The sequence below is a fragment of the Trifolium pratense genome, linkage group LG1, assembly GCF_020283565.1.
Source record: "Trifolium pratense cultivar HEN17-A07 linkage group LG1, ARS_RC_1.1, whole genome shotgun sequence".
Lineage (NCBI taxonomy): Eukaryota > Viridiplantae > Streptophyta > Magnoliopsida > Fabales > Fabaceae > Trifolium > Trifolium pratense.
Genome location: NC_060059.1, coordinates 27,089,283 through 27,161,371, shown reverse-complemented (window position 1 = coordinate 27,161,371; position 72,089 = coordinate 27,089,283). Strand labels below are relative to the sequence as shown.

The 72,089-nt window shown below is 32.0% G+C and overlaps 5 protein-coding genes and 2 pseudogenes across 17 annotated transcripts in view; 3 read left to right on the top strand and 4 right to left on the bottom strand.

Annotated features, from left to right (window-relative positions):
* LOC123902279 (triacylglycerol lipase SDP1-like) overlaps positions 1-2,229 on the bottom strand; it is a 6,076-nt gene extending 3,847 nt beyond the window's left edge. For 2 of the 5 annotated variants that reach the window (XM_045951968.1, XM_045951964.1), the window contains exon 1: positions 489-2,179. In XM_045951968.1, coding sequence (XP_045807924.1) covers positions 489-1,907 — 1,419 coding nt within the window. In that variant the 5' untranslated portion in view covers positions 1,908-2,179. Of the gene's footprint in view, positions 1-488 lie in introns of all 5 variants that reach the window. The other 3 variants (XM_045951966.1, XM_045951967.1, XM_045951965.1) reach the window with 2 other exon arrangements.
* A 16,387-nt stretch (positions 2,230-18,616) lies between these two features.
* LOC123902277 (probable methyltransferase PMT6) lies at positions 18,617-27,829 on the top strand. 3 transcript variants are annotated; one of them, XR_006807532.1, is made up of 9 exons: positions 18,650-19,042; positions 19,884-20,298; positions 21,769-22,058; positions 23,001-23,387; positions 24,049-24,295; positions 24,374-24,512; positions 25,142-25,301; positions 27,038-27,104; positions 27,327-27,829. XR_006807532.1 is itself a non-coding variant. In XM_045951960.1 (8 exons), exons 1-7 carry the CDS (start codon positions 18,880-18,882, stop codon positions 25,298-25,300), a joined length of 1,800 nt encoding a protein of 599 aa, XP_045807916.1. In that variant the 5' UTR covers positions 18,617-18,879; the 3' UTR covers position 25,301; positions 27,038-27,260. The 3 variants fall into 3 exon arrangements, 1 of the variants encoding a protein (XP_045807916.1); XR_006807531.1 differs by having other exon boundaries at positions 27,284-27,721; XM_045951960.1 differs by lacking the exon at positions 27,327-27,829 and having other exon boundaries at positions 18,617-19,042; positions 27,038-27,260.
* A 3,068-nt stretch (positions 27,830-30,897) lies between these two features.
* LOC123891454 lies at positions 30,898-32,499 on the bottom strand (annotated as a pseudogene).
* A 16,762-nt stretch (positions 32,500-49,261) lies between these two features.
* Positions 49,262-53,338, top strand: LOC123902276. 4 transcript variants are annotated; one of them, XM_045951959.1, is made up of 3 exons: positions 49,262-49,562; positions 50,954-51,043; positions 53,051-53,338. In XM_045951959.1, the coding sequence occupies exons 1-3, from the start codon at positions 49,328-49,330 to the stop codon at positions 53,056-53,058; spliced, it is 333 nt and encodes a 110-aa protein (XP_045807915.1). In that variant the 5' UTR covers positions 49,262-49,327; the 3' UTR covers positions 53,059-53,338. The 4 variants fall into 4 exon arrangements, 3 of the variants coding, with proteins under 3 accessions (XP_045807915.1, XP_045807914.1, XP_045807913.1); XM_045951958.1 differs by having other exon boundaries at positions 53,048-53,338; XM_045951957.1 differs by lacking the exon at positions 53,051-53,338 and adding an exon at positions 52,188-52,388.
* Positions 51,164-51,893, bottom strand: LOC123902274 (annotated as a pseudogene).
* A 5,148-nt stretch (positions 53,339-58,486) lies between the features above and the next one.
* On the top strand, positions 58,487-63,538 carry LOC123902273 (BTB/POZ domain and ankyrin repeat-containing protein NOOT2). Its single transcript, XM_045951956.1, has 2 exons — positions 58,487-59,292; positions 61,802-63,538. Exons 1-2 carry the CDS (start codon positions 58,834-58,836, stop codon positions 62,813-62,815), a joined length of 1,473 nt encoding a protein of 490 aa, XP_045807912.1. The 5' UTR covers positions 58,487-58,833; the 3' UTR covers positions 62,816-63,538.
* Positions 63,539-66,214: 2,676 nt separating this feature from the next.
* Positions 66,215-69,801, bottom strand: LOC123902272. Of its 4 annotated transcripts, XR_006807528.1 has the most exons (6): positions 69,212-69,801; positions 68,167-68,213; positions 67,766-67,932; positions 67,333-67,458; positions 66,973-67,249; positions 66,215-66,511 (listed from the first exon to the last, which is right to left on the bottom strand). XR_006807528.1 is itself a non-coding variant. In XM_045951954.1 (5 exons), exons 1-5 carry the CDS (start codon positions 69,247-69,249, stop codon positions 66,311-66,313), a joined length of 579 nt encoding a protein of 192 aa, XP_045807910.1. In that variant the 5' UTR covers positions 69,250-69,800; the 3' UTR covers positions 66,215-66,310. The 4 variants fall into 4 exon arrangements, 2 of the variants coding, with proteins under 2 accessions (XP_045807910.1, XP_045807911.1); XM_045951954.1 differs by lacking the exon at positions 66,973-67,249 and having other exon boundaries at positions 69,212-69,800; XM_045951955.1 differs by lacking the exons at positions 66,973-67,249; positions 67,333-67,458.
* Between the last annotated feature and the right edge of the window lie 2,288 nt (positions 69,802-72,089).

The window sequence follows — 72,089 nt, the reverse complement described above, 5'->3', positions numbered from 1 at the left end:
ATAAGTTAAACGACAATGCCAATGACAACAATCTAGTCATCCAAATTCTGCGAGCATAATTTCCTCGAAAATTATGGAAAGTGGAATAGTAAAGGCAATAACTCCATAGGGGTTCATACTTCATCTATAAATAAATAAAATAATACACAGTCTTTCAAGTAAACATATAAAACAAACCCAAAACACATTTAACAGTAAACCATAAAATCTAAAAGCACAAGCAATGGAAATGGAAAATAAAAGCTAACTGTCTAGGTAGTTATTCAAATAGCGAGGAATCATTTTACACATCAAATTAGGGGACCAATGTCTTTCGTAACAAATGGACAGTATATTAATGGGAAATGTAGAAGTGAACATTAATTTAAGAAACAAATTTATGCCACATTAATTTAAGAAACAAATATATGCAACAATCACAGTAATTAGAAACATTCAATATGTATGTATTGTCATCCTTTCATAGAGGTCAAAGTCATCGAACATACCTTGGCAGCAAAATTACCTCCATAAGCTCGTATGAATTCTTTCAATCTCAAGAATGGTGCAATATGAGGATTGGCCTGACTAACAATAAAATGATTGACATTGAACAACTCTTTCAACTGCATCATAGGTAGATCAATCTCCAAGCTACCATCCCTCCAACGGCGCACTTGTGAGGAACCCTCTTCAGGACCCAAATTAAATGGAGGATGGTAAGGAACAATATCTCCACTTCTATCCTTTGCCATCAATTCCTGGGCCTCAAAAAGGCCAGGAAAGGCACAAGAAGCTGTGACTGCACTCCATATAACAACATGGGGTGAAGTCAAGTAGTTAAGACATCTAGGCGGTTCATGCTTTCTCGGAGAGCAAACTGTAATCCCAAGTACCCGGCCTGTCATGTCGTAAGCCTCTTGAAATGTAAGATTGCTTGTTAAATGCCTCAACATAATCTGCAACTGTCTGATCTCATGAACTGCACCAAAAGTTGTGACCCTCTTCACAATCGTAAAAATCCCACCCATTTGATCAAAAAACTGTAAAGAGTGCAACGAATCCTCAAAAAAGCTTTGAAGCTCAGGCCAAGACCTAGTGGCAACAACAGAGCACATAATAGATCCTACACTTGAACCAGAAATTATCCTAGGCATAAGCTTATGTTCAACAAGTGTTTTAACAACACCCACATGAAAAGCTCCAAGAGAAGCACCCCCACTTAACAACAAAGCAGTCCTCCCAAACGCATGTCTAGTTTCATGCATGAAAGCAAGTTTTTCTTCCAAAGCAAGCTCCTCGGAATCAGAGTGACAAACCATTCTCAACTGAGTCGACACTTCATCAATATACTCCTTAATTTGTCTAGGAACATGAAGCCTACCTTTATGAAGCTCAGGATTACACATATTACCTAAATTTCTAACAAGATCAGCTCTCATACAAAATATAATATCTCTAAGACACCCCTCTTGTCTACGATGTCGTAATTCTTCAACCTTATTCCTAACCAATTCCACATCATAAAAATCCGATTCATTCATCTTCGGTGTCATTCTATCAAGCATCTTAGCTGCATGAGCCCATTCCTCATAAGTCAATGCAGTTGTCATCATATTCCTCCAAAATTTTCTCCTATATGCTAATTCAGCTCTTACCTTAACATTACTATAACGTTTCAATAAAAAAGCAAGAATTGTAATAATTGCTAATATCCCTTGAGGATTTCTAGGATGCAATGATGATATAATGGGTCCCCAAAATTTCCTAAATTTACGAAACACATCCAATAACCCAATAAAAATCTGATACCTTAAATGTGAAATGGATCTACAGAAAAGAACCCTGAATGCAATTGTTCGACCAAGAATACCTGAAGGGCCAATTGGAAAAAGATCAACGGTAGCTTCATTACTTATATGATCCATTCCTATAAAGGGATTGAATTGTATGTGAAAAGATGGATTGAAAATGGAGAAAAGAAGGATGTGGTGATGAAAGGAAAATGGAATGAGATTTAGAATGAATGTGAGGTTGGATGAAAATGAAAAAGAGGATGGGTTGATAAGAACAAGAAGAGGAAGAAAATGTTCCCGCTAAGCTACGGAATGAAGAGAAAGAAAGTTTAATTAATGAAGAAATCTAAGGTATGGGGGACACGTGACGTTTACAGCGGGAAGACGATAAAGATCCGTTTGATTCACATGATAAGAGACATGATAAGATAATTGTATCATATCTTGTTACAGTTTAGTGTTTGCTGACACAGCAGATAAGTTAATCATGTAGCTTATCCTATCATGTCTTTCTAGTTAAAATTATTATCCTGGATTTGAGTTGGGTTGCCAGTATATAGAGCTGGGTATGCGGGCTAGCTCGCCCCGTTTAACCCGCCCCGCATAAACCCGCATATTAAACGGGGCGAACAAGCCCGTCGGCAAATATAAACGAGTTATAATATTAAGCCCGAGTCCGGTCCGCATAAGCCCGCGGGTTAAACGGTTAACCCGCGGACTATTACCAAAAAAAAATAAAAAATCATTTTTTTCAAAAAATAAACTAAATTAGTAAAATATTGATATAATGAAAGCTTAAAAAAATATATTAAAAATATATTATTAATAAATATATTAGTAAAATATTTATATGTTATAACATATAAATTGTAACTAACAAATAAAAATAAATAAAGTTTGTGATATCATTGAGTTTATCTATCTTCTCTTTGTAAGTAATGCAACTAAAATCAAATTCAACCGATTCTTATCGTCATATTTGTACCGTCCATTTTAGTAAGAAAAACTTTCTACATGTACCCAAAAAAACATAAAAAGATTAACAGATTCAACTTAACTAAATCACATCAAGGTAACCAAATTATTCAAAACATAATAGCGGAAAATACCCCCAAGAAAAATAACTACCCATTTGGACATGCATTTTTTAAATACTAGCAAATGTATATAAAGCTAAGACAAAGTAAAAGATAGTGAAAAAGAACAAAAGATTATAAGTAGAAGAACATGTCTGAATCCTGATGTTTTGTGTTGTTGTCTACTTGATTAAAATTGGAGTGTGTTGTTGCTTTTTATAATTAGGGTTTAGACTAAGTTTTTTTTTTTTTTTTTGTGGTTAAAAAAGTTGAATTTGGACATGGATGAAGTTATTTATATTTAATAAATTTTGTAATTAATTATATATAAAAAAGAAGGCGGGCCACGGGCTAACCCGCGAATCCGCGGATTTAACCCGCATAACCCGCGGTTTTAACGGTCCAACCCACACGGGCAAAAATGTAAACGGCCCAAAAAAAATTGGTCTTAAGTCCGTGCGGGCTGCGGGTTAAACGGGTCGGCCCGCGGACCTTGGTCCGTATACCCGGCTCTACCAGTATAGGATAATTTTTTTTTTTTTACTCAAATTTATTCTATAAAATATATTTTAAAATAAAAAAAATAAAAATTAATAAATTATAAATAATAAAATAATTTGATAGTAAATTAATAATAAAATAATTAATTTTTAAATATACATGTGATTTTCTCACAAGGGTAATTTTGTAATTTACATAATCTAAAAAAATTAAAATTTTACTAAAATTACAATATTTTAAAGTAAACTAATTATTAAAAAATCGTAAAATATGGATATTAATTTAAATTTTATAAGAAATTAAATATAATTATTTTGCAATGATATTTTTATTATTTACGTATGAGATATATCATATATTTATTTAGCTTATCTAACATGTATATATCATTGGGTTATTTATTTGATCATGATTCATATAAAAAATTAAACTTTATTATTTTCTCATGTTTTTTATTTAAAACTATATAAAGTTATTTGATTACTTATTTATATTTTTTATTTAAAAAATTCAAAGTATTACAAAATAATTTTAAAAAAATAACAATTGATTTACAAGGGTAATTTTGTCATTTAAATATTTTATATATCTTATCATATTATTATGAGCAAGTATGTATTAAAAACATGATATAATAGTTATCATGTTTGTTATCCTGTGTGCACCAAACACAAGATAGGATAACTGAGAATAACTGTTATCCTGCTGATATCTTATCTTATCCTTATCCTGTTTTATATCATATTCTATCACTATCCTATCTTGCGCACCAAACGGGCCCTAAAATATTATATTTCTTTTTTCTTGGAGAAGATAATCCAAAGTATAACATCATGAATTAAATTCGAATTCCGTTAAACAATCATTTAAAAATAGTTTATTAACCTTTATTAACCACTTAAACTGAAACACTTGAATGATTAATACTAGAATAATATTTAGACACTCAATGGCTCGGATCTCATATAGTCAATTAGTTATCTTGGTTCCTCGTTACAAGTATTTCTTTTTGCGGCCCCAACATTTCTCACACGTCTTGCATAATGATCAAAATACTCACTCGTTGAGTCACTAGGTTTGGTATAGTGGTGAAAAGTTTGGGTAGTACGCTATAAGTCATGTGTTCGACCCCCAGCTCATTGTAAACAAAAAAAAACTCCCTCGTTATCTAGATAGCGAACTCAATTTACGGGTTAGGTTACGCTGCGAGTATTGTAAAAATGTGATCCTTTTGTCACTCTCACCCTCATGGAAGATTTTGAGGAAGAAAAAAAGAAAACACGGTTCGCTGGTTCACATGCAAAAGAAAACTACTTTTATACTTCCTCCGGTCACTATTATAAGCAAAAAATTACTTTTTAGATTCTTTGAAAACTAGATACATCAAACCAGATACATCAGTTTTTCAATGAATCTAAAAAATAATTTTTTTTCGTATAATAGCGACCCGAGGGAGTATATATGTACTGCATAAATATTGAAATTGTGCAGGTATACACAAGTCAACTGAAGCAAGTGATAAGAGAAAGGATCTTTAGTAGCAGCTCTAGAAAATTGACATAGATTGTTTAAGGTGCAAGTGAGGATCTTCAGTAGCAGCTCTAGAAAATTGACCAATAGTTTGAAGCATCTGAAACATCATTGGCTTGAATTCAGACTATGCAACAGTAATCTCTAGCCTCACAATCCAATGTTCATAGAATTAGGATCAAACATAACATAGTCTCGGATAAGCATGCTTTGTCATTGACAATGTATATTATGTCGGGCTCTACCATGACTATCTCATGATCTTCTTGATTGACACCAGTTCAACATTTTCTCTTTTATTTGTCCTTAGAATTCTAAACTAAGAAAAATGAGAGAAAATAAAATTTCAATCTATAATGAGAATGAGAGAAAGACCATGTGATTCGTTGGTTATCTCGCAAACAATATTTTATAATTTTTTTTTTTTTACATTACACTTTCGCTAGTTAAACATCGAGGGGATAAAATCGAAAGCACAGAGAATGTGCGAGAAAAAAAAACTCCCGCGTATATTACTCCATTAAGCAGTGTGCGATTCCACTATACCTTTCTTATATTTTTTTTAGTGTTGCACTGTATTCTTGTTATTAATTACTAGCGGCTAGACAGAGCGCGTTTCGCGTCTGTCTGTGTCTATTATACAAACTTATGTTAAAAAAAACGGCTTATGTTTTTGTGAGTTTGTTAATAAAAGAATTTTGCTGCTTAAAAAAACACGCTTTTTGTTATGGTGAGTTTGTTAATAAAAGATTTTTGCCGTTAAAAAAATATAATTAAGGGTATTATTAGTATTATGAAAGGTCCACAGCAATTTTTTTTTTTTATTCTCATTATATATAGTATCTATTATTTATATATTTAGGAGTTTCTCTCTCATGGTCTTATTCCTATGTGGCACCATTTCCTTGATCCATGTCTTACGTGGCATTCTAATATTTCTTCAATTCCTATGTGGCTAACTATGAAGGCCTTTGCAATTTCTCTAATACATGATGATATCATTTTACTTAGAATCTTTGGCTAATTTGGAAATTCAATCATTTCTCAATTAATGTTTATAAATCGTATTTAATGTTAATTCAAAAATAATTATTCAAAAGGAAACAATTGAATACATTTTAATTTTTTTTTTAATAACATTACCAATTCTCTTTAATTTCTCTTTACAATCATTATGAATTATTCTTATTATATTTTTTTGGAAAATGCTGAGTATCACGAACGCTCAATTCACGAAACCCACGAACAAGTGAAACATGGGAAAAAGACTACAATATGTCGGTACAAAACAATTTTAATCCTTTTTTTATATATAAAACAAATCCAAAGAATCAAAATAGATGGCAAATTATCAATTAAACCGACTAACATGCATCCCACTTGAATTTGGAAAGTATTTTAGATTAAACATAAAAAGAGATTAGCACTGTTTTGATTAGCACAATGGGAACCTTGTATACGTTGAAAGGTGAATATAAAGAAAACGTTAGCCATGACATGATTGGGGTTGATGGTTGCAATAAGATTTGAAATTTGGATTGCAAGTTGGTGGTGGTGTGGTTACACCGACAGAGTTCTTATTTTCAAAGAAGCTCTCTTTGTTGCAAGACTAGTTGATGCTGTGGTTACACGGTATAAATATTTGTAAATTAGTGATATAAAGAATAAAGAAAAAGAAAAGTTGTGGGTGGGTTTCAAACAACGTTTGCCAATTTTGGGCGTCTTCGTATTTTTCGTTTCGTGACATATAGCATAGCTGTATTTTTTTTGACCAATCCATTTTTATAATCTTTTTATTCACATTTGATTTTTTTCATAAAAATTAAAATTCGAAATTTACTTTTAAATAAAAAAATTAATGTTTATTTTTCAATAATATTTAAATGATGTTGTAAATAACATAAAGTGTATCCATTTCAAACAAATAAAATAAAATAAATTAATATAATATTATAATATCATAATATTATAATAGTATAATATTAATTATAATATTATAATATTAATATTAATAAGGCATAATCCTATGGAGATAAGAAAAAACGAAAATAATTAATATGTGATTGAATGGTACATTATTGTTCATTTGTGGCTTTCAATTTGTGTGATTTTGTTTCTAATTTCAAATTCAATTGTATAAATTGATGAGTATTAATCCACAATTACTTTTTTAGGTTTACAGCATGCATAAAATAAGGGGCTAATTATTTTGGGGGTAATTATTTTGATCTCTTATATTTTTAGCTATAAATAGTGCAGATTCTCACACATCTCACACCAATTTTGAATCACGGTTGAGTTTTTCAAAAGTTTTCTTTAAATTCTATTTTTTTCTCTTTGGGTCGTTGCCATTTTGTTGATAGTGTGTTTCTGAAGTTGTTGCAAAGTTATCAATATTAAGAACAGTTTCGTTATAATTTGTAATTTGCTTCATATTATTTTTAATTGTTATTGTAGTGAGTTTGTCATTTAATTTGTTGGTTTCAGAATCATGTAAAAGGTTGATAATATTCCTTATTATGCTATCTATTAAGAAGTTCGCTAGATCATTAGTTCTACATAAGTATATTTATTGATGTTATTATTGATGTTATTTCGCCATTGAGAGAATTCCAACGGAAGGATTCCATTCCCGGTTATATCAATTTTCAGGAATTCCATTCGCTGTTTCATCACGTCTTTCAAATCATCATCTTCCACAAGACGCACAATGTCGCCATCTTCATCAACATAGCTCATAATGAATTTTGCATTAGCAGTAAAATTGAAAGCAGAACATATCTTAGCCCTGAAATCAACCATGCTAATTTCCATTTGATTATTTACACTGAACCGCCTGAAGCAATTTCCAAATTTCGCCTGTACAAAAATAACAAGTGACATGATATCTGTAACGACCCAAAATTTAGTATTCGTTATTTAATTATTTTATTACGCGAGGGCGTGATTTATAATTAAATTATTAAGCGGTGAATAATCATTTAACGAGAACGTAAGTTAATGAGCGAGAAGTTACGTTGTTTGGGCCTTTGGGCGTGGAATAGGCATTGGGCCTAAGCCAAGTGGGCTTTGATCCATGAGAATAGAGAGAGCTATAAGTAGCAAGTCAAACCAATGAATAGTCTCATAAGTTGCAATTCTTGAGAAAGAGCAAGAGGAGGAGCTCATGAGGGAGAGGGAGAGCTCGTGGGAGAGAAAGAGAAGAGCAAGCTTGTGGATTCGTCGAGCTAAGGTACGAGAGTTAGATTACATATTCGTGAGTGATTCGAAAGAGGGGAGGATGTCGATTCCTCCATTCCCAAACTCTTTCCACTCTATTTTCTTGTGGGTTTTGTGGGTGATTTTCTTAATGGAAATTAGATTCTTTTGATCCTAACATGTGTAGTGAACTCATGATAAATGAGGTAAACAACTTTGGGGAGTTGAAAATGGGAATATGTAGATGTTTGATCTATGATTTGAATGGTTATGCAACTTTGCTTATTTTGCAAGAAATTGGCATGATTTTGATTATTTGAGGTATTTGGATGTTTGGAAGAGATGATTAATGTTCCTTGATACCATATATGCTTGAATTAGCTGTTTATATGAATTTATAACATGTCTAGATGAATTTTTGAGTGGATTTCATGTTAAACCGCCTTAGAAACTCAAGAACAGATATTTCTGGTGTAGTTCGCTACGGATTCGCTACGGATTCGCTTAGCGAATAAGTTCGCTACGGATTCGCTACGGGTTCGCTATCTGTTCGCCATGTACCTGTAACCCTCTGATGTAGTTCGCTACCTGTTCGCTACAGCGAACGTGTTCGCTACGTGTTCGCTACGTGTTCGCTACGTGTTCGCTACGTGTTCGCTACGGGTTCGCTACGGATTCGCTCAGCGAACAGCACTGTGACAGCAACTTTTTGATAATTGTTTTAAGTGCAATTAGGCACTTGTAACATGGTTTAAGGGTATCCTTACATGTTTGTTGATACATGTTGATGTTGTTAATACTTATTGTAATCGTTATATGATTGATAAACGTGTATGCAATAAGTTGTAGCTTAAAGTGAGCAATGTGATGTTTTAGCATTGATTTGCAATGTTAAGGAAATGATGTGTGTTTTATGACATAAGTGTAAATGAAACTTTATGTGTATAAAAATGGTTATGCAGATAATTATCATGTGAATAATTATGATTTGAGTGATAGGATATTGTGTTATCCTAATGTGTTAGATGTTGGAATTGTGTTTCCGCATCAGTGAATGAATAGCTTCGAGCTAGATAGCGTCATGTATTTGATGTGTTTAAAAGTAATCATGCATTCATGAATAAATTGTGATATTGGAATCATGTGTATTCCAATAGAGTAAATGGACTATGTTTATGAAAAGTGGCCGAAGATGGGATTATGTTATCCGAGATCTGGAGCCCATATCCAAACATGATATAAAACTGTGTGACTCCTCTTTATGGGAGAGATGGTTGATGATAACCATATCCAGCAAGATATAAAACTGTATTTGAGCTTATCCAAGGGAGATAAGATGGTTCGGTAAGTTCCGACGCATCCAACAAGATGTAAAACTGGGTTCATCTTAAATGGGGTGAATAGCAGCATCCAACATGATGTAAAACTGTTTGGCTTATCCAAGGGAGATAAGATGGTTCGGTAAGTTCCGACATATCCAGCAAGATATAAAACTGTTCTTGGTCCACCGTTGGTGAGACGCTTATCCAGCAAGATATAAAACTGTTCTTGGTCCACCGTTGGTGAGACACCTTGGTACCACATGCATTAGTCGTGTCTAGGGATGACATGACATTGGATAATTGGCATTAGATGCATTAGGGTAAATGCACATGTATTTGATAATTGTTATGTGACATTATCTGATTGGATTGTAATGTGTTTTCCGTATGTGTTAAGCTTTGGTATTTACTAATTGTTTAATACTGTGATTGTTGCCATGTCTTGGTATATGAGCAGAGTCCGTCATGACTATAAAATGAACAAGTGTAGAGTCCGTCATGACTATAAAATGAACACTTTAGTAGTGTCCGAGAAGACGTGAAACTATATGATTGGTGTGTTTGTAAATGAATGATTATTTGGTAATCGTATTTGACGATGTATGTGCGTGAGTTAGAAATGTATGATAGTGTGTGAAGCGTGTAGTATACTACTCACACGTATATTTATGTTTATGTTTTCTAACTCTCTGCTTTGTGTTAATTGCTGGACCTTTGGGGGTCCAGGTTGACAGGTTATGTGTTAGCCTCGTCCGAGTGCAATGGTGAAGCTCTGCTCTGATTGAGACACGGGAAAAAGGGGTTTTTATATGTATATACATGTAGTCCTCTTAGTATACTCTGTTGGTCTTAAGCTTTCATTCGAAAAGTATCCGTTTTGTATAACTAATAATGCATCGTCCGATGCGAGGTTTTGTTTTTAGTTCATTCGAATATTTTACTAGATAAATGTATTAGTATTATCTTTGAATGAAGTTTGTGATATTCAAACCAGCGCTTTATAAATCAGATTTTCAATTTTTCCGCTGCGTATTTTCGAAAAAGATTTTATAAAGGCAGAGTTAATTAAATAAAGGGTTTGGGTGTTACAAAGTGGTATCAGAGCAGGTTGTCTTCGGACTGTGAGGTTGTGTGTCAATCAGAGCCGGTCTGTGCATTCAGATCGAGTGAGCATGTGTGCCAGTTGTGTCTGTCTGTTTTTGTTGTGTATTATTATGTTTATAGCTTGAGTGTTTACTTAAGTGTGAATGTATTCTCGTGTTGAGAAGTTGTTGAAAGCATGCTATATTCTATATGTATATATATATACATGTTTGAATTGATTTTGTGGGATTCATATCCGTGAGTGATATGGAATGTAATGCATGTACTTGACTCGATGTCTTGTGTACATGGATGTTTCATTGTCTTACATATAGTTTAGTTATAAATATATGTATAGACATGTGGTAGTAATTATGTATGCTAGTTGTTACGTAGGTTGTTACATTAGCATAGACGGGAATAGTGTGTTTATGTATTTTGCAGTGGTGTGTATGTCAAGAGGACTGCACCGGGGTTTTGAGTAGATGCTTAGATATCTTACCTTATGTTTACCCTTTGCATACGACATGCATGTGAATGCTGTCGGTATTAGATTTCTCTTGGGAGGAATAGATTTGGAATCGATAGGACGGTTAGGTGCTTACACCGGATGTTCTAGTGGAAGTGTAAAGGTGGGTTTGAGATAAGTGGGGGAGAAGATTTTGTCTCTCCAAGATGTTTCGAACGCGAGGAGTAAGGACGAATAGAGATGTTCTTGAAGAGGATTGTTTAAGATTGAGTAGTGTTGTTCGAAGTGGAGTTCTTATTTGGAGAATACTTTGGAGGAAGTATCAGATGATCATTTCGGAGTGAGTCGGAATGAAGTTGTTTAGCCGTAGGGAGAATGTGGCCATTGGGGGACGATGGAGCAGATTGAATGTTAAGTGAAAACCGTTGCTGGGAAACGGAGAAGGCGTGTGCGTCAAGGGTAAGAAAACCTAGAGATGATCATACGACGAGTATGCGAATGGTGGATACCTTGAGGGTTAAGTTAAGTGGGAGATTGATGTCAAGGATTGAAAGTGTGGTTAGGGAACTGAAAACCCGACTACAATAAGTGGGACTGGTGGTGTTTCTAGCGGAACTCGTAGGAAGAATGTTCCATTGTTTGGTTGTCTTTCACTTGATGATTCATCCTCAAAGAGGAGGAAGAGTGATAAAGATGGAAGTTTTGTTGATGAAAAGTTTTCAGAGGAATCTGATGAGAGTTGTGTGGGAATCAACAAGACGGAGATCATGGTTGTTTGGAAATCAACTTTTGATAGTAGCTGGGATTTAAATACAGAATTACTAGGTGATCAAGAAGAGCCTAGGAAGGATTTATAAAGGTTGAGTATGTTTGAACCGAGTAGTCATTTCTTGGAAGGATTTGAGAAACTTAGAAATAGAGGTGGAGCCTTGTAAACCGTTAGTGTTAGTTAACCACGGAATGAGAATGAAGTTATGAAGATATCATAATAAGATTAGCAAACTTTTTAAGTTATCAAGTGGCATATGATTGTACAAGTAGTAGAGTTATTCCAAGATGGAAGTGGGATAACAAATCGAAGAATTTCATAAGAAGTTTATAGAGGGAGGAAATGAATCCATTTGGACGATAATCAGACAACTAGTGTCTAAGATTGGATGAAACCTTAGAGGTTGATGAGAAGCTAAGTGCGAAGTGTTACCTTTGGATGTTTGGGGATAAGAAAGTTAGCCTTTGGAAACGTGTCGAGCACGAGTATTAGAGAGACGTAAGAAAGTGACTTATGTCAAGTAAGAAGTTGCGGAAAGGACTATCTCACACATAAGTGATTGTTGTGTTTGGGAAATGTGTGTTGAGAATTTGGAAGTGATGCTTGAAGTAAGTATCAGAGATGTTTTGTAGCAATTGGAAAATTATTTATGGAATGGAAAAAGTCGGTGGAGACTAAGTGATGTTGGGAACATCGTATATGTTGGAGTAGTATAGTAATACTATGTGGTAAGGAAATAAAATATTTTGGATATTTTCATCATGGACGATGAAATGATAGTTAGTCGACGAGTGACTTAAGGTAATATTTTGGATAAAAGTACCTCGACGGAAAAGTGACATTGGAAATGTCGTGTTAAGGAACCTAGAAATTTGGATAAGAGATTGTTTGGAAAATAAAACAGTTATGATGGGATTCGACGCAATGATTTGGGAGTTGCGAAGGAAAAGAATTTGACGGTTGAAGATAATATATTTTTGGAATGTGTTAAGAACCTTGAGAAGTTGGACAACAAATGAGCGTAGGGGTTGTGCTACCGGATGAATGGTTGGAGTGAGATTCGACGCAGTTAAGAACTTATGGAATTTGAAAAGTTGTGAAGTGTGCAACGGAAGGGTCTTTCGGAGTATTTTGGGTTAAGTGGTTTTGTTTTGGAGTGGTGCTGCGAGTACCGTAAGATGTTAAGAGAAAGTTTTAAGTAGTTTGATGAGAATGGTTTATGCCATCATCACGATTGTTGACTATCTATCGACAAATCAAGGGATTAGCTGTCCTTGATCTATTGTTGATGAGTAGACGAGATTGTGTCGATTGGGATTGACTGATTTGGTCAAACTTGGTTTGGTTTGGAGTTTGTATGTTTTGTTGGTACGAATCCGGAAGAAGTGTGAATTTGAATCGGAGTTTGTGTAAGAGATCATATCGGTTAAGGTATTATGACTAGAAAACCCGTTGGTTAGAATGCAAGTTGGGAATTAGCAAGTCGGATGAGGGAGTTTATCCGGAGTTGTGTTTTAGTCGGGTAATTTTCGAGGGCGAAAATCTTTTAAGGGGGGTAGAGTTGTAACGACCCAAAATTTAGTATTCGTTATTTAATTATTTTATTACGCGAGGGCGTGATTTATAATTAAATTATTAAGCGGTGAATAATCATTTAACGAGAACGTAAGTTAATGAGCGAGAAGTTACGTTGTTTGGGCCTTTGGGCGTGGAATAGGCATTGGGCCTAAGCCAAGTGGGCTTTGATCCATGAGAATAGAGAGAGCTATAAGTAGCAAGTCAAACCAATGAATAGTCTCATAAGTTGCAATTCTTGAGAAAGAGCAAGAGGAGGAGCTCATGAGGGAGAGGGAGAGCTCGTGGGAGAGAAAGAGAAGAGCAAGCTTGTGGATTCGTCGAGCTAAGGTACGAGAGTTAGATTACATATTCGTGAGTGATTCGAAAGAGGGGAGGATGTCGATTCCTCCATTCCCAAACTCTTTCCACTCTATTTTCTTGTGGGTTTTGTGGGTGATTTTCTTAATGGAAATTAGATTCTTTTGATCCTAACATGTGTAGTGAACTCATGATAAATGAGGTAAACAACTTTGGGGAGTTGAAAATGGGAATATGTAGATGTTTGATCTATGATTTGAATGGTTATGCAACTTTGCTTATTTTGCAAGAAATTGGCATGATTTTGATTATTTGAGGTATTTGGATGTTTGGAAGAGATGATTAATGTTCCTTGATACCATATATGCTTGAATTAGCTGTTTATATGAATTTATAACATGTCTAGATGAATTTTTGAGTGGATTTCATGTTAAACCGCCTTAGAAACTCAAGAACAGATATTTCTGGTGTAGTTCGCTACGGATTCGCTACGGATTCGCTTAGCGAATAAGTTCGCTACGGATTCGCTACGGGTTCGCTATCTGTTCGCCATGTACCTGTAACCCTCTGATGTAGTTCGCTACCTGTTCGCTACAGCGAACGTGTTCGCTACGTGTTCGCTACGTGTTCGCTACGTGTTCGCTACGGGTTCGCTACGGATTCGCTCAGCGAACAGCACTGTGACAGCAACTTTTTGATAATTGTTTTAAGTGCAATTAGGCACTTGTAACATGGTTTAAGGGTATCCTTACATGTTTGTTGATACATGTTGATGTTGTTAATACTTATTGTAATCGTTATATGATTGATAAACGTGTATGCAATAAGTTGTAGCTTAAAGTGAGCAATGTGATGTTTTAGCATTGATTTGCAATGTTAAGGAAATGATGTGTGTTTTATGACATAAGTGTAAATGAAACTTTATGTGTATAAAAATGGTTATGCAGATAATTATCATGTGAATAATTATGATTTGAGTGATAGGATATTGTGTTATCCTAATGTGTTAGATGTTGGAATTGTGTTTCCGCATCAGTGAATGAATAGCTTCGAGCTAGATAGCGTCATGTATTTGATGTGTTTAAAAGTAATCATGCATTCATGAATAAATTGTGATATTGGAATCATGTGTATTCCAATAGAGTAAATGGACTATGTTTATGAAAAGTGGCCGAAGATGGGATTATGTTATCCGAGATCTGGAGCCCATATCCAAACATGATATAAAACTGTGTGACTCCTCTTTATGGGAGAGATGGTTGATGATAACCATATCCAGCAAGATATAAAACTGTATTTGAGCTTATCCAAGGGAGATAAGATGGTTCGGTAAGTTCCGACGCATCCAACAAGATGTAAAACTGGGTTCATCTTAAATGGGGTGAATAGCAGCATCCAACATGATGTAAAACTGTTTGGCTTATCCAAGGGAGATAAGATGGTTCGGTAAGTTCCGACATATCCAGCAAGATATAAAACTGTTCTTGGTCCACCGTTGGTGAGACGCTTATCCAGCAAGATATAAAACTGTTCTTGGTCCACCGTTGGTGAGACACCTTGGTACCACATGCATTAGTCGTGTCTAGGGATGACATGACATTGGATAATTGGCATTAGATGCATTAGGGTAAATGCACATGTATTTGATAATTGTTATGTGACATTATCTGATTGGATTGTAATGTGTTTTCCGTATGTGTTAAGCTTTGGTATTTACTAATTGTTTAATACTGTGATTGTTGCCATGTCTTGGTATATGAGCAGAGTCCGTCATGACTATAAAATGAACAAGTGTAGAGTCCGTCATGACTATAAAATGAACACTTTAGTAGTGTCCGAGAAGACGTGAAACTATATGATTGGTGTGTTTGTAAATGAATGATTATTTGGTAATCGTATTTGACGATGTATGTGCGTGAGTTAGAAATGTATGATAGTGTGTGAAGCGTGTAGTATACTACTCACACGTATATTTATGTTTATGTTTTCTAACTCTCTGCTTTGTGTTAATTGCTGGACCTTTGGGGGTCCAGGTTGACAGGTTATGTGTTAGCCTCGTCCGAGTGCAATGGTGAAGCTCTGCTCTGATTGAGACACGGGAAAAAGGGGTTTTTATATGTATATACATGTAGTCCTCTTAGTATACTCTGTTGGTCTTAAGCTTTCATTCGAAAAGTATCCGTTTTGTATAACTAATAATGCATCGTCCGATGCGAGGTTTTGTTTTTAGTTCATTCGAATATTTTACTAGATAAATGTATTAGTATTATCTTTGAATGAAGTTTGTGATATTCAAACCAGCGCTTTATAAATCAGATTTTCAATTTTTCCGCTGCGTATTTTCGAAAAAGATTTTATAAAGGCAGAGTTAATTAAATAAAGGGTTTGGGTGTTACAATATCAAGTAGTCTACTATATTTATAAAAAATAATGTGATATTGCTTATGAAATTAATTTCTACATTGATGGTGAATTTTTTTTTACACAAATTGTATGATATTTTGAATTAGTTGTCAATTGCATAATAATTGTATATAATAAAAAATAATATTTCTATTTTGAATAATTGTATACTATTATTGCACCGGAAAAAACAATAAACATATAATTTTTTTGGTAATTAATAGTCATAATAATACTTTCTGTAGCAAAAAAAAAATAGTAATAATAATAATAATAATAATTTTATATACACGTTTTTTTTTCTTCTGATAATAATAATAATTTGTCAGTGGAATAATATTAATTTAATTTAATAGTAAATTGATGGACATTCTATGATGAATTAAATTTAATCCGTTTTTTGTTTTCGACAGGGAATTCAATTGAAAGACGGGAAGAAATGCATCACATTCTCACAAAATGAAAGTTGGAATATCAATAAAAATGTATATATGAGCTAAAATGTGGCCTATATGTTTAATTGTTGGATATACTAAGAAATTGATCAAATGATGTATTTTCTCAATAGTGTTAAGTTTATCTTTATCTTATCTTTTTTTCTATTGTAAGTTTTCTTTTATGTTTTAGTTTTGAACAAGGTGATCTATATTATATTGGATTTTGTTTTTGAAAATTGCAACGGATTGAGTAATTAGGTGTTCATATGTTATATTACAAACATTTTAATTTTTGTACCAAAAGGTAAAGAAATATTTTAGTTACACATAATTTACAATTTTGCAGAAGACTAAATGTTTAAAAATTTCATCATTCTTGTGTTGTGAACAATGTAATGGGTTAAGTGATGGTGGAAGTGCAGTCTCTTTGAAATAGTTGTTATTCGTGAATTTATTTGTGGTGTCAAATATGGATTAATCTCGTCATTTTAGGGTAGATTGAAATTCTGGCATTTATTGTTTATAAAAAAAAATCTGGCATTTATTTATTGTTGAAATAGATTATGAGTTTTGAAGATTCTATAGATTTCTTTTATTCCCACATATGAGAATATTTTTCCACGCGGGGACGTGAGAGTAAATTCCCAGAAGAAAGTGAAGGTCTACAATAGAGAGATGACGATTAATAAGAATAGATGCATAATACCCGTTAGATTAATTTTGCGTAGTAATTTTCTTCTTTGCAAAAAATAAAAGAACAAATATACAAGGACATATCTGTATATGTCCTTGCAGAGACCGATGAAACGGGGGAAAAAATAACATGTAGTTTAAGTGGAATATCATTTTCCATTCCGCCATTCCTCTTTAAAATTTCCAAAATTGATAATATTTTTCATATTTAAATAAATTATTACATTAAATGTAAAATTAATTGAGTTTAATTGTTGTGCATCGTTGGTGTAATTTTTTTTTACACATGCATCTAATGACGCGTTGCCACATAATTTAATGAATGTGACACGTCATTGTTTTTAATTACTATATATGATGTGTCGGTATATTATTGGATGCATGTGCAAAATAACTTTACACCGACGATGCATATAAATTAAATTCAAATTAATTTTACAAATGATTAAAAAATCACAAAATATTTTTTCTGACTCAATAATTAAAAAATAACAAAATATTAAAAGTTTAATTATTCATATTTTTCATTGAACATTAACCCGTGCGAATGCACGGGTAAGTTATACTAGTTTATATATAGTATAGATAAGAAAATGATAGTTAATAACTAATGCTTCTTCGTCAACAAAAGAAAAAAAAACCTAATGCTTCTGATGAATTAGTTAAGGGTTTTAAATTTAGTAAAAATTGTTCTGATGAGCTTAGTTCAGTTCATAGAAACATCGTATTTTATACACATGACTCGATGTTTGAATCATAGACACTTCAATTATCCATCTTATGGGTGGAACTTCTAGCCACTAGACTATGAAACTTTTTTTTTTCCTGTTACAATGGAGTCAGAGAGGATCGAACCTAGGACCTTATGCATACTACACAAACCTCTCACCACTAGACCAAATTCAATGGCTTACAAATTTATTTTCATTAAAAGTATCTTAAAATTTGTGTAGTTAACTTCTTAAAATTCCGTCACTAAATATAAGATTCTCTTCACATTTTTCGATTTTCGTTGTTCTTTTATAAAACCACTTTTATATTTTTAAGAGTATTAATTATTTCTTTACCAACATACCCTAATTAAAATGCATATTTTTTTTTACAATCCATAATAAATATTTTAGAAAAACAATAAATCATTCTCTTTTTTGAAGGATAAAATAGTAAAAACAATATCAATTGTCAAGAAATTTAATATTACAACACACTTTTTTAATATCCGTAATTTTCTCAATGAGTTATTATAAATAAGGACGAAGGTAGTATATATATATATATATATATTAACCATTTGATTTTATGAGAAGAGACACAGTCATCAAAGAGTTTGGCTACGAGTTAAAGAAAGACCGACCAAGAATTTTTTTGGTAACATATTTATTTTTAGAAGTTTCTAATTTGGTTTGAATCAATGATATTAATATTTATTAAAAATAAAATAAAATGATATTAATACATATACTTTTTTACAAAAATGCTTTGCTTGCCCCTTTCTTTCCAACCAAAAACCAAACAAAATTAGAAAAGAATCCAACCGACATTAATTACCAGAAAACCAAACAAAATTAAAAAAGAAAGGAAATTTCACCGATCTGAAAAAAGACCTGTTTGCACACTCTTCTCCTTCTCCTTCTCTCTCGTTCATCATCCATGCACTGATTCACCGTCTTTTCTCTGTTATTGTACTATAACAATAACAACAAGGTGGAACCAACGCAGTTGAGGGCACTGAAGAAGAAGAAGAAAAAATGGGAGGTTTTGCTATTGGTTCTGCCTTTGATTCCAAATCTGGTCAGATGATAATGGCTGCTTTGCTTTTGATGTTTGTTTCCTTTTATGGTGGTTACCTTTTTGGAAACAATGCTCCTCTTTACGTCTCTCATCTTCCCGACACTCTCTCTACTTCTAATGGTAACATAACATCTCAACTTCAAACCTTACTGTTTTTTGTTGTTGCTCATTATAATTTCATATTTGTTCCATTCAATTGTGCTGTTTCTGTTTCTAGAATGTTAGCTTTAGGATGCTTATTTGATTCATGTTAATGTTGTCAAATCTAATTAGAGTAGCTTCCTATGAAACATGGCCACACTAACACTAACACTGACACGTCGACGACGATAGTTTTAGAAAGGGTAAAAATAACCCACATTGTCCTCACATGGTCTCATGTTTGAATCCTCCCGGTGCCACTTCTGTAGTGGGGCAGTCCATCCGACTTTTAAATGGGCGCCCTGCAAGTGGATGGTGGGATTGATGTCCTCGAATTAGTCTGTCCTTGGGCTGGATACCAAGTCTTCAAGGAAAAAAAAAGGGTAAAAATATTATGTAACTATATATGTTGGTGTGGTGTCTAGCACCAGAGGTAGACACACTTTTAATATGGGGTGGGTAGCTCAACTGGTTTGAGCTAAGAGTGAAAGGAGTTAAGGAGTAAACAAGTCCCGACAAAGGTGAAAAATATTAACACTAACAATTGGTTACTAACTTTTGGCTGTTTCAAAAATAAAATAAAATATGAAGTGTCAGTGCTACATAGGTAGGTTCCTCCGCAATTTTTATATTCTATGTAAAGGAAGTAAATGCTTTGTGCCTTGAGTCTACCTTGCTTGGGTGAGTTGTAAACAATTCTAAGGTAGGCATTAGTAATCAGTATCACTCAGTATCTTATCTACTGAGTGCCTTATTCGATTTTTTTGTGAAACCGATTGCTTCTTTGTAGCTGATATACAAATTTTTCTAAACCTTGTAGGTACTTCCAGATTTAGTAACAAAGTTGGTCTGACTTACCACAAAACTCCCTTGGTAATTCCTGAAACTGGGGTGGATGTATGTCCCTTGAGGTTTAATGAGTATATTCCTTGCCACGATGTTTCCTATGTGGCAACATTGATGTCTAATCTTGATGTTTCTAGAAAAGAAGAGTTGGAGAGACACTGTCCTCCACTTGAACAGCGATTATTTTGCTTGGTTCCACCACCAAAGGATTATAAAATACCTATCAAATGGCCTCTTAGCAGAGATTATGTTTGGCGGAGTAATGTGAATCATACACATCTTGCAGAGGTCAAAGGAGGCCAAAATTGGGTCCATGAAAAGGATCAGCTTTGGTGGTTTCCGGGTGGTGGTACACATTTCAAGAATGGAGCATCCGAGTACATAGAGAGGTACCCGGTGATATTTTATTTATGTTTCTTTTCCCTATGAGTATCTTGCTAACTATATTATACTACCCACTTTCTATATTTGTTGTCTTTCAATATAAGTCACTTTCTAAAGTTTCACACGCATTTATGAAAATTTTATTTTCTCTCCTATTATATCAATAATTGTTGAGGTAATTAGGTAAAAGTAACATTATTTTTTACAATTTTATTTATTTATTGCTACAGTGAAATTTGGAAGAGGTCTTATATTAAAGGACAGAGGTAGTAATTGTAGAAAGAGTTTTTGAATGATTTCTTCTTCGGATAATTGGCATTATTACCATGACTTCATTTTTCTTCCAATATGAATTATAAGTTATGTTTTAATTAATCCTTTGGAAAACCAAATAACTTTTTCACCCTGATCTTATTGATATAGTTGGAAGTTATACAAAGATAATATGTGAGAACTTGACTGCTTCTGAATGGAAAATGATGTGACTGCTTGATTTATGGTTGTCATTCAAAGGTGTAATCACATGGCTTATGTTAATTTGAATATGTTTTACCAACAATGGTCACAAAGCAAAAAAGACTGTAACTCAATCTCAATGTGGGCGGGGGTAGCCTTTAAAAAGTCTAAAACAATGTAAGAGCTTATCATAAACCCTCTTTCATCCCCTCCAAACCCCTATCCCAAACTAAGCCTGAAAACCTTCTTACCTCTCTCTCTCTCTCTCTCTCTCTCTCTCTCTCTCAATTTATACTCAATGTTAGAACTTAGAAGTTAAAATTAACTATGTGAGAATTCCAAAAAAAAAAAAAAAACAGTTAACTGTGTGAAATCCAAAAGATAGTCAGTCATTGATTACCATAAAAACTTCTTTGCCCGTGTTTCTAATATATATTTCTAGTCAGATTTCCAATAAAAGAAACAATGTTAAAAGTTTGTAGTAAAGATGTACGCGCACAGTAGACTGAAATTCTCGGAGCTAATAGAACCACAAGGACATGTTTATTTTGATAATAGTACCTTAGGAGTCAACTTAATGAGGGAGAAGTTGTGGTTGGGACATTGGAATGAGTCACTTTTCCCTCAGGCTTACTTTCAAACTTATGACCTTTATGAAATCATAGTAAAAAGAATAATCTACTGTATGTAGGTTGCTACCTATTTTCAGGCCATAGCTTTGTTGCAATCTGTAGTTTGTTAGTTTTAATGAAACAGACTAAAACCAGAAGCGGCCAACTGATAAATTTTAGCTTACACACACAGGGGAGAGAGGGGAAGCTGCTCTTGACAATTTTATCTTACATAAATGGTCTATGTCAGTTTCAACATTACTTGAAAGTTTCAAGTAAAGTCAATTTCTATTTACCTTGTAATTATTTTGCATGGTGCTATGAACTATCATCAGGATGGAATGTTTGTATGTTGTGTGAGTAGTGCAAGATACAATTCTTAGTCTTTTGATCGCCTTACAAATGCAGGATAGGACATATGATTACAAACGACACTGGTGATCTACGTTCTGCGGGGATAGTTCAAGTTCTGGATCTTGGCTGTGGTGTGGCCAGTTTTTCAGCTTATCTTCTTCCCTTGGATATACGAACTATGTCCTTTGCCCCCAAGGATGGTCATGAAAATCAAATTCAATTTGCATTAGAGAGAGGAATTGGTGCAATGATCTCTGCCATGTCCACAAAACAACTACCATATCCTACAGGGTCATTTGAAATGATTCACTGTTCAAGATGCCGCATAGACTTCCATGCAAATGGTAATTGGTTTTCCTTATGATGTTTGTATAAATTGGCTGATAGCAGACTTTAATTTTAGTGTTCGTTTGTTTATATAGAAAACGACAGGAGAAGTGGAATTGAGTGCAGAGAAACTGAGAAAAAGTATTGCTTAATTTTGTTTAATTGTAAAATAAAACATGGAAAAATTAGGTTTTATGCTATTTTATAAGTTCACACTAGCGAGAATTATATTTTTATAAGTTATTTTATCATAAATTACCTTGACAAACTTATAATAATACATAAAAATTGCATAAGCTCAAAAATAAGCTAATCCAAATGGGCCCTTTATCTCCTTAAAATTGACTTTCATTATCATGTTTGAAATATGTCCATAGATTTGTTTTAGGTCACCATTCTACCTTGTAGCATTCATTTAGCTGATGAAGGATAAGAGACATTTTTAAATATGTTTAATCTGGTTTGTGAAAAATAATACTTTCTGTTATTGTTCCCTTGTTCGAGAAGTATTTCTTTGATATGTGAAACTTTTGAAAAAAGCTGGTCATTTTATGAAACACCTGTTTAAAACTCATTAAACTAACGCCCTAAACTTACCAAATCATGTAGCGTACTGTGAAGTTAACTTTTGTGTATGTATTGAGTTGGAGGAGTAGAGTTGTTAAGTTTTGATCCATAGATAGAGATTTTTTTAGAATTGAACTTTGTTGAAGTATTTCATCTCATCCTTTTGTTTTTATTGAATGGCCTTGGTAGAATAGGTTCCAAAGGCTGGTATAAAAACTGATGAGTGAAGCCTTACCTAAATGGACCAATTTATTATTTCAGTTTATAGATTCAATCTGGATAACTGGTAGGATGCATTCATATATGTCAACGATACTATTGTTGGTGGGGGTTAACCTTATCTAGTTGAATGTGCTTTATTGTTTGTTGCTAATTTATTTTGCTATATGCAGATGGAATTTTGCTGAAGGAGTTGGATCGCCTTCTTCGCCCAAACGGTTATTTTGTTTATTCAGCACCACCTGCTTACAGAAAAGATAAAGATTTTCCTGCCATTTGGGATAAGTTGACGAACTTGACTACAGCAATGTGCTGGAGACTCATTGCTCGCAAAGTTCAGACTGCAATATGGATTAAAGATAATAATCAGCCCTCTTGCCTTCTGCAAAATGCAGAACAAAAGCTTATAGATGTCTGTGATGTGGATGATGAGTCTAAACCTTCATGGAATATCCCACTTAAGAACTGTATACAAGTCAGAAATTCGAACGCAGAATCTCAGAAGCTACCTCCAAGTAACGACCGCCTTTCAGTGTTTTCTGAAAGGCTGAACAAGATAGGTCTGTCCATTTTCTTTTGATTATGTGTTCGAGAAGCTAATGTCCATATTTTACATTTTCCTTGTTCTTAAATTATTCTTACCATTCTTGATGTTAGCATTTGCACACATACACCATGGATATTTGTCCGCCGAGAATTTTGTTCAGTGGTCTTTGATGATGGTCTTGGTTACAATCTCGGATAGCATTGTATATTATGCATGTTCTCTTAGAAAATTCCAGAACCATGATTCCAATGTTTATACTATTGATGCATATGCTTTGTTATTGTAAGAATGATTTCATATGGGATATAAACAATATTCATCTGAAGATTAATTAATCAAATAAAGGCTCAATCTTCAGTTTGGTCGGAAAATTCGCGTAAATGATAAAAATATGATAAAAGAATAATTTTGAGTTGTAGGATCAGCATGACCAGGCTTGCTGTTACTTTTCTGAACAAATTTGTCGTATTATCATGCATGTATGTAGTTGAGCATCTCTCCAAATTGTCTATGATAAGTGTGCTTTCTTTAAGGTCATTTACATATGGATATCAATATAGATAATACATTTAAATCAAAGGGACAATATTGTTTAACTGTTCAACTGAAATTATAAGATAAAACAAGCATGACTATGGTACAATGTGATGATCGTTTAACCTTTTAAACAACAGGTATAAACCGGGATGAATTTACATCAGATTCTATCTACTGGCAAGATCAGATTCGTCATTACTGGAGACTGATGAATGTCAACCAAACAGAAATACGCAACGTGATGGATATGAATGCCTTTTATGGTGGATTTGCTGTTGCATTGAACAACTTTCCTGTTTGGGTAATGAATGTAGTTCCAGCAAGCATGAAGAACACCTTATCTGGAATTTATGACCGGGGTTTGATTGGAACTTTTCATGATTGGTATGATTTTGCAACTGATATTTTAAATATGTAAATATTCTAGTTGACTGCAGCTAATGTAGATATTTCTTACATCAGGTGTGAACCATTTTCAAGTTATCCTCGTACATATGATCTTTTACACGCCAACTACCTGTTCTCCCACTACAAAAACAAAGGGGATGGTTGTGTATTGGAGGATATCATGTTGGAGATGGATCGTCTTGTACGGCCACTGGTAATCACTTTTTCTATAAGGTTACCTTCATGGTTGTCTGCTTGTGAAATTAGAGTAAAAATTCATGTGAATGAAATGAAAATTTGAATTTTCGTGAAATCTCATTATAAATTCTGATATGCAATTACAAGTGTGTTTTTGTGCTTGTATGATTGAATGCCAAGAAGGCAAGAAGCACTATAGTAAATTTTTGAAACTGATGGTTTGATAATTTCACCTTGTGTCCCTTGATTGAACATATTAATGTTAAAAATGGTATAGTAACAGTGTTGTCAAATAGCAGCTATAGAGACTCTATAGCGATATAGCATACCGGAATTTGGACAAATAACTATTGTTCTGGGATAGACTATTTAGTACACAGTTTTGTCAAATAGTAGTTATAGTGGTGCTATATGTTTATGGCATCGACAATGTATACCGGCGCTATATTAGTGTAGCATAGTGAAACTTTAACAAACTGCTAATTTCTGCAATCGGTGATAGACAACGCTGATCGTAAATACAAGCAACAGTTTAGTTTTTAGTTATTTTTTTTATTGTTGCCTAATAATATTGTTCCGGGTATAGTTTATATTTGTCTACTTTTGAATAAAGTTAATAACATAGAGCTCACGTATTATCTGCAGGGATTTATTATCATTAGGGATGAGGAACATATTATGTCAAGAATTAACGAGTTAGCCGGAAAATTCCTTTGGGATGTAGAGTCACAATTGCTAGAGAACAAAGAAAAGAAGATGGAAACTGTTTTAATTTGTAGAAAAAAGTTTTGGGCAATCCTCTAAGGTAATTTGTAATGTTATAGTTCTTATGTATCTGTTCTGTTCATTCATTAATGATATCATTTTGTTGTGTACATGTCTATAAGGCACTCAAATTGTAGGTCACTTTCAATTTTGTAAGTAGGAATAGAAGTTTAATGTCCTTACATGATTTAATCTTTGTTTTACTCCCCAGTCCATAAATATTAGAGATGAAGATATAAATCAAAAGTTAATTTGCAGCTTCATTAATTTTAAAATTCTTGTATAATGTCAATTAAATCTGAGTTATATAGAGCTAGAGTGACAAGGATGTTATGAGTTTTTTTTTGGGTAGATAGACGAAATGGCAAGCCATTTGAAACTCACACACGCAAAGTGGAGGGACCGGGGTTCGAACCCCGGTCTTGGCGTCCGACACTAGCAATTTCGGCATTTTTGTCAGTTGAGCACTTGAGCTAGTATTTGTGGACAAGGATGTTATGAGTTTAACTCCTTTTATTAACATACAAACTTTTAACACTTGCTACTAAAAATATATGAACACTTTGAAATAGAGAATCTTTTTATATTTTTTAGTACTTTTTTGTTTTTGTAGAGAACGATAAATGAATGTTTATGATTAAAGTATTTTAATAGGTTGCAGTTGGAAAATTTATCCAAACCCCCGAAAATCTTCCAAAATTCTCCTCTAATACAATTTTTGAATTCCTCCATAGGAAGATTTTATTCCATGAAGAAAATTAAACACTTCAAATTCTCTCCTCCCTAAATTCTTTTTTCTTTCCACTTCATATTCCTTTTTTCAATGCCCCCCTCTCCTCCCTCTCTAGACTCTTAGATTTGTAAAGCAAAAACATTGCCTTCTGAAAAAACTAGTTTCTAATAGTTGACCATTCTTCTTGATACTAGATTTTGATAGACTTTTTTTTTTTTTTTTGCTTTTAAAGACTAGTTTTAAAAAAATAAAAAGGAAAGATAAGTAATTTTTTAATGGTATGTTCTAGAAATTTGAAAAAAAATAATATGTGGGGAGTGGTGTAACTAGAATAAAGGGACTGTACGTAGCAATCTCTTTCTTGCATAATGACCCAGCCCATATTTCTTGCCTCCCATCCAAATTCCCCTTTTCTTCTTTGAAAATTGCTCTTAGGCCCTCTTAATTGCTTCCAGGTCCCACAAAGTTTCGAAAATACCCCTAACGATGGTTCGGAAGATACGTTCCGAAACTGGCCTTGATGAGATACTATCTTTCGAAACGGCCCAATGTGAAATTCCTTTTTTGTTTTTTTTTTGCATTTCGAAAGATATCTTCCCATACGTACTATGATTTCGACAGGTCGGATCTCATTGCCTATTCTGACAAATTTCGGAAGATACATTCCGAAATGTGCTGGGATTTCGGAACTTACAATCCAAAATCCCATCTTGTCTTTTCAAGGTTTTAGTTTCTTTGTGCTCACCTACTATTGGTGAAATTGCAAGCATGTGCAACAACAATTTAGCTTCTATCCATAAAGACCATACAAAGTTAAATAATAAAAATTCACTTTATGTTTCTGTCAAAAAAATAAATTCACTTTATGTAGTCTATTGTTTGTATAGTTTGATCTAGACATGCATCTATCTTAGTGAAATGTTTTATGCCCATTTGGCTTGATCACACAAGGCTTCATTTTCCTGCTACTTTATTTACATCTCTCTGAATAAAAAGTTAAGGTTCTCTGGAAACTTAAAATCAGTGGCTGTGATCACTTGCAGATTTGTACATATTGGTTTATGCCATGATTATGATTCTAGTGCAGCTCTATTCACCGTTCAAGCTAATGTATGTGACTCTTTCCCTTCTCAGTTACTGTAATTCTTTTTTTGTGGGAAAATAGGGAGTTGTGATTGAAGTTGAAGCAAACTTCTAATTGTTATATTTTTAGAATGTCAAGAGATTACCATATTTTGAATATTTTAGTACTGCAGTTTTGCTCAATGGTTGTGTTTTATTTATAACAGATATAATGGAGAATTATTCTCAGAAAATTTCAATATTTTGAAGGTACTAAATAAAAACACATGGTACATATTTGCATGTCTGGTGAAAAGAATCATGGAAAATTTTATTTTTGGAAGGAAACATGGCAGCAAGGCAGCCATGTGAGCTGTGACAATGTAGTGATCACATTTCAAAACGTATGTTTCGAAATTTGTCAAAATAGACAATGGAATCCTATCTTCCGAAATTATAATACGTATGGCAATGCTATTTTTCGAGATGTAAAAAAAAAGGAATTCACATTGGGCTGTTTCGGAAAATAGGATCCCTTCAAGACCAGTTCTGGAACGTATCTTCTGAACCGTCTTGAGGGGTATTTTTGAAACATTGGGGCTTGGAAGAGCAATTAATGGGGTCTAAAGAGCAATTTTCTTCTTTTTTTTGAGGCTAAAGCTGAAAATTTGTTTTTTTTTTTACATGTAAAACAAAAGTTGATACTACTTCTTGGAAGCCCTTTTGTTAAATTTACTTTTACATTTCTATAAAATATTTTATAAATTACATGATGCTTTGATTTTTTTTTTCCTCAACATTAATCCTAAATAAATGGAGAAATTGAAATTCAATCATTTCTCTCATTAAAATTGAAGAATATTTTTAGAAAAAGTATGCAAATTATTAACAAATTTGGTGCATGTTTGTATTGTCGGTTAGGTTGTCAAAATCACAATTAACAGTTAACGATTGTGATTTTGATAAACTCACTATTGATTCAAACATACACTTAATGTAAAAAAATAATTTTCTTAATTCTTGTGTATTAGTATTAGTGAATCATGTCTTGCATAAAAAGACTAAGTAGTTTTTAGTTTAGACATAAAGACAAACTAAACACCTATAAGCTCTAACTCAAACAATTAATAATACTGATATGGTTATAGTAAATGTTTTTATTAGGATTTAAACTCGGAACATCATAACATGTGAATTTCTAATAGTAATTTTTATAGAAAAAAGACAAATTAAAAAAGTGAAAGATTAAACTTTAAAATGATAAATTCACGAATTGTCTCAAAAAGGAGGGATTGAAAAGAAAGCAAACAATTATGTTATGCAGCATTTTCTTTATCCAAGAGGACTACGACAACATGCATTAAAAATTGTTGGTTTTTGAAAGGCAGCAAGTTGAAGGGTAATAAGGTAATCCAAACGTAAGCAAAGTGAACAATAAAATTCAATTTTAAGTACTTAAAAAAGAGAAATTCAATTTTAAGTACTTAAATTAAATGAGTTTGCTCCAATATCCATCTATCAATAACTTCATATCATTTGTCTTATAATGCCATAATATCCATCTATCAAAATAACTTTATATCATTGTTTTAAGATTTTGTTAACATGTTAAAAATCTAAAAATAGAAATATTTTGTTTAATTAATTTGTGAAAAATGTAAAAATTAAATTATATGCACGAATTACAATAAAATATTTTTTATTTGAATGATTAACATAAATCCTAAGAAGACATGTTAGTTTTTTTTCTTATGTTAAACCTTGTGGATGATGTAAGAAAGAAACGGTGGAAACATAGATTAAAAAGAATAAGAAAAAATAATTTGATAAAGAATTTTATTTTATTTATGTTTGAATTTTGTAACGTTTGAAAAAGAATTTTTTAAAAACAGGAAACACAATTAAACCCCCGTTCTTGTGTTTTGTCACAAAGTAAAGTTCTCAAAGTGAACCTTCAACATCGGCATAACTTTGGATTATAGGGTTTTACCACATTTTACTAGTTACTTGAAAAATTTAAAAGCTTGAGAACTCCATGAATTTCTAAAAATCAATTGGCACATAACTTAAATCACCGAGTTTTACCATATTTTACTAGTTATTTGAAAATTTTAGAAGCTTAAGAATTCCATGAAAGCAAATTACTATGAATGAAATAAAGGGATGTGCTAGAACTCTAGGATAATTTGAATCCTCTAAAATGGATAGAGTATGGTGAAGAAATTAAAGATTGATATTTATACACATCAATATTTTATCCATGAGCAATTCATATATTTACTTTAAACAATGAAGTACTTATATTTAAAGTTGAGAGAGGTTCTGACCGGAGAGTGATTCTCAAATGAATGTTTTAGCTTTTAAATCCCCTCACATCGTTTCGTGAAATTTGAGAATTGTTGGCTCCATTGTTTAAATCTTGTTAAGCATTTTTTTTTCATTGTGTCGCACATCTATCAAGAAGAAAATCATTGTGCAGATAAATTGGTTGACTAAGCTTTTCGTGTACAGAATATTACTTGTTGGAATTACATACATTCCTTCTTTTAGTTAAAATTATTTTTTCCGTAATAGGTTTAGTCTTCCAAATTTTTGTTTCTCTTCACATTTTTAGTATTTTGGTTTAACGGTATATGTTTTGGGGGTTTATTATTTAATGAGTTTACTATTTATTTTTTTTTGTCATTTTTCACCTAACTCACTTTTCCTTCGATACTATTTTATACGAATGGATTTTCCTAGTAAAGATTTTATTGAAGCAGTTGTAGTAAGCTCATATGTTTATAAGTTTATTCCTTTGGATTTTAAAAAAAAATAATTATGAGACAGAGGGCATACTATATTTTTCTTATAAAAAATAAAATAAAAGCCGCATTATTAATATTTAAACTTTAATTTTTTCAATATTTCAACATATATACAAATTTCTTTCACAAAAAACTATTTGTTTATCTCTTATGAATATCATTTTGAGCTCTCGATAATCTTTCATATCAATACCAATGGGGACGAATATATTTGGATGAACGGAATTAGAAGCAAAAAACTAGCTAGTTGCAGAACCCTTATGATCATCGAATGTAATATTTATCATGCTTGACAAGAAACAACTAATGGCATTTTTTTGTCTTAACCTTTCTAGATCTTAGGGGAAGTGATCACTGGTAATCTGAAATTTTACCGTGAGATAGGTAAATCCTACGCAAGGATTGTTCTAATCAAAATTCAAACAGGAGCTCATTAATCTCTTGAGATCAATTGATTGGTTATTTATGAGAATACATATCATAAAGAAACTCTACATCAAACAATTACAAATTCATATAAGTTTGTTACTTATTTTTCGTATGGCCGTTGATCAGCCAAATAGATGTACATATGTCTCATAGCTTCTGTGAGAAATTCATTTTTATATCTTGATTCTACGGTCACAGTTTCATCATCATTAATCTTGATTGAACTTAATTTTGGATAACATACAGACATTCCAACAACGTAACCTTCTTCATTCCCTGCTTCCTCTCCTGTTCCGTATCTTGATGTTGATGTACACAATGTCCTTCCATCCTAATTCATTAATACAAAACAAATTTTTTTTATAGATTTTGCAGACACAACCTCACAAGATTCTTTTGACATATATATAATTAAGAAATAAATTAAGCAAAAATAATCTGAAATTTTACCGTGAGATAGGTAAATCCTACGCAAGGATTGTTCTAATCAAAATTCAAACAGGAGCTCATTAATCTCTTGAGATCAATTGATTGGTTATTTATGAGAATACATATCATAAAGAAACTCTACATCAAACAATTACAAATTCATATAAGTTTGTTACTTATTTTTCGTATGGCCGTTGATCAGCCAAATAGATGTACATATGTCTCATAGCTTCTGTGAGAAATTCATTTTTATATCTTGATTCTACGGTCACAGTTTCATCATCATTAATCTTGATTGAACTTAATTTTGGATAACATACAGACATTCCAACAACGTAACCTTCTTCATTCCCTGCTTCCTCTCCTGTTCCGTATCTTGATGTTGATGTACACAATGTCCTTCCATCCTAATTCATTAATACAAAACAAATTTTTTTTATAGATTTTGCAGACACAACCTCACAAGATTCTTTTGACATATATATAATTAAGAAATAAATTAAGCAAAAATAATCATGTTTAACAAAACTCATTCAAATTAATATATTAAACTTTACCTGCCCGTATAGTGTTGCATTAACCACGCCTATATGCATATCAGCAGTGCCATAGATAAGGTAACCACCTTTTTTCATGGGGATACTTGCCTTTTGAACATGGAAAAGGTCACCACTATTATGTTCTAGAATAGTATATTCTGCCTGAAACAAATTAAGAAATATTTGTAAATCATTCTCTTCTAGCGTCAAATGTAATAAAAAAACTATTATCATAAGGTTTTAAAACTTATTTTATTTTTACACGCAAATGTTAGCTATGAATATTCTATGTTAGTAATTAGAGTTTCTAAGCCTCCTTCTCAGGTGTCCAAACTCAATCACTTAAGCTACGTCTCGATCGTGATATAATTTATTTGATCATTACTTGAAAGATATAGTTTAAATAACTTATTTACCAGACAATCATGGATTGTTTCAGAACCATTTGTTCTAACTTGATCAGCGGAGTCAAGTATATAAAATTTAAGTGGAAGTAAACTCATGTTACTTTGTATCTTAAGGCAAGCTTTCTCCTTGGTGCTTCAAAACCCTTTCTTAATTTGCCCTGAAAGTTTTCTTTGCAACAAAAGATTCCTCCTTTATATTCGGGGGTCAATGGTTTTTCATGAATGTCAGTTGACACATTATAAAAAATTTGTGGGAGATATTGGTCACACCTACATTCAGTGCAACTTTCCCTATTTTTTGTGCAACGTGTATCAATGACCATGATGCTAAATAGTCATTTCTCTTCCCATCCTTATGGAATATTTGTAGGGTTTCCTACTTCAATATTGCAAATGGATCAGGAATTTTTGTAGTTGTTCCTCGTGATTCACTTCCAAAACCCCAATAATGTGGAAGAATAGCTTCGTTGCATGTTCCATCGTTTCTTTTGAAAATGACACCCCCAAAAGGTTTGGTATTAGCATTAGGATCGTGTGAATTATTAATATATTTTATAGCAAAATAATGATGAAAGTAAGTTTCATGCAATGGTACAAAATTTTCTTGTTCATCAACTATATCAACGTCAAAGATCTTGACTCCTATATGACCCGTTGGAAACTCAATATCAAACATTGCTTTTGACACAACTTCTTCGGGCTCCACTTCAAACTTTTCTGACAAATATGTTGCTGATTGAATATTAAGAGACTTTATTTGTGAGTAAGTTGTGTTTGATAGCATCACAAGTATTGATAATGAGAAAATAAATGATTTAGATATCAATCTCATGTTTACCTGCACGTGAATGATTATTGTTACATAATTAGTTATGAACGGTGCTTGTAATATTATTCTTTTGCAAAAAATTATACATAAAAATTAAAATAAGTGTTTGAAATGTCATAGGGAGATTAACGGGATGGAAATGTGTACCACATGAGATGTCATAATGAATATTTGCTTCTTCTCGAACTTCGAAAAAAAAATTCAAATAGAAAAATGGCACTTCGTCCTCCGTCCCAAATTGATTGACACAGTTGACTATATTGCACTATTCACACGTATTGTTTTGACCATATTTTTCTACTAATAAATAAAAATAAATATTATCATATAAGATGTTGTTTGATTCGTCTCGATGAGTATTTTCAAAATATCTAATTTCTATAATTTTTGCTATAATATAATTAAAAATATTAATCATCAAAATTATGCATCGGCATACGTGACACGGTCAACCGTGAAATCTTAAAGGTTGACATACCTTTGATGGGGAGAGATTGCAAGTTTCTTGCTTTTTTTAAAAACCAACTCATATGTTGAATCTTTTTTTAGGTGTATGCGGTATTTTTATTTATTGGTGAGGAGTTTCAACAAAAAAAAAAAAGATTCTTTAAGAATTTATTAAAAATATGACAATGCAAGTCACTTAGAAAATAATTTTGACCGGCTATTTATGGATATAATAAGTTATTTTTGATTGCATCTCAACAAAGATATTGCACATAAGTGAAATCATTTTCAAATTTTTGTTGTTATTTTTTTTTTGTCAAATGGTTTCATGGGAAATAAAAATTGTAAATCATATGAAATAAAATCAATGTTACTTCACAAACTTGCTAATCATTGGATCAATAATAAGTCTGATTGAATATGCAATAGTTTATATATCACAATACTTTATGGCGTAACCCTTAATCTTAAGCATTCAACATCTTAATAAGTAAAAGAAATGTTCTTGATTCTCTAGGGGAATCTTAAAAATTCCAAGAACAAATATAATCTACGAGCCTTATTTATATCATCTCTGTTGATAGTTAACTAGATCATAGTAAATCAACTAAGTTTGTCATCAATACAAGCTTAGATTGATATAGGATTTCTTATGAGAGTTAGAATCATAGAACATGAATTTGTATTACACTGACACAAACTCATTGTTATTGTAACTAGCCCGTTAGTGGCAACAACTTGTAACCCAAAGGATCCATCCTAGAATGCAAGAAATCCTAGTGTGCATCACTAGTTGGAAATCCTATTATATGAGGTGGAAAATCCTAGTTGCTAACAAGATGAAGTCTTTCCTGGTTTGGGAAGCAAGGAAATATCTCTATGGATACCTTGACTAATGTAATCTGATTATATGATTATAGTTTAAATTTGTTCTAGAACATCATTTGCATAGAAGATTGGCTTCCAAGAGTTATTAGTCACTGCATTAGATATAGCTAAAGTTAGTTTTCCATGCACAACACAATTAAAAGTTTAATTAAACAAATTAATTTTTTTGAAAAATACCATGAACTAAAAAACTGTGTTCATAAAATTTTTGTAAAGACAAAAACATGCCAGTTTTTTCGTAGAGATGAAAAACAAAATTTTGTTTTCTAGGTTGATAGAATTATTTAACCCATAAATAAATGATAAATTATAAATACTAGCATTAAATAAATAAAAATTGTTAAACTTTATTTATAATAATAACTTAAGAATTAATAATTTTTCTATAGAAGTTGTGTTAAAAAAAATGTATGTTTTTTTCTAAATAGATATCAAGTTATTAATAATACTCCATTAGGTCATTATTACAAGTAATTTTTTTTAGGTTTATAGAATATAAAGATCAAATATATCTGTTATCTAATGAACCTGAAAAGTAAATTTTTAATTATAATAGTGACTAAAGTGAATATTACTAGTTAATAGTCATACTGTAGTAATAAAATAATTGACCTCAAATAGTTTTTTTTATAAGCAATGTTAGTTATTAGTATTACAATGTTATGTTAGTTTTTTTCTCTTTTGCCAGGACTTGAACCCTGGACCTCCTGCTCCTTAACTATTAGCTCAACTAGTTTAATCAGTTGACTTCTCACAACAATGGGTAGGTGAGTTATGATGTGTGTCGAATCGGTAGATTACTCTATGATTGTTAATGAAGAGACAGTTGGTCCTATTATTCAGGGACGTGGACTTCGACAAGTGTCTTTGATGCATGTTCTACATGAGCTATAACATAGGGCCTCATAAAAATTGGGCCTAAAAAAATTACAGTATTAGTAAATAAGGGGGTATAAACCAAGGGATTGTGAGTTTTCAAATGAGAGATTGTAGAGTCCAAATATTTGAGAATATGTTCTTTATTCTAAAATAAAGGATTTATTAATTATAAAATGTCCTAAAAGATATTGTTCTATTGTGAATAATTTTTTTAGATGCTTTATAGTTAGTTGTTATACTATAGTTTTATCAAATGGATCAGAGTCGTGTGATAGAGATTGTCTTGTTTATCAAACTTTTTTATATTAGTTAAAAAAAATTATTATTTTTTAGTGTTATTGATGTTAATTTTAATTTAAATCGATGACATTTTTTATATATTTTTTTTGCAATTTTTCTTTTATTAGGGTCAATTTTTAATAATCTCACAGGGCCTCCAAAAAGTCGGAGACACCCTTCGACAGGGAGACCCTTTATCTCCATATCTCTTTATTATTTGTGCAGAAGGACACTCAGCTCTAATTATTAGAGAGGCAGAAGGGCGCAGTGACATACATGGAACTAAGATTTGCCGGAATGCACCAATTATGAGAATTTTTCTTATTCCGACATCACTTATTGACACTATTGAAAAAATGATTAATGCATTCTGGTGGGGACATGGTGGTGCAAATAATAAGGGTATTCATTGGCTGTCTTGGGAGAAGCTATCGGTTCATAAAAACAATGTAAGGATGGGTTTTAAGGACCTTACGACGTTCAACCTTGCTATGTTGAGCAAACAAGGATGAAAGCTTCATACAAATCCTAATAGTCTTGTCTCTCGTTTGTTTAAGGCAAGGTATTTACCTCACGGTAATTTCTTAGCATCTTTTGTTGGGCATAATCCGAGCATAGTGTGGAGGAGTATTCATATGGCTAAATTTCTTGTTCAAGCTAGATTCCAATGGTGCATAGGCTCAGGGTTAGGGGCTGATATCCCTATTTTAGATGAACTGTGGCTTAAAGATGGAGGGTGCACTTTGATAGCTAATAATAATAATAATAATAATAATAATAATGTAGAGCTTCTCCAACACGCAACAGTAAAGTATCTTATTGATAGCTCAACAAAAGGATGGAACCGTGTTGAAGAGCTTATAGACACCTCTCATCTTAAGAGGTTAGGTTGTTGGTCTAGCATTTGGAGATTGAAGGTTCCTCCAACTTGCGTGCGACTTAGAGATAAAGGAGTTCAATGTCCACCGAAATGTGTTGTGTGCGACGATAATTATGAAGATACTATTCACATTTTATTCGCATGTCCTTTGTCTATCCAAGTTTGGTGTGTGAGTGACCTTTGGAATATAATTGAAGGAGTTGTCAACACGACTAGTGCCGCGTCAAAAACTATTATTCTGCTACTGCAGTAGTTAAATATGAAAGAAAGTGCTCGGATGGCGGCAATTATGTGGAGCTTATGGAAACATAGAAACCTTAAGCTATGGCAAAACATTACAACAACATGTGCTCAAATAGTAGAAAAAGCTATGCAACTGCTTAATGCAGTGCAGACCAACAACAACAACATGACAGCACCGAATTCCGCATATATGGCAGCAGCAGAACATGGTAATTCGGTCGAGTCCTATAGCAGCACGACGGGGCTGATGCAAGTGGGAGAAGCCGACACAAATGAGATACAAGTGTAACATTGACGCGTCGTTCTCGACTCAACTTAATCGCATCAGTATTGGTATGTGCATCCGTGATGACCAAGGTATATTTGTGCTCGCAAAGACCATAAGGAAATCACTAATCTATATTGTGGATATAGACGAGGCAATTGGCGTTTTGCATGCTATCCGGCAGATTCAAGAACTGCAACTTGGTAATGTGGACTTTGTTATGAATGCCAAAACTGTTGTTGATCAATTCCATAATAAAGGGATTGTTTTAGCAGAGGTTGGGGATGTGTTAGAGAAATGCAAACATTTATTTAGTTTATATCTTGAAAACTCTTGTATTGAGTTTACTAAAAGACAAGCGAATGAGGTAGCTCATGCTCTTGCAAGGGTATCCTCATCATTTTCATTGATGTACCAACATGTATTCCTGATTTAGTTATGAATGAAATGTTGTCAAAAAAAAAAAACTTCCATTATAACAAATTGTTTGAATGAACCCAATAATTTTTTATTTACGATAGAGCCGGGGATTTAACCAGAATTTTTAGCATTCTATTTAAATCTAAATTCTTTCCACTAGAATAAACCTATAAACTTAAATAAACCCAAATTTAATTCTTATAGGATTAACTTTTAATCAGGTTTCTTTGAAGGTGAATTCTCGCGTGGCGACTCTTATGAGATAAGTTACCTACCAAAGCAAACCTGGTCTCCCGTGACATTATATTCCCAGCGGCTTATTTTTGTGTTTCTGACTGTGGAGCGGTCAAATCAGCTTAACATTTATTTCTCTCTTACAGCACTTTCGATTTCCTTTGACCTCTTGTCAGTTCTTGAATCGGACTTTTTCAGATCATTTCGTTCGGTTTGTTTAAGAAGTGAAGAGTTAATTAAAAAAAAGAAAGAAAAAAAAGGGAGAAGGGAGAATGGAGAATGGTACGGATGTTAACCGTTTTAAGGGTGAAAAGGCTAGTTACTCACACGCACTCCTGTTGAACTGAGCATGTGTCCCAAACTGATCGTGGATCAGAGTCAGACAGACTCATGTGTCCATTCATCCATTAGACACTCTCTCTTTCTTTGAAAGGTCAGTTCAAAACGTCTGCATCACATCCTTCACATGTATTTCTCGACTTGTCAAATCATTTCACACTCTCACTCTTGTGTATACATATTTATTTCTCTATCAATTCAACCACCATCACTATCGTAAAATTACACTACCCCTTTTGTCGCCATTCTAATTTATTTTCGTTTTTATTTCTTCAATTAACTCTTTTTTTTTTAATCTTAAAAAGTATTATTACACCACCATCTTTTATGTCATCATACAATGATACAAAAATACTAGTGGTATCGGTGATGTGTTTGAAAGAAACAAATTAGAGTTAAAGTTTGGAAATGGATGATGTGCAGTCAATTTTCAATGCAGTCGTTTTATAGTCATCCGATCACAATCGAACGGTTTAGATAAATGCAGTTAATAAATACAGTTTTAAATTATGATAGTCTGATCTTGATCGGACGGCTGTAAATCAAGTGACTGCACGATTGCATCAAAAATTTGAATGCATGGAATCCTGGTCCGCCCTTAAAGTTTAGCTAAAATGTGTTTTAAAAAATTTATATCGAAAATAATAAAACTTTTATTTTTGAAAAATTTAACGTACAACTTTTAAAAATAATTTTTTATATTAAGTATTTTATCGTATATTTTTTGGACATATGTTAATTTTTTTTTAAAAAGTTAAAATCAACTTCAATGTTATTAACAATATAACTTCTTCATTATTATCAACATTTTCAACATCTAAATTATCGTTTTTACTAGAAGCAACGATTCAACATTATCATTATCCTCTATATTTGCAATAGTAAACACTTTTTTAAGAATCCCAACCTCAACATTATCATCACTATTTTGATTTTAAATAGAAATTTTTGTTTCTTTTATAATGAATTTATCAAGAGCTCCTAGTTCATATTGAATTAACTCATCAAGTTATCTCTTTTTCTTAAGCTTCTTACATTTATAATCAAATTTTCCATTCTTATGAGGCAATTTATAGGAAGCACAAAGAATAAAGAATGAAAGAAAAATTTAGAACTTGAAATTTCTCAGTGTTCTTGATTAATTTTGTAGCATTGAAGTTAAACCGGATAGATAAATAATGTTGAGGTTGAATCATTTAAATTTTTTTAACTGAGGTTGAATCAATAAATAAAGTTAAGAGACAATTAGCAATTTTTGAATAAAATTACAAATTAACAAAGACGGGAAAAACTAAGCAATTAACAAACTAACCTTGAATTTAGTTGTTTTATTTTTGAATTGCAAATTGTTAGTTATTAGTAGTATATTACAATGTTATATATATATATATATATATATATATATGTTAGTTTTTTTTTTTCCGACTCGAACAACCTCCAATTCCTTAACTTTTAGCTCAACTAGCTTAATCAGTTGAGCTACTCATCCCACCCCAACCTTGAATTTAGTTTTCCTTTTGTTAAATTATGTATTTTCCTATTTGTTCACCCTTAAGAATCATAGAATCAGAGAGATGAGAAGTGGGAGATTGAAGGTCACTGTTGTGATAGAGGTGTGGAGGTGCAGTCGAGATTGCAAATTTGCGATGGATGTGTTGGTACTCACGCATTGGAGTGTATGCGGATTAGAAAAATTCAATTGAACCGAAGATCCAAACCAATTGTCAAATCGAAGAAAAAAAATGATTTTTATGGTTCATATCCAAAACCGAACCAATAAAAAACCGATATGATTTATTTCGATTCTCGATTTCAATTTTTAAAAACTGAAGAACCGAACCTATAATTATATTATTAATATTAACAATATAATTTGTTTATTTAGTTCAGCCACATCTAACCCAATTTATTCAACAAAAAAAAACCCAATTTATTGTAATAAACAATTGGTCCAACTTAGTAACACTCTCAAAGTTATATATATATATATATATATATATATATATATATATATATATATGCTATGTTTGATAAAAAATAGCGGATAGCTGATAAGCTATCTTATAGTGGATGAGCTTATAGCGGATAGCTTATAAGTTAGCTTTTAGCTTATAGCGAATAAGTTACCTGATTAAATTTGTAGTGTTTGATAAAATTAGCGGTTGAACTAGCTTATAAGTATGAAATGACATAAAAAAATATATGTTTAATTAATATTTAATTTTTTTTAAGAAAGATGATACGGGTAAAATTGGAAGAAAATATGATAAGCTATAAGCTCATAAGCTAATTGAAATAGCGTTTGAAAAAAGTTTTAAGCTCTTTTTTAAAAACTGTTACCAAACAGAGCTTATAGCTTATAAGCTACTCCCTCCGTCCCAAATCTTTAGGCTATGTTTGGATTGATGGTATATAACGGAATGGAGCGGAATGAAACATAATGGAATGGAATGGAGCGGAACGGAATGGAACACAAATTTCGTTCCATTGTTTGGATATTCAATGATGGATTGGAACAAAATTACCACTCCGTTGTTTGGGAAGTGAACGGAATGGAATAAAATATAATATTTTTATTCCAATTTTACCCTTATTATAAAACATATGTTATATGCAATAACTTCAACATTGAATATCAATTTGAAGGTTTTTTCAACTATGAATTGTCTTATTTAATTAACTATACTGATGATCAAAACTTATTTAATTTCCATCTTTCTCTGTGAATTTACATATTATCAAAACCTACTGATGAAACTAACATACTTTACTACTTTCTTATCTCTGCATATATTTGAGATATTGCTTAGCTTTCAAAGTTGGATGTTTATTTATGGCTAAGCATATGTGGCATTAATATATTATGGACATCAGTCAGAATTTTATTCCTTATCCTTTGCAAAATCGCTAGTGTCTCAATTCTCACAGACTCGTTTTAAACAAGTATCCACAAATAATCACAAAACAAAAAAGTATCGACAATGCTAGAAAAGAATGTACAAAAATGGTTAATTGGTTGATTGGTGGACTAACGGGAGCAGAATTAAGATAACTTTATTTGCTTGCCTCATGCCAATACATTATTCAAAACTGGCGTGAAATAAAACATGTGAAACAAGAGCATATGCAATTTGCTGTATCACTAGTACATGAATTTCACCATCTGCACTGCAATATCATAAAACTGATAACTTGAAAAATAATTTGGAATTTTATAAGCAAACAAACAAGTTGTTTGTTGTAAACTAATGAAAGCTATTTTGTTCACTTAAAGCAATTATATGAGCACATTCAGAAAATTTTCATTGATTTAGTGGTAAAAAGGAACATGAAGGTAGCACGATGAGGCCAAAAAAAAAAGAGAGACAAAGAGAAAATGTTAAGGAAAAATAACCAGTAATTTTGAATTGAATTTTGAAATAGATAAGGATAAGAGCAACTAATTTGCCAAGAAATAGTTAAGAATAACACATTCTTTTGGCTCCGCTAAGAATAGGTAAAAAGTAAACATGACCGCAAATGCCGTTTCAATAAAACTAAAAACATCATAGGCTAATAAAGTTGTGAGTGGTGAAGAAACTAACTCACATAGGGGTCTAGAAGAACACAGAGGAAGAGGTGAAGTAGAGAGTGTTGTGAAGAAATAAACCTTTCTTGCGTGAAATATGAGTATTTGAGAAGAGGAAGAGACAAATAGAATAAGGGTAAAAATGTAATATAAAAAATATGAAATTTCATTCCATTGGATACACCCCAAATTGGGGGGAATGGAAAATTGGAGGATTGAGTGGTATACAATGGAATTGGTTCCATTGGGTTCCATTCCATTCCATCATCTTTTTGCAAATCCAAACAATGGAATTCAATTATTTACCTTTCCATTCCATTCCATTCCACCATATACCACCAATCCAAAACATAGCCTCAATTATTTAGTCTTTTTAGTTTTTTAATTTTGTCTCAAAACTTTAGTCCTTTTAAGAAACAAATGCACATTTAGTGATACTTTATCATTTGTACCCTTACAAAAGTTAAAGCATTAATTAAATATATTTTCTCTTTCTTAATAAATTAAGGATAAAAATGATTTTACTTATCATTTTTTAATCTCCTTACAAAACTCCAAAATGACTAAAGTTTTGGGACGGAGGCAGTATAAGCTATAAGCTCAATATTTGGCCTTACCAAACAGAGTCATAGTTGTATTTTGTATTTGTTGGTAAACTCTACATAAATACTGTATTATTTTGTATTTGAAAACCTATGAATTTATTATTGTTAGTTTTGTTTGAATTGAAACATATATTTGAAAAATATGTCATTATCTTTTCTTTTATGTATGGTGTATGATGATAATTGATTACATTGGAAAAAAATAATAGCAGAGAATACATCGAAAAAAGTGTTGCAAACCGATTAAAGTATCCAAACCAAACCGGACCAAATCGATTAGTTTGTTTCGATTTCATTTCTGAAAAACACAAAAAACAAACCAATCAAGTTAATTGGTTCGAACGTTAGATTCACAAAAGACCGATCCAAACCCATCCGATTACACTAATACTCACAAAAAAAGACTGTCTAATTTTTTGGTTTACTTTTTTATGGCCCACCTGAAAAATTACGTGATAATGGGCTTGCTTAGTACTATGGAATAAGCAATTATTGTGTGAATTATACCTTAGTCACATTTTTTGTCACACATTTAAAACACAATAAACCATATAATTATTTAAAGGCAAATCCTAATAGGAGCACTCTTTAAAATTTTAAATAGTAAATTTTTGATAACTTTTTTTATAGAAATACATAAAATCAGCGCATTAGAAATTGTAATGTTTAATTTTTAATTTAAAAATTTCTTTAAATAAAATACTTAAAGTGTGCCCCAAAACACTCGTTAGCAAAACTCTTATTTAAAAATCAATCAACTGAATTGCCCATAAAAATAAAAACCCCATAAAAAAAACTCAATCAACTGACTCGAACCAAATCAAGGGTAAAACTAATAGAACCGATAAAAATTTCATTTTCCATTCAAACCTAAACGGAATTACACCTCTAATCCGAATGCTTATATAGTCATACAGCCATTCTTTTTGTCCATTAACTTAGAGAAGAATGTACTAGATAGAACATTTCAAATCAATTAGTACTACTGTTTTTCGATATGACTTCACTTAATTTTGGTATTTTTTTATAGCGTATGACTTCACTTAATTGCATAGTACGCAAAATAGTTTGGAAGATGGCACTGGTCAGCTAAGTGAAGATGGCGAAATGGACAAGGATAAAGAAGGCAGGCAAGTCCATGCATGAAAAGCGTAAATATGGAAAATCTAGTCCTTTACGTAACCAGGTTGTTAAATACAGTTCAAAAAATTTTGAGTAGTCAATCGCCCATAATGATAAGGGCCGTGTTAACTAGTACCGCGGAACACTAGTTAGGAAATTAAAAAGGATAAATTTTATATTGAAAATAACATTGTTCTTATTTTAAATATGTTAACGGCTCAAATTTCAGATTTTGATACTATATTTATCCTTAACTTAACTAGTGCCGTAAAGATTTTAACATTTTTTTAAGGCTTAATTAGTCTTTTGATCCTTAAAGATATTTTAGGTTTTAAAATGGTCTCTTAAAGAAAAAAAAGTTCGGATTATTCCCTTAAAGACACATCTGTTTCTCAATTGGTCTTTTCTGTCAATTTTTTTACAAAAAAACGTTAGTTTTAATTGACTGGATTGTGAATGCCATTAACTGTAAGTGGTCTATCAAAAACCTTATTAATTTTTAAAATTTTAACCATTGGAATTTTTTATTATATTTGGAATTAAAATTTAACGGAAAGGACCAATATGGCAAATATATGTCTTTAAGGGACCAATCCGGATCTTTTTTTCTTTAAGGGATCAATCTGAGCCTTTTTTTTCTTTAAGGGACAATTGTGAAACCTAAAATGTCTTTAAGGGACCAATAGACTAATTAAACATTTTTTTAATGATAATAAAATAAAATTGATGAGGTTGTTATTGATGAATATTTTTAAGAAATTATATAATGGTATGTTAGGGGCTAGGGCAGGAAAAACATAGAGTATAACTAGAACTTTGACCCATGCGGTGCATGGGTCTAATTAGGTGTAATATGTAACAATAAAAAATAAAATACAAAAATTCTAAGAGCATTTTCAATAAGAGTAGTATAGGGAATTTCATGGACTAATTATTCTATATTTGTTTATGTGTTTATTTTATATTTTATATATTTTTTAAATAATTTTGGAACCTCATCGTTTTGTTTACTTATTAAAAAAAATTGCTGATAACTAAAGGTTAAAAAATTGATGATAATTAAAGGTTAAAAAAAACTAAAGACATAATCAATAACATAAACTTAAGTAGACATCCATAAATAAATAAAAATTGTGATTAATTCCGCCGTTCAAATTTATTGAAGACAGGGTTAACATATTAGGATTCCTAAATTCTTTCATAATTGAAGCACATGTTTTAGCGGTTGAAAGGTTTTATTGTAAGTAAGGGATGCAGGTTCGATGACAAATCTGTATTTTTTTAATATAAAGCTGCAATAAAAAAAAAATGAGAGGGGAAAAAATTTAGTTTAGGGTTAGCTTATGTTAGCAAGCTTATAATATAAGAGATTATCGGTTTTTAATTGTTTAAATTGTGCAATGAAAATTGATGGTGCTTAATTATCGTATGAAATCTTTCCTATGAAAGTTGATGGAGCTTAACACTTTGTGGACATAATTTAAATCACAATTGGTCTGCCAGTGCATATTGTATCAATTGATCATCGGTTAATATTAAATATGCAATGTTAAAATCAAAATAATGAATGTGATTAATGACATAACTATAGTTGTGTTTGGTTGTATTGCAAAAAAAAAAAATTGATTTAGCAGAATTGAGTTTGATAATAACTTTCCAAATTACACGTGATAATAACTTTCCAAATTACACGTGATAATAACTTTCCAAATTTCACATAATAATTATTCTCTAAATTTATTACACGTGATAATAACTTTCCAAATTTCACATAATAATTATTCTCTAAATTTATGATCCGGTAGAAAAAAAATCATTGATCAGGAAAGACATAAAAATATTTCGTGATGAATAATATATTCAACAATAATTTTGATATGATATACTTTTAAAATTGATGGTGCTTATCAATTATTGCACATAATTTTAATAACAATTGATATACTTGCCATAGTGGTTGGAAATATTGCCTTGCATCGAAGGGTTGTGAGTTCGAATCATAGTCAAGACAAAATTGTATTATTTTTTAATAAAAATTGCAAGATAAAATGGAGGGAAAACAGGGAAAACAATTGTGAAACCTAAAATATCTTTAAGGGACCAATAGACTAATTAAACATTTTTTAATGATAATAAAATAAAATTGATGAGGTTGTTATTGATGAATATTTTTAAGAAATTATATAATGGTATGTTAGGGGCTAGGGCAGGAAAAACATAGAGTATAATTTTACGAATATGAATTGGATGTATTCATTTTTACCATGCAGTCATGTATTCACATCATTTAATGATCCAGATTTAATACTCATCAAATAAATAAAAAAGCATCAATAAAATGTGGCAATCACAGGAAATCCAAATCCATAAATTTACACATAAGGAAGCACTCCATAAATAAACTTTGAATATCATTTATGAGATGGGTCACATCATTTGTGAAGGAGAGTTCCATTTACACGAGCAGTGCATCAGGTAAAAAAATAAAATAAAATTAAGTACTTTGATAAGACTAGTCAATAGACAAAAAGATGGAAGGGCCATGTCCTTTATGAGATGGGATATGAATTTTCCTGACTTATCATGAAGCTAATGCTATAAAAAGTCATTATATATATATATATATATATATATATATATAGGGAGAGATCAAATTACATCGGTGTAACATTTGAGTAATGTTACACCGCTCAATAACGCTTTAACGAATACAAATTTTACAAAATTCACCGTTGGATTGAAAGTTTATATCGTATAGATCATCCATGTTGAATTTTACAAAAATCTAAAATCGTTTGATATGTTATTGAGACCGATGAAGATTAATTATTTATGTGTTTTTATTGAATACCGTTAATCTTGATTTATCTCAAAAACATATCAAACGATTTTAGATTTTTATACAATTCAACATAGATGATCTATACGATATAAGCTTTCAATCAAACGGTGGATTTTGTAAAATTTATATTCGTTAAAGCGTTATTGAGCGGTGTAACATTACTCAAATGTTACACCGGTGCAATTTGATCCCTCATATATATATATATATATATATATATATATATATATATATATATATATATACTCTCAAGCACCGATATTTTAAATGGCTTTTAAATTGTATCGATACGCCGTTGATATGAATAAAAAGAGTATCCGAATTTATCTTTTAAAAAAAAAATCTGATATGGCGGTGACACATTGTGATACGCCGTTGATGTATTTACGATACGTGATACACATACTATTCATATTTTTTTAATATTTTATATTGCACCGTTCATTTTTTCCCACGTATATTAATACTGACCTTTTCATTTACCTATTTCTTCACATTCAATACTTATTAATAATTATTATCAGTTTTCATTGTTCTTATGCAAATAAATTCATAAAGAAGGAACTAATCATTAATTGGTTCAGTGGTGATTGACACTAATCGTATCTTATATTTTCGAAGATTGACGTATCACCGTATCGGGTACGTATCGTATCCATGTCTTTGCTATAATTCTGGCGGCAAAAAATTTCACCCTTAAAGTGGATAAGTGGGATGAACGAGATTCGAACCCACCCACTGCATATATAATGTAATTTCCCTATCAATTGAGTTAAATTCATAAAAAAAAATAAAAAAAGTGTTATGATACATATGTGTTGATTTAAAACCAGAGACCAAAAATTGCAAAAGAAAATATTTGGGGTACCAAAATTTGTGAGAAAACAAACCCATCTTAGATGAATCAGGATACTTCTTGTGTGTAATCTTTCTAACTCCACTCTTTACTCTCAGTATACTCTAATATTAGGCCAAGTCTAACATGAACAAGTGGTTCATGTGGTGCACCATGCACAAGTCTCGGATAACATTATAACGAATACGAATTTTATAAAATTGACCGTTTGATTGAAAAAATATATCATATAGATCATCCGTAGAAATTTTTAGAAAAATTGAAAATTATTTGATATGTTATTGAGACACATCAAAATTAACGGTATTTAATAAAACTCATAAACCGCTAATTTTGATGGATCTTAATAACATATCAAATGATTTTCAATTTTTCTAAAAATTTCTACGGATGATCTATATGATATAATCTTTCAATCCAACAGTCGATTTTGTAAAATTCGTATTCGTTATAATGTTATTCGAGACTTGTGCATGGTGCACTACATGAACTACTTGTTCATGTTAGAAAAAGCCCTAATATTAATACTACACACACTTTTATTAAAGAACACATGCATCATTAAGTGTGTTTCAAGCACATTCTCTACTAGAGAAGGTTCTCTAATAACTTGGTTTTCCAAGTTCATACTTGAGAAAGGTATTTTAAGTACAAGATTAAAATTTTAAAGGGTCATAATTTAAACTCTTTTTTATTGTGACTATTATTTCCACTTGGGTGAATGTCTCCCTTAATGAAAAAATAGTGTAAAATCAATGCAAATCAAGTCTGGCAGTTGCCAAAAGGTCAAGAAACGTTCAGTCAACAAATTAACGTTGGAACACATGAAAAGTCAAAGTTATTTCACACAATTGGTTTGCCACGAATGTGGCAGGCAAGCTAAAAACTAGAGTTTATTGATTTTCGTCTATCAAGTTCATACTTTAATATACTTAATATGAAATAATGTGCAAATGACTATTAAATTGCACGAAATAGATGATCCTCTAGGGTACAAATAAGACCCTAAGCTAAAGAAAAAATAATCTCTCTTTCTTATATCTATTCCAAGATTTAGTAGTATAGTTATAAGATTTCTTTACTTTCTTCTTCCTTACTTTAATTTTATGATTTGTTTTTGTTGATGAAATTTCTAAACTATCTTATTCAAATTTTTATCATGCTAGCTTCACTATGTATCATAAGTTTAAAATTATTTATTCTAAAGTACCAACAATGAACTGAGAGGTGAAGTTGGTAGTGACAATTAGAATTTGATAATTAGAAACTTAAAATGGAATCATAGTTACAAATCTTAGCCATTATGGGGTGTGACACTTGATAGAGCACAATAAGACTAGTGACTATGCATCTATGATACATAAATTTTAGAATGTCAACTCGAAGGACTCAGAGCTGAAGGCATTGATTTTTCTGAACTACTATATGATTTGGCCATGTACCATGTGATTAATGTGACATAGGTGTGTATTTTTACGCTTATTTACCTACCTTGAGATTTTTTGAAAGGGAGCGATTATGGTGCATAAGCGAATTTCTTATGCACCATGTATAAAATGGTTTTGGATTACAATCCTCTGAAATTATTCCAAAGTAAAAATGGTTTTGGCATGATTAAGTACATGTAATGTGAAATCGTTCCACAACAAAAATGGTTTTGGCATGATTTTAGTTTAAAACCAACTACGAAGCAATCTGATGACGTTCAGGAGTTGCTGTTGTTGATTTGGGGGTGGGAAATGGTGCGTTTGGAGATTTATTAGATTCAATTTGATGGTGGAGATTTGTTTATGCACCATGTATAAGTTTATTCCTTATGCATAATAACTCATGCCGTTTTAGGATGCTTTATTTTATTATATATATATTTTTAAAACCAAAACAAATAAAAAATCATATCTCCCGCATAATTACTACTTTTTTCTAACTAAAGTCATAAATATAGATAAATATATTTCTTTTCTTCACAAGTCTTTATGAGATCAATACTTTTTATTAAGACAATACAATTGTGCATTTGCGAGTCTACCACTCAATTTTTTAATGTACAAGCTCAGATTAATTCTTTTGTTGATCTTATTTGTACATTGTAAGTGCTTCTCTTGTATGTGCAACATCCTTAAACGGATAGGTGTGCTCTTCACACCTGACATTTTACGCATAAACACTTAGTTGTATGTGATACTCACCACATTAGCAATACCAAACAGTAGAGAGCAAAACACCATGATGCATCGGATCATGCATATACATGCACCAACACAAAAACTTAATTTTTCCTAAAAACTTAGAAGAAATTTAGGTTTCAAATTCAGTTATTTTATGATTAATTTTATGATTAATCTTATGGGTGTTAACCCCTTAGAGTTCGTTGGAATTGATTTATTTTTTAACTTATACAAATAAATAAATTTTTATATATTATCACTACAACATTTTATGGCTACCGCAACGCCTAAATTTTTGGATGTAAAAAAACCGTTCTTGTAGAATATCAAAGACAACACTTTTTGTAAACCGTTGCGATAGTATATAGATTTTTGTCAATTGTATGCAACAGTAAAAAACCGTTCTCATAGATACCAACAAGAACGGTTTTCTCTCTATAATCTACAACAACGTTTAAGAACAGTACTCATATAATTTTAAATTATTTTAATAAAATACGTTTTTCATTGTTTTTTATTTTGTGAAATTTTGTAGAAAAACGTTTTCATAGCCTATTGCAAAAAAAAACGGTTTTCTATCTGTAATCTATAACAACGGTTAAAATCTGTACTCATATAATTTTAAATTATTTTAATAAATATATCACTATAAATTATTTGAAGAAAACAGTTTTTTAATTTTACCAAAAAAAAAAAGATTTAAAAAAAAAAATCTTATCTTCCCAAAATCACCACACAAGAATGTGTATTCTTGTTAAAAAAAAAAAACAAACACCGCATCTTTAACTTCCCCAAGATGAATATATACTGTTTGTTCTTGTTGATTTCATCCCCAAAATCCCAATTGATTCTACTTTTCATCTCGTTTCTTTTTGTCGCAAAAGTTTCTGTTTCAATTTCATCACCAAAATTGATTTCATCCCCAAAATCCCAATTGATTCTACTTCTCAGCCTCATTGAAGGAAACGTGATTCTAGTCTTCATCTCGACAAAACGCTCTTCCTTCCTTTTTCCGATTCTATTCTCGCAAGGTACTCACTTTTTCCTCTCCTTTTTTTTTCCAAATTACGATGAGAATGGTTTTGCGGATTTCAGTTTTGATTTTATTACGCATTGTAATTTTGAGTTCAGAATTTGGCTATTCATGAGTTTGTGGCTAAACATGTAATTCTGAGTTCAGAACCAACACTTTTATTATACTGTGTTTGTGGTACTTGATTTTATTATACTATGTTTGTTCTTTTAACTATAGTTTGATTAGGACTTTGGTTTTAAAAAGCCTTGTTGATGTTTGTTTGTGATGTTATATAAATTGGCATCATTGGGCATTTACCTTCATAGTTTAGTAAGAGATTTCTGCTTATTATCAGGCCTTTGTTTTAGTAACTTAAGATGGTAAGATTATCAAGAGAGTTTCAACTTGTCTCAGTGTTGTTAAATAACCGGTATATCGCCGCTATACCGCTGTTACATATCGGGATTTAGAGCACCCACAACGAAAGCCGATATGCTATTGCGATTCCGCTACCACGGTAATATCAGTGGCTTTTTGCATATCGGCGATATCGGTTATGGCAGATAGCAGAAGTTTCTGTTTTTTATGCTTTTTACTCTAATCTTAACATTACAAATATCATATGAGCTGCATTTTCAAAAATAGTAAAATAAAATAGTGATGAGTCAGTGATGAGATGGGGTCTTATATAACCCCTAAACCCCATGGCCAAGGTAACCTCTCATCACTAAACTGTCTTTGCCCCTCCATCTTTTCTCTTCACTTCATACTTCATCTATTTCAATACATCAATTATAAAAATTCAATTGAAGAAGTTGAAGGATATGCCTCACTGTCTGAAAATAAGGATAGTGATTATGTTGGGGACGAGGAGAATAATTAGATCTTTTTATCTTTTATCACTAATTGGAACTACCGGTTATTTGTTGTTTTGAACTATTTAGATTTTGAGTTTTATGTCACTTTTAATTTCTGTTTTAGGCTTTTTTGTTTTAAGTCACTAATGTGTGTGCATAATTTTAACACTAGTTTCTTTTCATAAACTTCTCCTTACTATTACTCTTAACTATTTTAAAGTGGGTTGTTACGGTGATAGTCATAAGTAGAGATAATAATTATGTGCCTCATAGTAGGTGATATGCATAGTCGAATCACTTTAGCTACCAGGAGCTTCGCTGCTCCTTTTAATTTATTTGTCTATAACTAGTAGGTGAGAGTGAATATTGATCTGTAAATTCTCAAACACTTGTGAATATTGATGAGTACTATACATGCCTAATATATATATGTTCACACGTTAAACATTGTCACCACGTGAATTGGATAGAAATATTCCATGACACGTTTTATTATACTTAATCACTTCTATTTTTAATAATTAGCGTTAGTCTCTTGATGCATTAACAGCTGCTGTTTCTATTCCATACTCCAACTCTGCTTTTCTTCTAATCAAGACATTTGTTGTTGCATATATAAGAGAGAGTATTCTTCAAGAAGGTATGTTTCATTGTTCAATAGTCATAGACATGCTTTTTTTTTTTTTAAGTATAGTAGGAACAATAATAGTCATAGACATGTTTTTTTTTTTTTTAAGTATAGTAGGAACAATAAAAGTTATATAGTGCAAATTGCAAAAGTCAAAATTCAGCTGATTAAAAACATAAGAAACCAAAATCGTCAATAAACTACAAAGCACTCGAGTCTGATAAATTATTCGAAATAGATTTAAGCAGCAATTGCTTGTTGGGCTGCAGCAGCCCTCTTTCTAGCTTCCTCGATGACGGTTAGCTTAATACCCTTACCCTTAGGAAGAGATACACATGGCTTTGTTCCCTTACCAATAGTGAACACATTGGCCAAACGAGTTGCAAATTCATGACCAGTAGAATCCTGAACGTGGATTGTCTCGAAAGTTCCCTTATGTTTTTCCCTGTTCTTGATCACTCCGACACGCCCTCTGTTCCTTCCACCAGTAACCATCACAACATTACCAACATCAAATTTGATGAAATCAACAATCTTGTTTTCCTCAAGATCCAGCTTGATGGTGTCATTGGCCCTGATGACAGGGTCTGGGTAGCGGATAGTGCGACCATCATAGGTGTTCAGGTATGGGATACCTTTCTGCCCAAATTGAACTGATCGAACCTTGCAGAGCTTGAACTTTGCCTCATCATCCCTAAGTGAGTGGAGACGGAAACGGCCTTTAGTGTCATAAAGCAGGCGAAAGCTCTCATTAGTTTTAGGAATTGACACAACATCCATGAATCCAGCTGGATAAGTCTTGTCAGTCCTGACTTTCCCATCAACAAGGACATGACGCTGCAATTGTAAGTAAATGTTGTGTGTTCTGTTATTGTGCAAGTACTTAAGTTACACTACATAATTATAGCTAGGATGCAACTAAGTAATTATATATAAACAATACTTAACATATCATATTACCCAGTTTAGTAAGAAGAAAAAGTTGACTTAACTTTACACACACACATGTGATCGAGTACAATGCTTTTAGTTATAAATATTAGCAGAATTCCTTAGCTTGAAGTGATGATGTTCATTTTGCTATAATTGCTTAGCCTTTTATGATTGCATTTTGAACCATAAACAGTCCTAACTACTACTATATTATGTATGCTAGATAAAGCTTCAAGACATGATTGAAAACAATGGGCAGCCTTCTTCAGAAGCCTTTCAAAGTATAGTTGGCAAAGAAAAACCTGGGAGAATGCGTTGCCACGGAAGAACCACAACCCTCACGCTCTTGAAAAGAAATGAAGAAATTGAAAAACTTAAAAGAGAGCATGCTGATGAGGTTGAACAGTTAAAACAAGAGATGGAGGAGAAATGTCGTCAGGATAAGGAAGCAATGGAAACAAAAATTCAACAGGAAAAGGAAGCAACGGAAAGAAAACTTCAGATTCTTCTTAAAGCCATTGTGAACCAAAACACCGCAAACTTGGATGTGGAGGCTCTGCAAGCTTTGATATCAGCTCCTACAACTGATGCTCCTAATGATAATGAAGTAAGATTGAACTATACTTTGTGCTTGATATACAATATATTATAGTTGTCTTCATAGACATTGGTTAGTGTTTGAAGTGTCTTTGTCTTCGAGAATTTTGAAAAATCGATATAAAGGATTTAGTTATCCTCTTTAACTGTGACTAAAAAATCCATTAGCTTGTATGGGGTGATTAGGCAATAGTCAAGGAAGCTCCGGTTAATATAATTATGTGAGTTGTGAGACTGTGATGCTTAGGACTGTTCATTCAAAACCTTGAACTGAACTGATAATTTAGGACTGTAATGATAATATTCAGAATATTTTTGTATTGAAAAGTTGCTTGTTTAGGACCGACTCTGTTAGTCACACGTTTGAATGTCTAATTCATTGGATATTTTACAAAAAAAAAATGTATTGACTTCTAGATAGTTGATCTGCTCATTGTTTCTTTTCTTTTTACATAGAATTTTAATTATATTACTTTTATTTTGCAGAAGATAAATAATGATGATATCGAAGAAGAAATGAAAGATCATGAAGAAGAAGAAGAAGAGAGCTAGATGTTTATGTTTTTTTAATAGGATATACATTTTGATGATGTTAGTTTGATGGTGAATGCACATAATTGTGATATACAATTCATGTTAGTTTGATATATGGTGAATGCACATGTGGATATACATTTAAGATGTTAGTTTCATTTTGAAGATGCATGGTCTATTTCATTTTGAAGATGTTAGTTTGATTGTGAATGATTGACAATATTAGGACAACGTAATGTTGATCGATGTTATTATTTTGATATATATGAATGATAATCATTTTAGTTTAATTTGTATGTCTTTTATTATTGGATTATATTGAAATTATTGTTCTTTAGGTCTACTAATATAATAATAATAATAATTATTATTATTATTATTATTATTATTATTATTATTATTATTATTATTATAAGAGTGATAAAATTAAATTGAAAATATTACTTCATTAAAATAAAATGTTAGTAATAAAATGTTAGTTTTTGCAATGTGCGAAAGCGTTCTTGTAGCTAAGAAATTGTTGCTGTGTTAGATTTTTGATTTGGCAACTGTGAGAAAGCGTTGCTGTGTTAGAAAAACAAGAACGCTTTTTGATTTGGCAACTGCGAGAAAGCGTTGCTGTAAATACAAACCAGAACGGTTTTCAAATTGGCAACTGCGAGAAAGCGTTGCTGTATCCAAACAACCAGAACGGTTTTCAAATTGGCAACTGCGAGAAAGCGTTGCTGTATCCAAACAACCAGAACGGTTAACGATTTGGCAACGTCGCGAAAGCGTTGCTGTATCAGAAAAACAAGAACGGTTTTTGATTTGGACACGGCGACAAAGCGTTGCTGTATCAAAACAATCCAGAACGGTTTTACGATAAACAACGGTTGAAAACCGTTGCGGTAGATAAAAGAAAACCGTTCTCTATATTAGACCATTGGCAACGGTTTTAGTTGAGAACAGAGAGAAACCGTTGTGGTTGGGAACTTTAAGAACCGTTCTGTTAGGGACTCTAAGAAAACGGTTTCCTTGAAGGGGTTGCCGTTGAAAGAAAAAACCGTTTCGAAAGGCTAAGAGAACCCCTCGGTATAGAACCCCAAAAAACCGTTCTCGTAGCCTATGGCAACGGTTTTTTTTACATTACAAAACGGTTTTTTGGCATTCTTGTAGAATGAAAATGTTGTAGTGTATTATAAGTTTGTCAAGATAGTTTATAAAAATCAGTTTATGAAGATATAATTTTTGTTAGCAAGAACTTATGAGCGGTAATTTGTGTCATTTCAACAAAAGCAAAGAAAAAAGAATGAGTTAATATGGGTATGTCGGAACACTAGTTAAAGAAATCAAGACAATTTCATATTTTGTGCACAAATTTCAAATCAATTTTAGTATATTAACCTCTTCAACTAATACTTCAGAAATAGTATTTAACATTTTTCAATTTATTTATATTTAAAGACGAAAGAAATATTAGTAGAATAATTGGTAGGGTGATGACAATAAATTATATGATGTTTTCAGTATTATTTTAGGGTAGTTTTTAGTAGTTTTAGTAGCAATTGAAGACCAAAAGCAAGCAAAAACCTAGAGAAATGAAGTTACTTGGCCAAGAAGCAAGAAAAGTGGAAAAAGCTTAAAAAAAGGACAAAAAAGGAAGAAATTGAAGAATCCATCGCACCACGATGAAGGCCATCGCAACACGATGAGAAGACGATTAAAAAATTATAACAAATCAATCCATCGTAGCACGATGGATCGAATCGTGGCCACGATGAGAACATTTGGGAGCCATCGTGGGCACGATGGATACGATGCGCACGATGGAAAAACCGAAATCCACGAAAAAACTATAAATAGAGCCTTCATCCTTCACAATTATTCATTCAGAAAATATTGAGAACTATTCTAATATTCAAAAAGAGTTAGGAGAACTCTGAGGAGGAGGCAAAAAAGGTTAAGGAACTCCAAAGGCAATAAGGTTCCTTTCTTTTATTGTCTTTGTATTTATTTTTCTTAGATTAGGTCGAGTAGATGAACTCCCTTATGAATGCTTGAGAACATCTAATCTGATTCGAAAAAGATTATATTCATTGTTATTTGTTATTATCTATAATTGTCTTGTTTTAATGCTTTGTTCTAAATCCTGATCAAATTATAGAACGAACCCATAGGAATTAGCTGATCCCGTGACAACAGACAAATAGGCCCGAACCTAAAGACAATTCAACCAACCTAAATGAGACCATTAAATTCAGTATCTGTGACCGCTGTCGTACGCAGTCAAAGAAAGTAAATATTTTTAAAAAAATAGTAGTACAAGGTAGTTAACCCCGGTCGTCTCACAAGGACTCTTTAAATCAATTTAGCAATATTATAATCAAGTAAAAACTTTAAATGGGGGGGGGGGGGGGGGGGGGGATAAGTTGATTTAGAAACAATTATGAGAAACAGATTAATCTACTCGGGAAATTTCAGACTTATCATCGATTATCATATTATCAGTTCCTAAGCGGATTTAATTCTCTTTTGATTAACAAGCATATTCGATTCTATATGAATTATATTCCTTTTGTTAGATTACCGAATTAAGCAAATAACATACCAAATTAAGATAACGTTAAGAACACGTGATTTAACGAATAAGCTAAGTTAAACACGATTACCTTAAGAAATATAAATCAATCAAAACTAACAATTATGTATATGAAACTTGAATTAAGCAAACAAGGAAAGAGCATAATTGAAAAGAATTAAATAAAACTGAATAATATAAATAACCTCAAGGTCTTTGAGAAACCCCCTTACAGCAGATCAACCCTAGTTAGGCATGGCAACAGAACCCGTACCCGCAGGTACCCGCCCGAACCCACCCCGAGTTTGACGGGGAAAAACCAATTTGACTGGGTTTGGGTTCGGGTTTGGATTTTCCCCGATTTCAAAACATGGGGATGGGGCGGGTAACGGAGATATTGGTACCCACCCCGAACCCGTCCCCGAACTCGCCCGTTTATATAAAATTACTATATTACCCCTATTTATTTATTTATAATGTCACAGATCATATAATTTATCTACTTGAGTTAGGATTTTTAATGAACAATGGTTCTTAGTTATTTGTTTTTTTAGCAATTTCAGTGAACAATGATGTAGAACATTCTTGGTTATGTGGTTGTTTTGACGGTATTTTGGAATATTGGTTTGTACCGGTACTATGTTATGGTTTTGATAATTTTGGTTTGATATTTTGGAATATCATTTCATTTGTATGTTTAATGCATTGAAATTTTGGTTTGTACTTTATTATTTGAAATTTTTTGTATTGTATGTATGTCAGTGTTCGGGAAAATTTTGGGTTCGGGTAAGGTTCAGCAGGGCAGGGCAAGGTTCGGGGATACCCGAACCCATTTGGGTATACCCGAACCCATTTGGGACGGGGATTGGGTTCAATTTTTCATCCCCATCGGGTAATGGGCGGGGAACGGGTATTTATCAATGATTCGGGTATGGGGAACGGGGAAGGTAAAAACCGTACCCGCGGGTACTCATTGCCATGCCTAACCCTAGTGGTTTAGCAAACCATAGAATACTAGAGACTACAATAGTTTATTGGAAACTTGAATGAATAAAATATGAGAACCGAGACTCTGTTTATAGGATTTTTAGACTTAAGGAACAAGCACCATCGTGTTCGTGGCACGATGAATAATTCAGAATTTGAATTTCGCTCCAACATGAAAGTTGTCGCTCTTTTTCTCAACTTTCCAACTCATGATCACAAGCCTCAATCCGATACTCGTATCTCCAATTATGGCCTGTAGAGTGAGATGAGGTCAAACGGCTATTTATTCATGAAATAAGTAATTAAAACAAAATAAAAGGAAAACTATTCTAAACTTAGGAAACACATTAAAAACAAAAGAAATGAGTGGAGAAATCATATAATTGACGTAACATAAGATAGAAGAAAGTGCATTAGAAATGCACTGATCAATCTGCGGTTGGGGGTAGGATTAAGAATCACACTTAGTTAAATTTTGCATGATTAAGGTTAATCAAACAAGGTAGGAGAACATGTGACAACTTGTTATAAGATAAAAAAACGTGACAAACAAGGGGAAACCTACCAGCGGTTGACTAAACTTTTTTCAAATTTCAATAGAAATAAGGAATGGTAGCACTGAACATTTTAATAGAAATTAATCCGTCGGATTGAATAATAAATAGTGAGGCAGGTATAACGCTAATTACCAAGCAGGAATATGGGAGGGATTCAAAACACTTAATCACCCCGTGCATCTACTCGCACACCCTTTTACTTTAATTATTCTTTATTTTATTGTTCTTTACTTTAACTGCTCTTCACTTTTAATTGATAAGCTCTTTCAAAACAAACAAAATGAATGTAAACCACTTTTATTTTCTAAATTCCTAAGCGAAACTATTAGTTTTGGCATAATATTTGTGGAGATGATTTATTTACTACTTTATTACTTGTAACGATTTTGTACATTTGTAAAATCCTCATCATAGGGGTGCTCGCGGTTCAGTTTAGATTGGTTTTCAGGCAAAAAATATCCGATCCAAAAATAAATTTATTTGCAGTTTGGTTCGGTGTTGGATGACAAACAAATAAAAAATTCAATCTAATCGATCCAATCCAATTTTATGCTGTTTAATTTGAATCGGTTTTTGGATATCAAAGTTATAAATTGTAAACTTTTTTATTAAATATAAATATTATAAAAAAATACTATAAAATAATAGTTTGGTATTTTGACGAAATAAATATTAAGTTTGACGTAAAATATATATAACATATATAATATATTAAAAATTAATATTTTGTAATGACAATTATCAATTATATTTGAAACATATCAAAAAGTAAAAAATACAATAAATTAAACTACAAATAGTATTAACAAAATTTTAAATGAAAAAGAAATAGTTTAATGCTATATATATTCATACTAATAAAAAGATAAATAAGTATTAAAATATATGTATGCGGTTTTGTTCGTTTGAATCAATTGTAAAAAATCAATCTAAAATCCAATTTAATCCAACGATTTTCACAAAAGGACATTCAAACACATCTAAAAAATTCAAGTTTTTTCAGTTTTCAATTTTTTTTGTCAATTTACAATTTTTATTTTGATTGGTTTCGATTTTAGCACCAATAATAACTGGGTCACTATTTATTGTAGGAAAATATGTTTGCATCAAAATGGTGTGCAGTATAATTTTCTCAATGAGTAGTGCCTGGCTGCTACAGTTCAGAATTGATTTGTAGACAATACAGGTCCCAAAAATTTCACAGTTTATTATGTGTTTGTTAAAAACATCAGCCGCCCAGCATAGCCATCCAAATCACACTTCCACTCTCTCTCTCTCTCTAAAAAATCTAACAAATAAATAAGCTTCCTACATACAAAAATACTCTTCCAATTACCACAACCACACCCTCTTCTCCATTCACACCCTATTAGATTCTCCCATAAAAAAAAAAAAACAACAATCACAGTAACATCATCAAACAAATAAAACTCAACCTATCCCTCTTCTCTTTCTCTCTCACCTTTTCACAAGTTATTTTCATATAGTGTTAGGGACCAACCTAAACTATTCTTCAATAGAGTACTATATACTGAATACTCTCTCTTTCTTCTCTTCACTTTCTAGTTGAGTCACTGAGACACAGTAACATCAACAGGAACAGAAACAAAAACAAGAAGAAGAAGCTAAGCAACATGTCTCTTGAAGAGACTCTAAGATCTCTATCTCTTGACTATCTCAACCTTCTAATCAATGGCCAAGCTTTTAGTGACGTCACTTTCCAAGTTGAAGGTCGTTTGGTTCATGCTCATCGCTGCATCTTAGCAGCAAGGAGTCTTTTCTTCAGGAAATTCTTTTGTGGGCCAGACCCACCATCGGGATTAGACCCAACAGGAGGAGGAACATCTCGTCAACCAACAGTTAGACCCGGTGTTATTCCGGTTAACTCTGTCGGTTACGAGGTGTTTCTGCTCCTGTTGCAGTTTTTGTACAGTGGACAAGTTTCTATTGTTCCTCAGAAACATGAACCTAGGCCTAATTGTGGTGAGAGAGGTTGCTGGCATACGCATTGTTCCTCAGCCGTTGATCTTGCCCTTGATACCCTTGCTGCTGCTAGATACTTTGGCGTTGAACAGCTTGCATTGCTCACTCAGGTTTACTATTAGTACTTCTTAATTTTGTTTTCATTTTTCTATTTCTTATCTATTTTATTTAATATTTATCATATACTTAAAACAAAACTAAACTAAATTCTCAATTTGATTTCCGTTGAAAACAATTTTTAGTCAGATTTTATTTACACTCGCCGCTGCCAAACTCTAGATTATCAAGAAACTAGTAGGGGTTAATACTAAAAAAATAAAATAAAAGAACACACACATACTCTTTCTTTCTGTGTCCTTCTGTCTTCTGTGTCTGTGTCTCTGATTTGTGTGACCAGTCTTATGTTTTCTGGGTCTTGGGAATATGTATGGACAATTAGTGCAAGCGGAGGAAGGGGGAAGGAGTGTGGTTTTTGGAATGTGGGAAGGGGTATTTTTGTTTTCATTTCTATATTTTTTTATTCAATCAATTTTTTAGTCTACTATTTTTGGGGTTTTGTTCCCCTTCTTTTGGGTAATTCTATAATATTATGAATGTTTTTTTTATTTATTTATAATTTTTCATGGATGTTTTAATGGAGGGAGTGAGATTTTTATACATTCTCCTCTCTTCCCTTTAAATTAAGTTGCTTTAACATTACAATCCTTGTTGACTTCTAGATCCATTATTTTCATTTCTCTTTGATAAACACACATTAATGCATTACTCTTTTTCTTTAGCTTTTATGTTTTGTTTTTGGTACAAAGCTTGTGTGTTATTTTATCTTAATTTTTTTTTTTTTAAACTTGGTCTCATTTTCACTTATTTTTGAATTCTGGATTATTAAGTGTTCTTCCCCTAAAAATCAAAGGTTTAATACCAAAACATGTTCTCATTTTCACTTGAGATTGAGTTATCTTCTTTTTTTTAAAAAAAAATTTGGTCTCATTTTCACTTAACGCTGAACTCCTGAGAATTAGAGAGTTAATACCAAAAACTTGTTATTATTTTCACTTGGGATTGAGCTATTAACTTTTTTTGGTTTTTTTTAATATATATATTTGGTGTTTGACTCCCTTGATTGATTTCATGTACCATATATATGTTTAGAATTGATGTGTAAGTGTAACAATGCATTTCAAAGATTTCTAAAATAAGATGATAGATATCCATCCAATCTTGTCTTGAGAACAAGGAGCACACAAAATCTTTCCCAAAGATGATCACTTTCCTCATTTGGGTTTGAATTCCAAAAGAGAACAAACTAAAACAACAAAAGAGAGCAGTGTCTGCTACTCAAAACGTACTAATAATTTTCAGCAAACATTCCATCGACATTTCTTCTCTCCCTTTTTATTTTTTTATTTTGCCATTTTAACCAACAAAGTTCAGGCTTTTTCATTCACCTAGTTTCACCAAAATTTCACAAAAGTCCTCAAAGAAATATTTACCATTTCTCTAGTGTTTTTTCTTTTTTGAGCTAAACCATTTCTCTAGTATTTAAAGTTCAAACTTTGTAAAAAAATTCTTAGGCAGAATTAATTCACCTCCCCCCGTTAAATTCTAAATTATCCGAGTCCATTTCTTTAAAAATATGAGGGCTAACACCCAAAAAAGAAAGTTAAAACTTTGTTAAAATAACTATATATGCACTAATGATTTTCTTAAAATTGGGAAATGGATTAACTAATATGATACTACTAATGATTTTATATCTGTATGATAAGAACTTTATCTCAAACTTATTATCCATTTCTTTTATGTACTAATTTCAATAATTATTAAAAAAATATTTTCTTCGATCTCAAATATAAACAATAAAAAATTTACTTTGATTGTTATTTTTCATAAATTATCCTTAAATTTATGTAGATCATGATTTCAATTTAAAGTAAAACTTTTATTTTTGCAACAAGTTTCCGAAAAGAACAATTTCAAAATTTTATAGAAAATTAAATGAGTTCAACTATATTTTAAAGATTATAAAATGTTTTTTTTTGTTACCGGAGAGTATAAAATAAACTACTCTCCATGCCAAAATAATCAACCATTTTACAAAAAGGATTTGTCCCGAAATAATTTATCTTTTTAATTTTCAATACAATATTAGTTAGTAGTTTTTTTCAACTCTACCCTCTAATTAATATTATTTACATCACTTCTAAATCAACATCTTTTACTTTGCATCTATGGTAATTGTAAATACATTATAGTACTTTTAGTAAAAGTACTATTCTCTTTTCCATACAGAGCAAAAAAACTCTGGCTTTAAATGGGGCCCCCGCAAGTGGGCGGTGGGATTGGTCCCCTTGGATTAGTCGGTCCTAAGGCCGGATACCAAGTTTTCAAAAAAAAAAAAAAAAAAAAAAAACTATTCTCTTTTTCATTGAGTAAGAAAAATGTATCTCTTCTGAACATTTGCCAGAGGGTACAAACATGTGAAATCAAATTAGAGTACTTTTATTAGTTTACCTTCATCATCTATAATTTATTAGAGTATTTTTAGTTTGTCCAAATTTTTTTGTTAATTTTCTTATCTAGCTCTCATTGCCGCATTCATTTTGGTTTAACACTTCACAGAAGCAACTAATGAGCATGGTAGAAAAAGCCTCAATAGATGATGTGATGAAAGTACTAATAGCTTCAAGAAAGCAAGAAATGCACCAACTTTGGACAACATGTTCCCACCTTGTTGCAAAGTCAGGTCTCCCACCTGAAATCCTAGCTAAACATCTCCCCATCGATGTAGTCGCCAAAATCGAAGAGCTTCGTCTCAAATCCTCCTTAGCACGCCGCTCCTTAATGCCACTCCACCATCATCATCACCACCACCACCATGACCTCGGTGACCTCGAAGATCAGAAAATCCGCCGAATGAGGCGTGCCCTTGATTCCTCTGATGTTGAACTTGTCAAACTCATGGTCATGGGAGAAGGCCTAAACCTCGATGAAGCATTGGCATTACACTATGCAGTTGAGAATTGCAGTAGAGAAGTGGTTAAAGCCTTGCTCGAACTCGGTGCTGCTGATGTTAACTACCCGGCTGGTCCTGCCGGAAAAACACCGCTTCATGTAGCCGCGGAAATGGTTTCACCGGAAATGGTAGCGGTTTTGCTTGACCACCATGCAGACCCGACAATTAGAACCGTTGATGGTGTAACACCTTTGGATATACTCAGAACCCTAACCTCTGATTTTCTATTCAAAGGTGCTGTTCCTGGATTAACTCACATTGAACCAAACAAGTTAAGATTGTGCTTGGAACTTGTTCAATCCGCCGCTCTTGTTCTTTCGCGTGAGGAAAACAATGCTAATAATAACAACAATAATGCTTCTTCATCAGCAGCACAAATTTATCCTCCAATGAGTGAAGATCATAGTAGCAGCAGCAGTGGTAACAACAACAATAACAATAGCAGCACCATTGGTAACCTGAATTTGGATTCTAGATTGGTGTATCTCAATCTTGGTGCTAGTCAAATGGGTGGTGATGATGATAGTGGACACAATAGTCATCATCATAGGGATGCCATGAATCGTCAAGGTGGTCATGGATGTGATCCAACAATGTATCATCACTCTCATGACTACTAAGTCTAGCTACCTAGCTTAGGAGAGAGGATTCTCTCCGGTGTAATCTCACCGGATATGGTCCAGTGTAAATCTGCACCGTACAAATAATATTTAAATGTATTTGAATGTGAGTGGTACACTAATAGACAGTCGAGATTGCACCAAAGATAAAACGTCGCAGCAGAGAATCCTGATCCCTAGCTAAGCTTGGTAAAAAGTTTTCTAGAGAGATTCTTAATATATAATTGAAGTTATTTTGAATTACTATGATTGATGATTGAAGAAGACAACAAGAAAGTTCATGGAAAATGGACAAGAAAGAAGGACATGGATCGATATAGACATCAACACTGTTGGATGGATGGGGCATAAAATTCAATATTTTTTTTTTGTATGTTACTTGAAGTTAATAGTAGTGTTCATTAATTAAGTCATCTCATTACACTGTGGTTTATTTGGTTTTTTAATGTCTTGTCATGTTAGGTTTTTTTTAATTTTTGTAAAAGTTTCTGTCAGCATTTGAAATGTGGTTTCATAGGAATTAGATGAATGAGTATAAGAGACAAGGAGAATCTAATTTTTGTTTGGCTGTAAAATGAAAGGGTGTGCATAGAGGAGACGCAGATCAATCTTTTCAAAACCCATTTCATCTGTCAACTCCTTTGTTGTATTTACTTAAGCTAATATCATTTCATTTCCAACTTATTGTGAATGAATGAAACCCTTTGGCTTTTTCAGTTTCAATTTTTTGTCCCACTTTTAGCAAACCCTATCGACGTATGGATCTAAATTTTGCTGTTGTAGGCTTGTAGCAGCAATACACAATTTTGCATAGTAATCACGGGTGTTGATTTGAGATCGGATTGTTCAAATTACATAGTAACACTGTTTAATTAATCTCGGCCATTGATCAAAATTGGACGGTTGAGAGTACCAGCAGCAATATCACATAGCTACTGTGTCGGAAAGTCCGATTCCATCGACATACTCCCTCCGTCAGTCCGTCTCATATTTCAGTTGATTGTTTTACATATGTCAATGCATAATTTTGACCATTAATATTTTTAATTATATATGAATAAAAATTATACAAGTTGATATTTTAAAATTATTCGGCGAAATAAATATAACATATTATATGTCAATATTTGTTTTCATTTATTAGGAGAAAAATTCAGTTAAAATCAAGGTTGTCGATATTTGTCACTTAAAATAAAATATATAAATAATATATGTCTAATCAAATTAGATCATTTAAAATAAGACGATACGCTGTAACAAAAAAAAAGAGAGACGACAAGAGTACCATTTTATATTCAACAGTTGGAGGGATTTTCTTGGTTTGCTTTTTGGTAAGTCTTGCTTTACATTATTTATATTCTACCTAGGTTTTTTTTTTTTTTTAAAAATATATCACAGATGATATTCTTTATATCGGTGATATTTGAACATCTAGCTTACTTTAATGCTTTGTTTGGATGACGAAAGAAAGTGTAAGGAAAGAAAACAGAAGGAAAAAATGTTGAAGGAAAGAAAGTGGGTAGAAAGTGAAATGATTTTGAAGTTGTTTGGTTTAAATGAAAGTGGAAGGAAAGTGAAAGGAAAGAATGATGTAACCATTTAGTAAATGACATAAATAACCTTGAGCAAAAATAATGCTATAATTTTTTTAAATAACATATGTAATTATTACTATAATAAATTAATTATAATTAACAAAGTAGGCCAATTCTAACATGCACAAGGGCATCATATCTTTCATGGTGCACAAGTTTATGATATCATTATAACGAATACAAATTTTACAAAATTCACTGTTGGATTGATAGTTTATATCATATAAATCATCCATGTCAAATTTTAAAGAAATTGAAAATCATACGATATGTCGTTGAGACCCATCAAAATTAATGATATTTACGTTTTATTAAATACCGTTAATTTTGATGGATTTCAACGACATATCATATAATTTTCAATTTCTTTAAAATTTGACATGAATGATGTATATGATATACACTATCAATCCAACTGTGGATTTTGTAAAATTCGTATTCGTTATAATGTTATCATAAACTTGTGCACCATGAAAGACGTGATGTACTTGCTCATATTAGCCAAAACCAACAAAGTATAGTATTCTAACATACAAATGAGGAGAGAGAAACTTTTGCAAAAAGGAAATAAAGAGGGTAAAACGATATTTTTATCATATTTTAGCCACTCTTGTGAACTTTCCGTCCGTCCGTGGGAGGGGATTAGATTTTGGGGTGGGACCCACCAAAATTTTCTTTCCTCTATACTGTTTTGGTGAAACCAAACAGCAGAAAGTACTACTTTCTATTGTCTTTCGCTCCTCTGTGTTTCTTTCCTTCCTCTATCCCTTCAACCAAACAATGCGTAAATGTCTTTGGAAGGTTACCTTACATGTTTGGACATTCCAATTTCTCAATATACGTAACACCTCATTATTTCAAATAGCCTAAAGGTAAATAAGTAGAATGTTCAAAGTTTCACTCCGACTCCTACACTTATAGTGTGATATTCATACCAACTATAATAAGCTCACAGAGACATATATATCTTAATAATAAATAAATGTAAAAGCTGTAAAGTTATATCTCTTCTTATTACTTCACAACTTATTACATTTATCATATCAACTTTTTTTTTTGGTGTAGAGCCTAATGACTAGAAATTTCAGATGGATAAATGGGTTGTCCATGATTTAAGCCGCGACCCCTACATATAAAATACGATATCCCATATCAACTGAGCTAAGCTCATATCACTACAACATTTTCATTCTACAAGAACGCCAAAAAAGTGTTTTGTAATGTTAAAAAACCGTTGCCATAGGCTACGAGAACGGTTTTCCTGCGTTCTACACTGAGGGGTTCTCTTAGCCTTTCGAAACGGTTTTTTTCCCCAACGGCAACCCCTTCAAGCCAACCGTTTTCTTAGAGTCCCTAACAGAACGGTTTTTAAAGTTCCCAACCACAACGGTTTCTCTCAGTTCTCAACTAAAACCGTTGCCAATGGTCTAATATAGAGAACGGTTTTCTTTCATCTACCACAACGGTTTTCAACCGTTGTTCTTCGTAAAACCGTTCTGGATTGTTTTGATACAGCAACGCTTTGTCGCCGTGTCCAAATCAAAAACCGTTCTTGTTTTTCTGATACAGCAACGCTTTCTCTACGTTGCCAAATCGTTAACCGTTCTGGTTGTTTGGATACAGCAACGCTTTCTCGCCGTTGCCAAATCAAAAAGTGTTCTTGTTTTTCTAACACCCCAACGGTTTCTTAGCTACAAGAACGCTTTCGCACGTTGCAAAAACTAACATTTTATTTTAATGAAGTAATATTTTCAATTTAAAGAACAATAATTTCAATATAATCCAATAATAAAAGACATACAAATTAAACTAAAATGATTATCATTCATATATATCAAAATAATAACATCGATCAACGTAATGTTGTCCTAATATTGTCAATCATTCACAATCAAACTAATCAAACCACTGTCCTAACTTGGGCAACCTCATCAGCATGCTCTCTTTTAAGTTTTTTAATTTCTTCATTTCTTTTCAAGAGCGTGAGGGTTGTGGTTCTTCCGTGGCAACGCATTCTCCCAGGTTTTTCTTTGCCAACTATACTTTGAAAGGCTTCTGAAGAAGGCTGCCCATTGTTTTCAATCATGTCTTGAAGCTTTATCTAGCATACATAATATAGTAGTAGTTAGGATTGTTTATGGTTCAAAATGCAATCATAAAAGGCTAAGCAAGTATAGCAAAATGAGCATAGCTTTGGTGCTTTTCATTACATACAACATTTCAAATAACAATATCGAGAGACAAAGATTCCAAAACATTGTATTGCTTTCTAATTTTGAAGATAACAGTTTAAAAGATTTTTTGAACTAGTGTTTAATTGTATATCAATTAACATTATCACTTCAAGCTAAGGAATTTTGCAAATATTTATAACTAAAAGCATTGTACTCGATCGCATGTGTGTGTGTGTAAAGTTAAGTCAACTTTTTCTTCTTACTAAACTAGGTCATATGATCTGTTAAGTATTGTTGTTTATATTTAATTACTTAGTTGCACCCTAGCTATAACTATGTAGTTAACTTAAGTACTTGCACAATAACAAAACACACAACATTTACTTACAATTGCACTGTTTGTTTCTTTATCCAACTCCTTTCCTTTCCTACTTTGTCGAGTAGCAATGAAAACTTGAGCTTGAGTTGGAGGCTCTTTATCTTCACTACTTACTCGGTTTAAGAGTAAGAGAAAATATTAATTAAGTGGCAGAATGTTTAACGTTCATTTAGAAGAATTTAAAAAAGAATACCATTTTTTCTCTTATAACAGCAAAGGCTTTATTCCCTGTACGGTGTCTATATTTTAGTTGAGCTATATTTTGAGCATTTTGATGACTTACTTCCTATATTCAGTGAAACAATTTTTTTTTTGTAACATTCCAAATTTGTGACAACAAGTATGTAAGCAATAGTAACTATAGCTTACTTGAGTTTTTTCATCTTCCCAATACTCCAATAAATTCCTAAACTGTCTTGGTATGTCTTGCACGGACATAATCAAGTTTGCGTACACTATGATTGGAACAATGATTCCAGCAGCCCCAACATATGGCTAACCTAGCACAATAAGATTATGGAGTTAAATTCAAAATAGATAAGTGAAGAACACTAAAGTCAACTAAATTTTTCACCAAAATAATATATTTAGAGTCAAATGTGATTATGTTGAATAGTGTACATAATGAAATAACACTGGGAACTGCAGTAAACAATCAAAATGAATAAATTTTGAATAAATTTTAAATATAAAGTCAACCATATGATTTTTCAAGCTTTAAGCATGGAAATTACCACTAATGTACAAAAACAATCAAGGCTTTAATTAAGCCATATATATGGCTGGAGGACAAATAACAAACCTGAAGGTTGTTTCCTTTTATATAATCCCACTTTCTTTTAATGACATCAGATGTTGCGCTTTCTCCAAGGAACTTCGCAAGGGCATCGGATAACTGAAGTGGAGCATGAAAACCTTTTCCTAATCCTCCCTTCTGCCGCTTTTCCTTTCCTTTCGGCTCATCTGAATCTGTCATATAGTAGGGTAGAGACACAGAAAATATGGTATAAATAATTGGCTATTTTCATTTGTAAATATGTAGGCATTACAACCATGTACCATTAAGTTTCACTAAAAAAAATAGTTTATTCATTAATAGTGTGTGAAATGAATTCTAATAATATAGAACTTATAATATGCATGAAGAGGCTGTGATCAGGTAGAAAAATAATATATTACATTAACCAAATTAATTAACCATACCATCATCTTCTCTCTCTTGCTTTTTCTTTTCCTTTGGTACTAAACAACTATATCAAGAGATGAAGTTAAAACAATAATTTTTTTTCAGAGAATTGACTACAAGAATAAAACAGGGAAGCAATTATTTGCAGTGTCCTCGTATAAAAGTTAACATGTACAATTGAAAAATGTACATTAATTCTACATACATAGATCTATATATACTAATGTTATTGTTTTACAGAGATCTACAAATACTACATACATACTGACAAATTGCTTAAATTTTTAGCATAATGCCTCTTCTCTTCCTTAAATTTGAACTAAAATTACTACAAATCTACAATAGTAGCCTAGACCACAAGCTTATTTTGTAGTCCTCAACTAAACAGCAAGATCTTAGAACATACCAAATATTAATAAAAATTATGACTATCAAAATATTACAGAATGATAAAGCTACCCAAATAGTTTCATTTTTAGCTTCCAATTAGAGTGTGATGATCTTGCTTGCGAATAAATGCGAGAGCAGTGCCTAATCTCAGTTGCTTCTTATTTATATATTGAGCTCTTAAAGCCAATGACTTTTGCCTACTTAAGCTTATGGACATGGATATGTCATTTGAAGCAATCCCGATGAAGAAAAAACCAATCCTAAGTGCACTTAAGGTTCTTTTTCCTCTATTATATATTCTCACAAACATAATTCCTCCATAACCTGCACTTCTAAATAAGGCTTGCTCAATATCTTAAGAACTTGTTACATAACAAATAATAAAATATAAGTGATTACCAAATAAAATCATGGGATAATCTCAAGGCCTAATGTGAACTTGGTTCTATAAGGGAAACTAAGATTGGGATAACCAAATAAAATACATAAAAGACTTAAAATAAAAAGGTAAACAAACAGAGATAAGAAACAATGCCAATGCCTAGTTGCACTTAACCTTTAATAATGAACAATAAATTGAAGCACCATACATTTAGAAGTATTCAGTAATAAAAACTGAAAATTGATTAAAATTACAAAAGAATATGAAAAATACAATTTCAAAGTTATTACCAGGGTAGGAAGGCTAGAAGGTTTTCCAAATTCCTCATCCGGAAGATACTCAGCTACTCCTCTACTGTCCAACATCTATTTCATCAAATCGCTTTTTCTCACATAATCAGGAATATAATAAATAAATAAATAAATAAATAAATCAAAACATATACAATTATATAAATCAAATCTGAAAAGTAGAGAATGAATCGCGTTTTTAGAGTGAGGCTAGGGTTCGTCGCTTTCTTTGAATGAATTATGTTTTTTCATCTTTCTCAGGTAAACAACTGAATGGATAAGGGTTCATGGGTTTAGGGAGAAAATCGATTTTTGAGCTTGTGAGAAGAATTAACAGAACCGAAAAGATAGGGTTCTACGTCGGAAGAGGCAACAGAACGGAATGGAATGAATCGATTATGAGCAGAAGCAGAAGAAGAATAGATGAATCGCGTTTTCTGAATCATGGAACGGTTGAATCACGCTTGATTTCTGAACTTTGGGACTGAATCACGTTTCGTGTTTTCTGAAATTTGGGAACGAACGCGTGTTTATTTTCTATATGTCTTTGACGTTATATATGATGATATTATTTACATATTATTATTATTATTATTATTGTTGAAAAAAAATTATAAACTAATACAGAACGGTTTTTAACGGTTGCTACAGAAGACGGAGAGAAAACCGTTCTCCGTGGTATCTACGAGATCGGTTTAGCGCAGCTGCATATAATTGACGAAAATATATATACTACCGCAACAATTTACAAGAAGTGTTGCCTTTGGCGCTCTAACAGAACGGTTTTTTTACATCCCAAAATTGAGGCGTTGCGGTAGGCCTAAAATGTTGTAGTGTATAAACCAATTTTTCTATATAACTTTTTTTCTCTTAAGATGTACTCTACTTATATTGGACTGTACCCAAATTTTATTTTATTTTTATACAGAAATATTTTATGGACAACCAAATTTTTTTTTTGTTCTATGGACAACTAGCTTTTATATATATATATGTGTGACATCTAGCTAATTATATTCAAAATTGAGGTTAATTAAATTTAATAGATAATTAATTTAAATTACGTTCAAAATTGTGAAATTGATGTTAATTATATCTTTGAATTAATAAAAAATTGACTGTGAAATTAAATTGAGCGGATTATTATTTTATATAAAAATAATAATTTATTCAATTAAATTAATTATATTTTAAAATCTAATGCTAACAGGAAAAATGGGTTGCAGAATATTATTACTGTTCTATATATTTTGTCCATATATACTTCATATTATTATTATTATTATTATTTTGCAAAATGCAAATAATTACGAGTTTTTTTTCTCTCAAGGGTCATGTAGGACATTGAAAAAATTCATTGGCTACTAACTAGTTTTGAGCTATATTATTTTTTAAAACAAAAATGATGTGGCTATTGACATATGGATTGGTTGTCTTGCGTGAATATAATTTTGAGTGTGACTGTGATCATATGTGTCATCTTACAATATTGGCACTATCTTCTCATGTAGTCCTCTTTTTGTCCCTTGCCTCCTTTTTTAGGTATATTAAAATACTTTACAGCTAAAGGCCTATTTATTAGAAATAATTTATTCTATTTGTTTCTAGTTCATGTCTAAATTGATCATAATCAAATGTAGGTCAGGGAAGATTCTCGAGTTTAATAGTTTTTATATACGTAGGCCATGTACATCTTAATTGATAATTAATTTTTTTGGAAGCATTTGCAACTCAAATTATTTGAATATTTATTAATTGTGCAAATATGGTTGATTTTGTTAACAAATAAAATAAATAAAATGTTTAGTCCGCAGTCTTAAACAAGTTAAAAAGTAAGTGTAACACCCTCTTATGTCTCACACGTATGATTATTGAAAGTGATTCTATAATTGTAGTTTATACTATTTTTTTTTTATGTGTTAGCATCCGAGTTTAGTATTATAATTTTTTGTGTTAGTGAATTTGAGTTCGCGTCTAAAATGTATGTATAGTTGAATTTAATAGGATAGGATTGAATAAGAAGATGTTTGGAAATTCCACCAACAAAAACATAAAGGAGTTATGGAAAGTCTATTCTTGGATTAATTTCCATAACCCTAAGATGAATAGTAGTACTCACACATGAGGGTGTGGGCAGCTGCACAATGAAAGCAAAATAGGAAACTAAAGAAAAAAGTACTAAAATTAACAAAATGTATTACACCTTTGGAATAGATTACAAGAGTGAGAGATGAGTAAAAATGTGACTTTTCATGTGTTAACTTTTAGTGACAATTTCTTGACCTTGATGACCAAATTTGATTTGCATTGATTTTCCACCTTATATTCTTGAAGTAAGGCATACTACTACCATAAAACAACTCTTGATCTTTAAGGTACCATAAAATGCATCAAAACTACTATTTTCTTCATATTCCAAACATTTACTTCTAAAAATAGAAAATGAACAAAAACAAGTAAATATAGCTCAAATAAAAGCATTTTGTTTATTCAAAAAAACTACTAAAACTTATGCATATTTGAGATATATCAAGGTGCACACAATTCCAACCCGACCTGGATTGGGTGCAGTCAGCACCCTTGACTGTATGTGCAGTCAGTGAATTTAAAACTGTTGGATCCAAATCGGACGACTTGTATTTAAAGATCAGAATTATTATATTTAAACTGCATTTAAATCTGAACCGTTTGATTTCAATCAGACGACTGTGATGCACTGACTGCATCACAGTGACTGCACTGTATCCAAGTCCCTATACCTATCGCTCACGAACCTTACTCACTTGATCACCAACGTGTTTGCAGTTACACCCCCCACCTCTGGGGCCGTCGATCAACGGTAGGGATGACAACGGGCGCCCATGGGTGCGGGTTTGAC

Bases quoted from the DNA above. Each gene is read 5' to 3' on its own strand.
- LOC123902273 (XM_045951956.1), top strand. From the start codon at position 58,834: ATGTCTCTTGAAGAGACTCTAAGATCTCTATCTCTTGACTATCTCAAC. The intron at 59,293-61,801 runs GTTTACTATTAG...AACACTTCACAG, and splicing joins AGCTTGCATTGCTCACTCAG to AAGCAACTAATGAGCATGGT.
- LOC123902277 (XM_045951960.1), top strand. From the start codon at position 18,880: ATGGGAGGTTTTGCTATTGGTTCTGCCTTTGATTCCAAATCTGGTCAG. The intron at 24,296-24,373 runs GTATGATTTTGC...TTCTTACATCAG, and splicing joins ATTGGAACTTTTCATGATTG to GTGTGAACCATTTTCAAGTT. The intron at 24,513-25,141 runs GTAATCACTTTT...TATTATCTGCAG, and splicing joins ATCGTCTTGTACGGCCACTG to GGATTTATTATCATTAGGGA.
- LOC123902276 (XM_045951957.1), top strand. From the start codon at position 49,328: ATGAATATATACTGTTTGTTCTTGTTGATTTCATCCCCAAAATCCCAA. The intron at 49,563-50,953 runs GTACTCACTTTT...ATGCATTAACAG, and splicing joins TCCGATTCTATTCTCGCAAG to CTGCTGTTTCTATTCCATAC. The intron at 51,044-52,187 runs GTATGTTTCATT...TATGTATGCTAG, and splicing joins AGAGAGTATTCTTCAAGAAG to ATAAAGCTTCAAGACATGAT.
- LOC123902272 (XM_045951954.1), bottom strand. From the start codon at position 69,249: ATGAGGAATTTGGAAAACCTTCTAGCCTTCCTACCCTG. The intron at 68,214-69,211 runs GTAATAACTTTG...CTCTTGATATAG, and splicing joins CTTCTAGCCTTCCTACCCTG to TTGTTTAGTACCAAAGGAAA. The intron at 67,933-68,166 runs GTATGGTTAATT...ACTATATGACAG, and splicing joins GCAAGAGAGAGAAGATGATG to ATTCAGATGAGCCGAAAGGA.